The sequence below is a fragment of the Electrona antarctica genome, assembly GCF_951216825.1.
Source record: "Electrona antarctica genome assembly, chromosome: 10".
In the NCBI taxonomy this organism is placed as follows: domain Eukaryota; kingdom Metazoa; phylum Chordata; class Actinopteri; order Myctophiformes; family Myctophidae; genus Electrona; species Electrona antarctica.
The window spans coordinates 24,359,969-24,415,307 of NC_136791.1; the positions used below are offsets into that span (position 1 = coordinate 24,359,969).

General features: G+C 44.4%; 5 protein-coding genes across 12 annotated transcripts in view; 2 read left to right on the forward strand and 3 right to left on the reverse strand.

Moving 5' to 3' along the window:
- cdhr1a (cadherin-related family member 1a) overlaps window positions 1-965 on the forward strand; it is a gene marked incomplete at both ends in the record, with an annotated part of 275,718 nt that extends 274,753 nt beyond the window's left edge. The window contains one exon of the mRNA XM_079511863.1: window positions 366-965. Within this exon, the coding sequence (XP_079367989.1) occupies window positions 366-965 (600 nt within the window). The remainder of the gene's footprint in view (window positions 1-365) is intronic.
- A 6,301-nt stretch (window positions 966-7,266) lies between these two features.
- lrit2 (leucine-rich repeat, immunoglobulin-like and transmembrane domains 2) lies at window positions 7,267-10,867 on the reverse strand (the record flags this gene model as incomplete). The annotated part of the gene is made up of 4 exons (XM_079511864.1): window positions 7,267-8,102; window positions 8,865-9,024; window positions 9,538-10,186; window positions 10,758-10,867. 4 exons carry the CDS (start codon window positions 10,865-10,867, stop codon window positions 7,267-7,269), a joined length of 1,755 nt encoding a protein of 584 aa, XP_079367990.1.
- A 3,180-nt stretch (window positions 10,868-14,047) lies between these two features.
- lrit1a (leucine-rich repeat, immunoglobulin-like and transmembrane domains 1a) lies at window positions 14,048-19,385 on the reverse strand. 8 transcript variants are annotated; one of them, XM_079512739.1, is made up of 5 exons: window positions 19,260-19,385; window positions 17,477-17,952; window positions 16,641-16,946; window positions 15,257-15,504; window positions 14,048-14,842 (listed from the first exon to the last, which is right to left on the reverse strand). In XM_079512739.1, exons 1-5 carry the CDS (start codon window positions 19,382-19,384, stop codon window positions 14,066-14,068), a joined length of 1,932 nt encoding a protein of 643 aa, XP_079368865.1. In that variant the 5' UTR covers window position 19,385; the 3' UTR covers window positions 14,048-14,065. The 8 variants fall into 8 exon arrangements, with proteins under 8 accessions (XP_079368865.1, XP_079368864.1, XP_079368861.1 ...); XM_079512738.1 differs by having other exon boundaries at window positions 14,048-14,855; window positions 15,240-15,504; XM_079512735.1 differs by having other exon boundaries at window positions 14,048-14,877; window positions 15,235-15,504.
- A 5,010-nt stretch (window positions 19,386-24,395) lies between these two features.
- Window positions 24,396-47,637, forward strand: rgra (retinal G protein coupled receptor a). The gene is made up of 7 exons (XM_079512996.1): window positions 24,396-24,728; window positions 25,112-25,268; window positions 30,190-30,311; window positions 37,968-38,121; window positions 40,978-41,095; window positions 44,279-44,392; window positions 45,429-47,637. Exons 1-7 carry the CDS (start codon window positions 24,650-24,652, stop codon window positions 45,576-45,578), a joined length of 894 nt encoding a protein of 297 aa, XP_079369122.1. The 5' UTR covers window positions 24,396-24,649; the 3' UTR covers window positions 45,579-47,637.
- A 4,991-nt stretch (window positions 47,638-52,628) lies between these two features.
- LOC306930769 (UDP-N-acetylglucosamine transporter-like) lies at window positions 52,629-53,783 on the reverse strand (the record flags this gene model as incomplete). Its single annotated transcript, XM_079511865.1, has 1 exon — window positions 52,629-53,783. One exon carries the CDS (start codon window positions 53,781-53,783, stop codon window positions 52,629-52,631), a length of 1,155 nt encoding a protein of 384 aa, XP_079367991.1.
- Window positions 53,784-55,339: the final 1,556 nt, after the last annotated feature.

Consider the following 55,339-nt stretch of genomic DNA (forward strand, 5'->3'; position numbering starts at 1 on the left):
GGACAAAGTTGTGTCTGTAAAAGAGTACAGGAGCACAATGTGTAGCTTATTCTTTTCGCAATTTGATTTAGTCATAAAAATGGAAAAAATATATATAAAATCATTAAACCACAGCAGGTTTACATAACCCTGTAAACGAATCTCCTCTGCTTTGCAAGAGAATGTGACGCTGAATGGTCTCCGCTATGGGTGCCCCGGACAACCCTTCTGATCTTGTCTTGACAGAATGTCCAAAAAAGAAAATAATTGATCGAAGATATCATGACTTTTAGTGTTCTATGGCCAATCAATCAACCAACCAACCAATCAATCACTGTGATTTCAGTCCCATGTAGACATGACTTCTCCATGTGCTCTCTTTACAGACCCAACTTGGGGGTGGGCTGTTGGCGTCATTTTTTATGCAGAGTAGAGACAAGCCATTGCACATCCTAGGCTTGCTCGCTGGTGGCATTAGTGTCATGGTTGTGGTGACAGTTCTCGTCTCCACGGCCATGTTCATGCGCAACAACAAAAAGTCCAACCGAATCCTGCCGCACCGCCACCTGAAGAGGAGGCAGAGACGGAAGCAGTCGTGGCCCTTCAAGAACCCCTTGAGGAGGACAGAGTGCCCCAGCGAGAAGTTCTGCTTAGAAGAGGAGCCGCAGCCCGAGCCCGAGCCCAAATGGGAGCCGGAGGTCGTGGTCGTCCCGCCGGAGAACGTGAACTATAACAACAACGTCCCCATGACCGTCGTCAGGAGCTGGGCCCCGCCTCCGCCGCCTTGTGCCCCCTCTCTTCCCCCCCCACCCCCCTCCTACGTGCCCTCGGGGGACCGGCAGTGGCGGGTGCCCACCGTGTCGGCGACGGTGTCGGTGATCAAGCCGAAAAAGAAAGTGGACAAGCAGAGAGACGATCCTGTGAACCAAGCGCTGGTGTCAGAGCTCAAACTCATACTGGCAAAGAAGAAACTGCAGAATCCATAATAATACAAACTGCAAAATTCCCTGGGTGTTCAATTAACTCGGAGAGTGGTGCAAATGGAACCAGACGGAGCCGTTAAGAGTCCATTCGGTTCCATTTGTACAATCGTCGAGTTATAGTAAAACATGAACATTCCAGATTTTTGTGTGTGTGTGTGTGTGTGTGTGTGTGTGTGTGTGTGTGTGTGTGTGTGTGTGTGTGTGTGTGTGTGTGTGTGTGTCTGTGTGTGCGCGCGCAACTGCGTGTGTGTGTGTGTGTGTGTGTTTGGGTTTGGGTTTTTATCTCGCTGTGAATGTTGGCACATTAATGATGAATATTATCCATTTTAAATACTAGTTGACCGGTGTTCTCAGGGGTCTACTTTTTTACTTTTCTATGCTATATTGTAAATCTTCAAGCATCTACAAGCTCACAACGCATTGTGAGCTTGTAAGATTTTCACAGGAAAAAAATGTAGTCCGACGTCCCAATAATCCGACACCCATAAATGATAAACCCTGACCGCACGTGGAAGCCATGGGTGAGTCTTAACTGTCCACGTAGGACTAACGGAATGTCGGACTAACGAGTGCACCACAAAAACAAATCCCCAGGATAAGGATGCTAGGGTTCAAGTACGGAGTAGTTCCTTCTGACAGCGTTCCCATCATATGGGAATGGTTTACCACGTTATCGCCAACGTGTACAACATGTCAACATGTATACTGTATGCATTTGACCTTTGACATCACATAAACAAAAAACATCTCCATTTGTATGCATCATTAAATACAATGTTTAAGGTTGAGGTTTTGTTTCGGTGTGGTTTTGGATGCATGGCGTTTGTTGTTTACTCCAGTGGTTCCCAAAGTGGGTTCCGGGGACCCCCAGGGGTCCTTGAGGTAGTTCTAGGGGGTCCCCAGCTAAATGATAGTTTGGAACCAAATGGGCCCTTATTGGTCTGTAACTCTGAGTGTACAAATGAGCAACATTGATTTTACAATATAAATTAGGGTCCCAGAGATAGAAATGCCATGGGGGGTCCTTGAAATGAAACTGGTTGAAAATCACTGCTAGAGCCGTAAAACCTTCTCGTATTGGGGTCCTTGGCATGTATTTCCAAATGGGAGGTCCGCAGGCTAATGAGTATCATTTTGGGGGTCCTTGACATGAAAAGGTTTGGGAACCACTGGTTTACTCCACGTCTCTGGCAGTGCAGGAAGAGACACAAGGCTGTTTACTTGCTATCCAACCGGCCAAGCTCCTTACAAGAGCTTTCCTGACATCTGCGGTCACTCGCTGACCAAAGAGATCAGTCCCCCAAAGAGATTTGCGCTTAACTTCCGCGCCGGCGTCTCGCGCCAAAAATAGGCGATCTACAAGCTCACAACGTGCTGCAGCTCCAGCGCATTTGGGCTTGTAGATCGGCAATTTTTGGGTGTGAGACACGCCGATGCGCCACCTGAGTATAAATCAGGATTAACCTCAACACATGCAGAGGAGCTGTAATCCTTCTGCCCGGGTGCACAAACAAGAGTTGGGGCAATTCTCACGATCCATTTCAATCACGTAAATGTAAAAGTTTACCGTAATCCATGAACACATTTTGTTCAGCTATTTATGTGATCCATCATGCCTCTTTCCGTCATTTGTTTTCTTAAAAACAATTATAATGGCCATAATCAACTAAATCTATGTCTGTTTCAAGAACAATAAAAGGGGGGAAAAGTGAATATAAATCATCTATATCAATAAAAAGCATATTTGGATTATAAAGAATTGTAATCATTTGTCTTTATTTATTTTTCCCTAACACAGTCTTCAGATGATTCATCTGTCAATGGAAATTGATCAAGCTCAGACATCCTAAACAACTGTAAGCATTCTCAAAATAATTAAGAAAGGACAAGGAAGACAGGCTATTTGTATAGCTCTGATCCATAGCTCTAATGCCTTCATTTAGAGCTATGGACCAGAGCTATTTGTAGGTTAAGAGATTGCCAGGTAAAACTGGCTGTTTTGCGCTTTAAAACTGTTGATATCTTTTTTTATAATATCCTGATGAACTGAAATAAATGAGTGTTGGCTTTTCCCATGTGTTTGCCCAGTCCAAGCAGCTCAGCAAATCTACGAGCGCATGACAGATTGTGCTTGTCCTTGGAGTGACCTTGTTGCTTTCAGCTCAAGGCTAAAGATTGACACTTTGCTAATGATGCTCTCAATGTGCATTCTGCTGCCCCCTGCAGTTTGCTAATAGTCTTCACTACCTGTGAGCACCACAAGAACTTCTATGTTCAATCAAAAAGCCTGGTGGTGTTGACTGCATGATACTGACACGATACCGACATGATACTGACCATAATACTGACCATTATACTGACCTGATACGGACCATGATACCGCCATGATACTGACCATGATACCGACCATGATACCGACCTGATACCTACCATGATACCGCCATGATACTGTCACGACCATGATACTGACCAGTATACTGACCTGATACCGACCACGATACCGACACGATACTGACACATTGACCATGATACTGGCCATGATACTGACCATGATACTGACATACTGACCAGATACTGACATGATACCGACCATGATACCGACCAGACGTATAAATAATAAATAATTGTAAATATCTAGCATTCAAATTTCAAAATCAAATAAATGACTTGCTTGCTGCTTGAATTTAAATGTTTTGTTGACATTTCTTTAAGTATGCAGTGCAACAATTTAGAAAAACAAAGCCAAAATGGATAAAAACACACAATAAAACATAGGATTGTTTCCATTGTGGTTTACTTAAAACAACACTCAAAACAACTAGTGTGCGCAATACTCTCTACCTCTCTCGTGTTGTAGGCTTTTAACGCTGTGTTGCAGTGCAGTATGAAGAGCATTCCAAATGATCGTGTATTATATGACTGAGACGGGCAAGATTACTGCTCTGTGTCGACAGAGGATTACCAAGTTGCAAAGAGCATTGATGCAGCAGGATGGAAAAAAAGCCATGCAACAACAAACAAACAAATACAAAATAAAGAAAACATGCTACAGCATTTGTTTTCCTGGTAAATTTGAGACAATTAAGGCTACAGAAGACCTATGGCTAGCCTATGCTCTTGTAATTTCTCAGAAACAGTACGTTTCATTGGTAGCTGCATGGTAACATGCCCTGTATGGCAAAAACAGCCAATATCTAACGTCACAACGCAGATCGTTTGCTTGTAGATGTGTAAATGTACGCCTAATAATGACATGTCCATTCAAGTCAGGTTAATTCAAGCATACAACATTGTTGCTGAGCTACATCCTATGTATACAACATCCCATTAAGTATAGGCCTACGGCTCACAAGAAAACAATCATTCCTTGACCACCAGATACTGCGTAGTATAGGGTCTAATCTGAAAGGGAAAAAAGAGAGCTGTCCAGATACTTGAATGAATGACAGCTGTCATTCAAGGGATGGGGAATTGATCTCCAAGTTGCGTATAACACTCACAGCGGACAGAAACTCGTTGAGTTGGGGGAAGAGGGAGGAGGATTGTGTGAGACTTAATAAAAAGGACGCTGGTGTTGTTTGGGTATTAAGTCAAATGAACAATGCCATTGGTCAACAATGCAGCCAGATGGCATGTCAGAGAGGGCTGTGCGGAGGATATCCGATATGCCATCTGTCTGATTGTATGTGACGTACGGGAGGCGGGGTCCGGGTCCGAGACATAATGTATCGTACTTTACAAGCACATGCCGAAAGACAGACAGTGACTGAAAAACTCCATTCATGAAATTCTAATGTACACTTTGTTTCTGATGATTTGAAAATGGAGGACCCCAATGATGTAAACAAGCCATAGTGCTTGGATGGGTATTGCAATCCTCTTAGCAGTCCTTGTATTGAACTGTGCTTTCCTCGAACTAGCATATTCTACAAACTGTTAATACAATTTTCAATAATCCATCAACACAAATGTGTCTTCAAATGAAAAATGTGTATAGGCCTAAATATCTAATTTGGCTGAAAGCCACCACTTTGCTGTCCTTACACCATTCATATACTAGCTGTTTATACTTGGTGGTTGGTTGTACATTTTAAGCATGAATTAAATGATTTCATCATTCAGTCATGGATATAATCCTATTAATTGTAAAGGATTATATGAGGCATTGCCAAGGCCAAATATCAACTAAATGAATGGTATAACACCAGATCGAGAGACACACAGACACACACACACACACACACACACACACACACACACACACACACACACACACACACACACACACACACACACACACACACACACACACACACACAGTTTGCATGATGTTGGCTAGTATGGCTACAGTACACTACAGCACAATATTATAATGTTGCATTTTAATAAGAGACGAAAACATAAAATCCACCAGTATTTGATCATCTTACAAATTATGTATCTATACTGTATAAATTATATGGATTAAACAGCAAGGCATTAACCACGTGCACTGATAAACTTCACAATTGTTTCACCAACGTAACTAGAGTATTTGACCACATTAACATTGCTTTTAAGGAGATATATTTCTATATGCACTTAAGCCCCTCCAACTGATCCAAAATGCCGCAGCACGCTTGGTCTTCAACCAGCCAAAATTCTCACACGTCTCCCCCCTTCTCCGCTCCCTCCATTGGCTCCCGGTCGCTGCCCGCACAGAATACAAAACTCTGATGCTGGCATTCAAAGCAACCAAAGGCATGGCCCCCCCATATCTCACAAGTATGATCGTACCCTACAAACCCTCCCGCGCACTCAGATCAGCCAACGCAGGGAAGCTGGAGGTACCTTCACTAAAAACGCCGGGACAACGCTCCACACGTCCCAAACTCTTCTCCCTTCTGGCTCCAAAACTATGGAATGCACTTCCCATCGCAGTCAGAACTGCAGCCTCACTCCCAATCTTCCGCCGTAGTCTGAAAACCCACCTCTTCAGACTCCACCATGGCCCGTAGCACTTGCCCTAGCCTAGCCCCTTAGATAGCACATTATGTAGACTTAGATAGTATTTTAAACAGACTTATAGCTTGTTACGTAGACAGCTCTAGAATTGCACTTTATGTAGTCATAGCACTTTATAGTACACATGTATAATATATTATATAGTATAGTATGTATAGTTTACATAGATACTCCACTGTTACGTTCTTAATTTACGCATGATTCATGATAACTACTTTTTATATATGTGATCAGATGTATGCCATGCTTTTTGTTATTGCTTAATGTAAATCGCTCTGGATTAAGAGCGTCTGCTAAATGCCTAAATTGTAAATTGTATATCCTGCGGTGGGATTAAATGCAACCAATAATTGAAAATTACAAACATACATTTGCAAAGGAAATTAAAGTGCTGAACAAGAATTTAAGGATAGAAGTACATCTGCCAAGACGCCTTGATCGCCAAATATCTATTAGCTCATGCGATCAGCTTGAGTGTCCTGTCCTTTGGCTTGGCATAGAAATCAGAATGTATAAAAGATGAAGATAATTATTGACACTGAAATATATCATGTGAATAGCCTTACTTACTAGGACTGTTAGCACAGTGTATTCTTATTTTATGACAATGTTAATAATGCCACACCTTAGCAACTAACCGCTAAGCTGAGACCAGGGGGTTATATTAACCATACATCATACTACTACTATAATAATAATAATAATAATACAAATAATTATAATTATAATAATGCTGCACAAACATTCACACGTTAAAATAGCGAAAATAAAAAGCACAATTAAAAGATGACATTATAAGGGTGACTATTAAATGCAAATTGAGCAAATAAACATTATCAGCAAAACAGGGAAAGCAAGGCAGAACATATCTTTTTTTACCCCTTCTGAACACACTGATATTCTACCTTTCAAAGTCAGTATCGAAGAGGTTGTTATTGTTCATGCTTTGTCTTGACAGCATCGGAGCAGACCGAGCAGCCACTTCAGTCCAGCATCAAAACAACCTGATTTACTCTTGAGTAAATCACAGAATCGTGCAGTGATACGGATCACAGAATCGTGCAGTGATACAGGTCAGGATACGTGCGTCATCAACTCCAGCCACAGAGGTCACAAGTCAACATGTTCTAACAAGCGTCATGCTTGGTCTGTGACGCATTTCGTTTTTCTTTTCTTTGGGGGGGTTAGGCGGTCCTATTTCGTAACCACTTTCCAGTAGTCGTGCCCCAGATGTTAGACGTTTAATCATCCGGCTACCGCCAGTCTATGGCCGTCACTGATTCATTCATTGTAGATTCATTCAGTAGAGCTCTGCAGTGATCCCTTTTTGCTCTGCCTTGCCATTCGGCGACCTGCTGTTGTCAGACGCAGACCTCCTCCTCAACTTCCAGTCCTGACTGGACTCTGTGTTGACCAGGCCGTCCTCGCTGCCGGCCTGCAGGCTGTCGAACGTGCCCTGCCTCTGCCTCTCCCTCTCCGACGTGCCGCCGCCCCCCCGCCGGCATCTCTTCCAGGACGCCGCGATGCCGTCGCAGTTGACCCTGCGGTCGGTGGTGCAGGCGTACATGCCGGCCGGCACGGCCAGCACCATGGCCAGAACGATCACCACGATGTGGATGAGCTTCTGCCGCTGCTCCATCTCCGTGATGTCACTGCCCGTCACAAAGACGATGCACTGGCCGGGCCGCGGCGCCTGGTTCTTGAGGGTGACGCATATCTCGTACTTGGTGGCGGGCATCAGATCGGAGACGGAGTAGGAGTTAGTGCCGGGGCCGACGTAAGTCGCCTCCTTCTTGGCCGAGTCCACGCGGCCAAAGTGGACGGTGAACCAGGTCTCGGACGGCCGGTCCAAGACGGCGTACCACTCGATGCTGATGCCCCTGACCATCTGCCTGGCGATGCGGAGGTCGATGTAGACGTTTTCTTCGGCGGTGACGGGCGGAGCGCGGAATCCGGGCGGGAGCTGGGGCGCCTGGGAGGCGCCGGCGGCAGGGTGGACATCCAGGAAGATGCTGACGGAGGAGTTACCCATGAAGTTGATGGCGGAGCAGGTGTAGACGCCTCGGTCGATCCCGTGGAGAGACGGGATCACCAGGCGTGACCTGACCGTGTCCTCGTCCACTCTCTCCTGAGACTCTAGGAGCAAAACACACCAGTTGTGTGGAATAAAATGTAACCACGTGAATCCTAGGGTCCCTAACAGCATTATTTAGACAAAATATTTGCCTAACTTTTGCAAAATGGACAAAACTCAATGCAATACATGGCAAAACCCAAACCAAAGAACAGCGAGTACAACACACAATTCTAGTATCATCAAAAATAATCGCCTCGCTATTGTTGCTTGTGGTCTTCAGGAAACAAATGCACAAACACTGGGGTTTTTCAGCGTAGGTGGGTCCCATGCAGAGATCTTTAAAACATGGTAACAAACGGGGGTCTGTGGCCTAATGCATATCAAACTGGGCATCCTTGTGATGCAAAAGGTTGAGAAACACTGCTTCATGTGTAAAGAAGGGCCGGTTGCTCGCTATAAAGAAATGCCATGATCTGCTCTATATGCGTTGTGCAGTAGGAGGCTAAGTCGAATGACGCATGGGGTTTAATTACATCATATTAGGTATAGGCGGCAGAATCCTACGGTTTAATCTCCAACATCTCTTAATCAACAAACCAGACTGAGATTATCAGTGGGGGGTGATTATATTGCGACAGGCCGACAGATTATAACTCTTCCATGAATTGGTTTATAGTATAGGCCAAACTATGCATAGAAGGAAAGGCCTTCTAGCTGCGAGCCTGCAACCAGTGTGTGTGTAAGTATCTAATTTACAACGAGATATTACGCGATAAGTGTCTGGATGAACGTGTGTTGATGATGACAGACATAACTCTTACCATGGAATCCTCTGATTATCTTCAGACCATATGTCCACCATACAGCGGGCTCAGGCCTGGCCTTGGCCAGGCAGTGCAGAGTGACGTTCCGTCCCAGAGGCATGCTGATGTTGACCGAGGGACTGGTGACCGCAGGCTTCCTGCATTCCTGCAGCTCCACCTATACAATTACAATTTAGGCGTTTTATAGCACGGCGGTTCTCAAAGCGCATGGGGTATCCGGGGACTCTGACGGTTCCTTCAAATGGACCCTTAAGGGGCTATGACTCATGGGGTAGCGTACAAATGGAACCCTAAGCCTATAACCACCACCCTTGATTTGTACGCTCTCAGTTATGGGTGTCCTTGAACTTTTAAAAAAAAATGTTTGAGAACCATTGATTTATCCAGAACTACTTACAATAAGCAAGGAAATCACATAGTAATGCCTCAAGAAGCTATAGGATCCCAGTTAACCAAGAAGCATCCGTCTACTATCGAAATAAATGTGTACATTGAAACTACAGGATAGCCCATAGGTAAACAATTAACCTATCAACTGTTTAAAAGACATATGCTATCTAAATGACCTTCTTAACAAGACTGGGGTCAAGAAAATGAGCCTAGGTAACAAAAACATGAGCGAGTATGTCTGTTATTAGGTATACTGCATGTCTGCATATTATTAGCCTACCTCGTGGAAGAACTTCCCTGACCTAAAGTCCGGCCCTGAGCAGGTCAAGTATGAGTTCATCAGAATCACGGGGGGGCTGATAGCCCTGACGAACGCCACAAATCCCCTCAGACGACAGTCGCAGAGCCATGGGTTGTGGTGGAGCGCCAGCACCACGTTGGACCCGAGGCCGGTCACCCCCACACCACCACCGCCACCACCACGCTCGCTGGCGCTCTGTATATTTTGATAGAGGGGACAGTTTAGGAAGACCTCCCTCGAAATGACCGTGAGCCGATTGAAAGACAAGTCTAAGTACGTCAGACTTGGCAAGAATTTTAACGCGTGCTCCGGCAAGACATCCAGCTGGTTGTGCTTTAGGTCCAGGATCTTCAGAGCGGGGGTGTCTTCGAACGCCGTCCATGGCACAGAGCGCAGGTTGTTGCCTTCAAGGCGCAGCTCCGTCAGATTACCTAAACCTTCCAGTCCCTTCGAGTTGATCAAAGTGATGTCGTTGAAATTCAGCCACAGGTTTTCCAAAGCAGATATTTTTCTGAACGCTCCTCTGGGGATTTCGGTGAAGTGAGACTTTTCGATTCGTATTTTGGTTATATCAGCTGGAATGTCTGGTATGACCCCAAATGCGTTCTCCTCCATACATACGAGTGACCTAAAATAGAAGGAAAGTGTTTCAAAATGGCCTATTTATGAAACATCCAAATATAAAACCTTGCAAACACATCCCAGCAAGCCAAATGACATCATAACGTTATGATGACGTCCTCCAGTGACTCCGGTGACGTTCAGGACTAGGCCAGATCACAGCCCATATGGGGATGATCTTTACGTCATTTTCAGGACGTCTTCACCAGATTAAATAATATAGCTTATTTTGGGCCAGATCTGACTAGTTATGATATGACTTAAGTTGATCTGGCCTCGATCGGACACTCTCCGATTCATCCAGGGACGTCCGTCTTAGTGGATACATTTTAAGTTGGTTGAAATCAGGTGATATTCTGGGCCAGATCTGACCAGTCTTGGTTTCACTTGATCTGGCCACAATCGAGACGTCACTAATTCGTCGAGGTCCTGACCGTGCTTGCTGGGATATGGCCATAATAACGATAATTGCAATAAACTAGCGCAAACAAATACAGTAAGCATACAGGTTTATGTCACAGTAAAAAAAAAACAGCTTAAAAGCATGAGCCATGACACAGATTATAGCAAAGTCTTACCTCCCGTGACGGTCTGTTGTACAGCTGCATCCATTTAAACATTGAGAAACACTTTTATATGCTTGGATAATTAACAAAACGACAACAAAAAGACTACGGAATGTGTCCATAGTCCAATAAAATCCCCAAACTCCGAAGCCTACATTCGTGTTCAAGGCATATCCATGCACCTGTGACAGGCAGACAGCAGAAGCCTATTAAGTCTAATCCTTGATGTGCTGCGCAAAGAACAAGTGTGCATGGGACCTAATTCTGACACGCATGTGTAACACTTGGTGGTGTCACTAGGTCTGGCCTACTAGCTGCGTAGCTCTGTTAGTTACCTGGCAGGTAGCCTTTAACCCTCCTCACCACGTGGTCGTGGGTGGGTTAAAGGTAGGGCAACAGGTGATGGACAACTTCTGATACTGGTCCAAATCTAAACAACAATGTCAGTGTCGTTTATTTTTCCATATACACATGAGCTTTTCCAAAAAGGTGGCAGAATAGAATTGCACATTAATGACATGGATGGAGGTACCGGTTGTACATACCGAGTACCGTGTTTTGGCCCGACATCACAAAACCGCTCAACTTTATGATTACTGAATGTTGGGGGTGGGGTAGATTTTGCTGTTCAAAATTATTTTCTCAACCTTTATAAATCGTATTTATTGTTTATGAGATTGCCAAATGATAACATAAGTACTGTTTTTTCCCCCCACATTATTTGAATATCCACCAAAATGACCTCTTACCCCTTCTATAATCATTGGCTATAGACCTGGTCCTGTTTAGTTTTTCAATCTGTTAGGGTTTAGTTTTTCTTTTGTGTTTTTTGACAAACACAAAAACATTTCATCACAAAACAGGTTTATAAATGGCTAATAATTTGGGACATGCAGAATCTGGGCACTGTCCTGATATTAAACCTGCACTCATTGGCCCATTTGGCCAAAGACCAAATATGACATGAGCGTCTCAACTCCTTGTTGAATATTGACCCACTTTCAAAGCCGGTTCATCCCAGTAAGCTAATACGAACACTACAACAGGATACAGTATATATATATATATAAAAGTTTATTTCCGTTCATTCAAATAATACAACTGGGTTAAATATAATATACATTCAATTAGTTAATGATGCATGATGGCATGTCATTATCTCAGTGGTTCTCATGTCTGATAGCCAAAGTGCCCATTATTTAATAAGACGCAGAGTGAGTTCTCATGTCAAGGACCACCAAATTCATATGTATTTGGCCGCGGACCGCCATCTGAAAGTGTTTTGTGCCAGGGACAGGTTTTGTATTCTATACAGTCTACTGGATTGGCTATTTTCAAATAGTCAATGAATATAGGGTTAAATGAGAAAAAGATCGAGGTTGCAAATAAGCAATGGTTTTCAGTGGAGTGCTAGACCCAAACTCCAGTAAACATCAAAAAGTAGGAATAAAAAATAAATCCAAAACGTTTAATTTTAATAAATGGAGGACAAAGTATACTCCATTTATACTCCACTTCTTTATTGTCACACACCAAACGTAAATGCTTACGCGTTTCGGCTATGATCATGAGCCTTCAGCAGAGCTCTGATAAAGGCTCATAGTTGAAAACGTGTTAGTGTTTACTTTGGGTGAGTGCCAATGAAAAAATGGAAATGTGAGAACTTTTTAACCTCGGGTTATACTGATGCTATATTAATTTGGACCCCCTTCAACTTCAAGGACCCCTGGACCCATCTTTGAGAACCACTGACCTAATTGGAATGTATGCATGCAGGTGGCACAAAACAAGTATATATTGATAGTTGATGTGACATTATGCATCTCTTTGCTGGGAATATAAAATAATAGTTTTTTTTCCCTCCATAATCTTCTCCAACGATATTTACATTGTCATAGTTCAGTCTTTTCTGTTGTGTCCAGCTCCAGCTGGTTGTGACGTTGCACCATGCCAGTGTATTTATCGTCTCGGAGAACGTACGACAGATAAGTACAGAGGCGTAGAATGTACATGATGGAAGAAAGACCTCACAGATCTGGTCAGTTTAGCACCACAGGGCGTGTGAGAGGTCATAGTTCCTGTTCATCTCATTACAGCCTTGGTCATGTTCCTTTTGACAGGTTTAGTGAAATGAACACTGGGGCATGAAACAAGAAAAGTTTGAATATAATGCTACAGTTTGTAGTTCTAAAACACAGACGTGAGTTGACAACCAGATGTTTTTTGTTTTGTTTTAAATGTGTGCAGACAATACGGTCTGTGGTTAACAGAAACCTAAGAGAGTTTCAAGTTTTGTTCCGTTACTTGATTTGGAGATTTGATCCACTCCATAACATTAATGTTGCTAAGCTATTGACTATTGACTATTGAAACCTACTAATTACCTGTGTGGTTAATCAATTCAAAAAAGTGTGTTGATTTGTGAATTGATTTGTGAATTTGTGAAAGCGTTTGTTTTGAACAGAGCTTATTTTCTTTCATTAGAAATCTGCGGTGGGAACCGGAGGTAACTTTTGGGTTGGAAGTACAAAAATACATCATCCCTGTAGCACTATATTCCGTCTGAATGTTGCAAACTTTTCTTATTATGGTCCAGTGAGGATGACTTACAGTAGTCATATTCACTCGTGAAACATTCTAGATGTATCTAGAAAAGAACTGTGCTGAAATGACAGAATAGTCTAAACTGATATTTCCATGATGGTGCAGCGTGCAAATGTCCTCTGACAGAAGCCGGGCCTCTGAGGCGGTGGTGTTGGAGGTGCGGTGCACCGGGGAGGCGGAGGTGGAGGAGGGGAGTCCCATGGGTGCGGCGAGTGCGGGCGTGTGGGCGGAGGGCTGACCTCGGGATGCTGGTGAGGATGCGGCATATGCGAGCGCATGCAGGGCGGAGGGTTGACCTCGGGATGCTGACGATGAGGATGCGGATTGTGCGAGCGCATGGGCGAGCGCGGGGGCGAGTGTGTTGGTGGATGGCTGGCCTCTGGATACTGGTGAGGATGAGGCGTGTACGGACGCGTGTGAGGAGGACTCACCTCGGGATGCTGGTGAGGACGCGACGTGTGCGAACGCATGCGAGGAGGACTGACCTCGGGATGTTGGCGAGGATGAGGCGTGTGTGAACGTGTGCGAGGAGGACTGACCTCGGGATGCTGGTGAGGACGTGGGTGCACGTGGTGGTGAGGGTAAGGATGGGGGTGCGGGTGCGGCTGGGGGTGGTGATTAGGCACGAGACCGTCGGGGGCGTGATGATGAGGTGGAAAAGAGTACGGGTGGGTGCGGGGGAGGAGGTGGTGCGCAGCTGGAGCTGGAGCTTGACGTCAGCAGAAGTACTCGTCGGGCTGTCCCTCGATCTTGGCCGTGGGCTCGGAGTCCAGGCTGGAGCGGGCCGACAGCAGTCTGTTGGACTCCTCCGGGTTCAGCTTGGTGAGATACTCGTCCTCCAGGCCTTTGGCCTTCGTTCCGCCAGGGGAAAGCGTCTCAAAGGTCACGTAGGAGTCCTGGATGTTCTTGGACTTCTTGCCCCAGTACTTCTGGATGCGCCTCTTCAGCCAGCCGCAGCACACGATGACGGTGAGCGGCACGGCGATGATGCAGGCGACCGTGATCACGATGACGTTGATGAGCCTCTGCATGCTGGCGGCGCTGGCCGCCACGTCCGTGGAGAAGATGACGCATTGCTCCTTCTTGGGGATCAGCCCCCGGACGCACACGCAGGCGATGTACTTGGTCTGCGGCACCAGCCCGTCGATGGTGACGCGGTTCAGCCCCGCGCCCACGTTGATCTTCCTCATGTCCCTCTCTCCAAACACGGCGTAAAGCACACTGAACGCGGTGGTGTTCTTGGCCTTTGGGGCCCTCCAGTTCAGAGCGATGGTGTTGTCCGTGTCCCCGACCACCTTCACAGACCGGACCATCCTGTCGGGATACTGCTGGAGCAACGAGGTATTGGCTGTCAGGTTGCTGAGGTTGGTCTTCTCCAGTTCCAGCAGTGCATCTGGACTGGCAGTAGGCACGGGGCCACGAGTGTCATTTCTGTCAGCCAGGCTATAGCTGGCTAACCCAGGGATGGGTCCGGAGCCAGGGGGAGGGACAGGCTCCATGGCCAAGCTAGATAACCCAGGTCCGGGCCCTCCCGAGCCAGGTGAAGGGCCAGGCTCCAAGGCCAAGATAGCTAACCCAGGTCCAGGCCCAGAGCCTGGCGAAGGGCCAGGCTCCAAGGCCAAGATAGCTAACCCAGGTCTGGGGCTGGAGGCAGATAGAGGGCCAGGCTCCACGGCCAATTTCACTAACCCAGGTCCAGGGCTGGAGACCGATAGCGGGCCAGGCTCCAAGGCCAAGCTAGCTAACCCAGGTCCAGGGCTGGAGACAGATATAGGGCCAGGCTCCAAGGCCAAGCTAGCTAACGCAGGTCCCGGCCCAGAGCTTACCGGGGGGCCAGACTCCAGGGGCAAGCTGGCCTTTCTAGGTCCAGGGCCAGGCGGAGGGCCAGGGATGGAGATAGGAGCCACATTTCTGGCCACCATTCTCTCCTGGTAGGCGGCCTGCTGGTTCGATTTCTTGGCTTTGGGTTTCCTATCAGGGCTGGTCAGGTTTCCGACTGGTTTCGACGTGTTGGAGACCATCAGAGAGATGACAGCCTCGGCATTCCCTGCATAGTTGGCGGCCATGCAGACGTACCTCCCGGAGTCACGGAGGGACACGGCGGGGACACGCAGGATGGACCAGGTGATTCCTTCCTTTGAGGTCTCCTGCTGGACTGTGTGGACGGAAAGGAGATCATACACCGTGTTAACAGGAAGGATGTGCAGGCCAGGTCACAATTTAAATATCTTGACCATAATTGATTTTAGATGCATTTCGGGGCAGTAACAGTAATATGTACACTTGCTGATTTATATGTGTTTTTTGAAGTGACATCGGTCAAGAAAACAAAATGTAATATGGAGTGTGGAATTTGTGGCACCAATGTAGAAACAACAGATCAAGTTACGGCTATTCTCGCGTGGCCCAACTGTTGCCTCACACAATGTTCAAATGCTTCCGGTCATACGTTCAGAGATTGTGGAATAGTGTCTGTCTGGCTATGCGAGACTAGGTCACAGCTGACCTGAGCTCTTTAGAAATGTCATGATGAAAGTGCAGACACAGCTTTGGGGAAGGTACTTTTAAAGCATAGCTTTACAAGTTACCAATTACTTCAAGTAGTTCAAGCTACAGTACTTTTAGTAAATGTACTTAGTTATACTTTCCACCACTGACAATGCAATTCAGTCAGACACATGCCTTACAGAACCAAGACTTTGGTGATATTGCACCAAACAGGATTACTCAATATTATCCAGGTAACTTCTAAAATAGCATAAAATAACAACTTCTCTCTCTGAACATTCATTCACTATGTCAAGTCACTATGCAATCAGCAAGCAAAATGTATTTAAACGTCTTGTTAAATGTATTACTACGCCACAACACTGGCCCCATAACACGAACATTAGATGAGAGCGAGAGCGAGAGCGAGAGCGAGAGCGAGAGCAAAAGAAAGAAAGAAAGAAAGAAAGAAAGAAAGAGGGTTGAATTAGTGGTCGCTGTCCATGGAGCTTAAACCACCTGACCGCTGCATGGCCAGACAGTGGCCTTGTGGTTAGAGTGTCCGCCCTGAATCTGGGAGGTCGGGGGTTCGATCCCCGGCCGGGTCATACCGAAGACCGTAAAATGGGACCCAATGCCTCCCTGCTTGGCACTCAGCATCAATGGGTTGGATTGGGGGGTCAAATCAACGAATGATTCCCGAGTGCGGCGCACGCTGTGGCTCACCGCTCCAAGAGATGGGTCAAATGCGGAGAACAAATTTCACTGTGTGACTATAATCGTACGACTTTGACTTTAGCTCACCTGTTCCGTTCAGGGCTCTGCCGTCCGCCCTGCGCCACGTCATGTCGGGGACGGGCACGCCGATGGTCCCGCAGCGCAGCAGCACGTTGTTCCCCGCGGCGCTGCGCACGCGGGCCACCGCCGTGTGCACGCGGGGCAGCTGGCACCGGCGCAGCTCCGCGTCGCTGAACAGCACCCCCGACAGGCTCTCCGGAGCCGAGCAGCGCAGCCGCGTGTCGATGAACGCCACCGAGAGTGTCGGGGAGCGCTGGAACTGGACCAGCTCGTAAAGCCGACAGTCACACACCCATGGGTTGTCATGGAGACCTGTGGGGGCGTCGCGAAAACATTTACAGTATAGGGTCAATATCAATCATAAAACCCGGAAAGAAAGGCAATATGGGTGTGGGTGGGGCAGCCACACACACACACACACACACACACACACACACACACACACACACACACACACACACACACACACACACACACACACACACACACACACACACACACACACACACACACACACACACACACACACACACACACACACACACACACACACACGACTGTGTACAATGTAAATACATTGCATATAGGCTATACCGCTACATACATTTCTTTAATGGTGGCGGTGGTGATGATGATGATGATGATGATGATGATGGGCCTATTATTCTGTTGTGGAAAAATCAAAAAACATGTAGGCCAATTATAGATTCATTGACCTCCAGGACAACTCCTACCTATTATGTAAATGTAAGCTACTGGCTTACATTTTATAGTGCCTTTTTAGCAAAAGAGAGACAGTGAAATGATGAGTGAAACATTAGTCCTGCTGTCCGCTTCCTTACCAAGGATCATTTTGGAGCTCTCCGCAGGACCTGATGCAGCCTGCAGTGTGGGTTTCACCGCCAGCCAGCCGGAGAGCACCTCGGCCGGCAGAGTCAACAGGCTGTTGCTGGACAGATCCAGGTAGGTGAGGTTTCTGACGTGAGCGTTGATGTCGGCAGGCAGCGAGCTCAGCCGGTTGTTGTGCAGGTCCAGCAGCCGGAGGCCTGGCATGTCGGCCAGGCAGTCCCACGGGAAGGACGGCAGGTCGTTCCCGTCCAGGCGCAGCTCCACCAGGCTGACGAGGCCGCGGAAGCTGTCCGGGTGGAGCGAGGACAGTGCGTTGAAGGACATCCACAGGAACTCCAGGCCGGACAGGTAGCCGAAGGCCTCGCTCGGGATGCCCTGGACGGCCGTCTTCTCGATCCGTAGCTTGGACGTGTCGACGGGAAAGCCGACGGGCACGAGGGACGTGTCCGGGTCGTTGCAGATCACGCTCCTAAAAAAAAGATGACGGAAATGTTTGTTGAATAATGTTCCAATAAGATTTTAATGGGACATAATGGGATTTTTTTTTAGTGGTGTCAGTGGTGCTCAAACCCCGAAATGTATGTGGCCGTGGATCCCATCTAAAATATTTTGTTCCATGGGACCCCCCGCAAGCAAAGATTTGAGTTTTTGGTCGCTTTAAAAATATATATAGTCAAATATTTGCACACATTTTCATGATTTTTTCTAAAATAGCAGATCTACAAGCTCATAGCCCGCTATAATCTTGTTTATCTGCTATTTTTGAATAGCCAAAGTATAAAATAATGGTTAAATAGGAAGTCTAAAGTGACACATTTCCAAGTCTAAATGGGATATTAGGATATACAATTCAAATTAACTACAATTTGCAATGCAGTTGAGCTGGCCACCGAAAGATGGCGACTTGCTCATAATTAAGAAAGGTGATGTAGCCCATTTACAAATATGTCTAGGCCTAATTGTCGGAAAATGGTCACTTTGCAGGCTTGCATGATAAAACACAGATGGAGAGGTTCAAAGTGCCTTTGTGAGATAATCCAGGTTTAAGTCAAATCGGGCAGGCATGATGCACTATAGCTGAATTATCTTTTGCACACGTGTTCACCTCTGTCTGTGCAAACATCTGTAGCCTAATCGTGTGGGGAGGACAGACAGACCTGCCCATCACTAAGGCGCGCTTGCAAAAGCGTACAAAACATAGGCAACTGAATCCATATGCAAGATTGTGCCTTTATTAGGGGCCAAGCCCGAAGGGACGAAAATAGACCCCTATTGTTTTTGTACCGTTTTTTCTTCTTCAGCCACTTTTTGCAGAACAGTTCTGTGCTGTCGCTTTCCACGAAATTCGGCAATATGGTAGAGGGTCGTGGGAAACGGTCAAGAACTGAAGTTCAGAGTCATTCATCAAAGGACCTCTGACCGTTGTTGCTTTCACACGGGCAGACGCAAAGACACAGTCTACCATTCATTGTAAATGGAAGCCAGAGACATGACGATGCAAAGACGCAATGATGCATGTCGCTGTTCCAAATGATACTCCCATTCGTCTTTGCGTCTGGCGGTGGGAACGCACCATTAGATCTGCCAATTACATCATTGTATGATCCTGGACCATTCTATCCACATCCAAAAAGTGATGTCAAAAGGTTGGACAAAAGGTGATGTAATCTCCAGTCTCCAGTCCATGCCTTTATGGCTTGGCCCCGTCTTATCACTGCTTGCAGCTATATTTCTTATTGATGTGGCGTGGGTGTGTGGGTGTTGATCATCACTCACCTGGCTTTGGATCCGTCGCTGAGGTTGTGATAAAAACAGCTGCACTGCGACGGGCACGCGCTGATGGCCGTGGAGAGAAGCGCACCTGTGACCAGGTAGACACCCAGGAGCGGGGCAGCGAACATCATTTTTTTTGGCCCACTTTAACACACACACACACACACACACCCACCACCCAGACCCACGCACAGCTTGCCTACATGCGGCCCAGTCAGTCAGTGTCGCGCCCTGCACTCGCAGTGAGTGAGTCAAACAGACCTGGCTTTTCTCATCATATGTGTCGCATGGCTGTGTCTGTGCCTCCGCTCTGCTGTCCCATTGTGATCACACTGCTGCGGTCCACAGATAAAAAGGATAGGCGAGGATTAACGAACAGACTGCCTGCCGTTCCGTTTCATTTCAATGCGTGTTGGTGTGTCCCGGAATCCGATAGGCTGCGCAGCCAGAGACGTCCTTTATTTATTATCAGAGAGAGGGGAGGAGGAGGGGGGGGGAAACTTCCGAAATGGTCATAATCCTCTCTGTGATGTTTGTTTTCCCTTTCCCTCCAAATGCATGTTCATTTGAGCCCTGACGTGACTGCTAATCTGTTAGGACCGACTGCGCTGTGTTTTGCCACAAGGTGGACCCTAAACCAAACTGTTGTTCGGACACTCACTCATGACGCATCCACACTACTGTTTCCATGACAGTCCAATTTATAGATTACACTTTTTTTTTAAATCCTCAAAATAATTTAAGAATATATGGGCCTATACATTTAATTCAGAAAAGCCAATAGCCCCATTGTTTATTCTATATTCAATAAAGCTGAACTTTCTGGAGAATAAATCATATTCAAATCATGACTCACTGAGAATTAGGTTGATATATCACAAATCATTTTCTAGTGAAACAAAATGGTGTCTTAACGTTTTTTCTATCCATATCCTATGTCTGTATACTTTTATCCTTATCAATGTTATGCTAGTATAGCTACAACTGTTCCTTAAAGGTAGGCTATAATAAGTGATATGTTTTGTTTAAAACAAGAGTATAAAGGTTCAAACATATAGGCCTATTCTGATACTAATCTTTGCAAATGTGCAATCTTTGCTGCCCGTCTCTCAGCTCTTTAATGAACAGAAAATACTTTTCAGTATTTATTCATCAGGTGCAGGTTTGCAAAATTCCAATTGTGTCTGCTCATGCCTTTGTGTCATCACTTCAAATTTGTTTACCCTATCCTGTCCTGTGTACGATCTCTCTCCTGATTGGATACAATTGGTATCCTGGTGGAAAGTGTTCACCTTTAATATCAAGCCAAATTCCAATACCCCAAATCTCAGCCACTCGCTCGCTCACTCCAGCATGGCAAATTATGGTGAAATTGGTGAGCTGTCAAAATATGTGACCATCTTGTGGACTTCACAGTTCACACAACTTACATGGAGGTCTTTAAATACGTGGCCTGAATACGGTACCGCTAGGTTGAATTCTGCTAATAAACAAACTGCAACGATTTACATTCAGCACTGACGTTATGCGATTGTCTAGACGATTGTCACATATTTCAGCAGGTCACCAGTTCCACCGTAACACCACCATGCTGGAGTGAACGAGTGTGAGTGAGCGAGTGGCCGAGATTTGGGGTATTGGAATTTGGCTTTACGCTCTACTAACCTATTCAGACAAGTCCACAGACTTGGGGAAATTACCAACCTTTGTACTGAATCTTGGCATGGGTCCCTTATAGTTCCTAATTCATGCTTCCTCACACTGCTTGTTAACCCATTAACTTCTTGTCATTGTAGATTTTAACCACTTTCACCATTATTTTATACTTTAACTATTCAAAAATAGCAGATTTACAATATTGTAGGATAGTTCTGCTATTTAAAAAAAATAGTCAAATACAGAATTGTGGGGGTCCTTGACATGAAAAGGTTTTGAGAACCTCATGACTGTAGTTAGGAAAACTGAAGACATGTGTAGTATCAGCCTCAGGTTTGGTTAAGTGATTGAAATATAGCAACAGGCATATGCTCAGTCATGTGGAACTATGTTGCAACAACGCATGACTTTACTAGGCTTTTAATAGGCCTATAAATACTTTGTGGCTGCAGGAAAAGTCTACCGTCTGCATATTTTACCTAAATGTCTTGTAGTAGAGGACCAGGCTAAGATATGTATGCACTTAATTTAGGAGAGAATATCTCAACTGTTCTTGGCTAATATGACCGCCGCGAACAACTTGGGAACTATGGCTAATTCTCTATCCGGGACGAAATACCTGAAAATGACCACACCCTATTTAAAATGACTGCTAGTTGAAACATGGCTCGAACTTCTAAACCGTTGGAGCTACAGATTTTCTGAGATGCTCAAAATGTTCAGAATACTCATGTTTGAATACTCACCATATGCACACGGCGGTCATCTTTCCACAAGTTAATGGCAGGGTGGAAACTAGCCACAATTTGCCAATGACCGCCCATACATCCAAACTGACATAGTCCAATCTAATTGTATTAAATTATGTCAAACTCACCAACATTGCAGCTGTACGAAAAGCTTTAATTATCCTCTTTCTATCTGCAAAGTGTTTGTTTCATAAAGATCCACGGTAGAGATGTTATGAGCTACTTTATGTCAAGAAATTCTTTGCAGGTGATTTTTTTCTAAGTATTGGAGTTTGGAAGCGCTCATTGAATAATCACTCAACGGCCCTGCGTACCACCTGTTTTGAATTTGCACATAATGCAGGAGGCAGCAGGATGCTGCGTTACTGAAAGGGAGCGCTTCCAAACACTTAGAAAAAAATCACTATGGCTAAATCTCTATCGTCCCGGATAGAGAATTAGCCATAGTTCCCAAGTTGTTCGCGGCGGTCATATTAGCCAAGAACAGTTGAGATATTCTCTCCTAAATGAAGTGCATACCTTAGCCAGATCCTAGACTATTGTGTATATTGACCTATTTGTAAATGTGTTGTGCAAATTGACCCATTTCAAAATGTGTGTCAGAACTTTGTGAACCTTTTGTAAATAAACACAACACCTGACATTGTGTGTGTGTGTGTGTGTGTGTGTGTGTCTGTCATTCCTGTTGTCAGTTCATTTCTTTGTTCAGTCGTTCATGCCTTTCTCTCAGACTCACTCGTCAGTCAGAGAGAGTGACATGAGAAAGAGACAAGCTCCTGTCACCCCCTTTCCACCACCAAGATACAGGCTATAGAACCAGGCGATAAGCTCATCAGCCAACCACTGACCAGCGGCTTCCAATGCTGTCCGGCATTGAATAGGACATGATCATGGAGGAGGAGAGAAATAAGGGTCTGACCACAAGGGAGGGAGTCCAGCTCATCCTGCAGGACCGCTCTCAGGAGCGCTGACAGAGGCCACACACTTGTAGCCTGGCTAATAAGCCAGACCGAATGTGTGATATTAGTCTGGTTTATTAGCCAGGCTAACACACCTGGGCAAGCTGACCTTCAGAGTCTGGGACAAGATGAAGGACATTGTCTCCTACACTCCCGTCATCCTGCATGGACCCCAACACTGCCCATCCTCTATAGACCTCGTCTGGTGATCTGACCAGCGTGAGACCTGGAGAGAAACAGCTGCAGCTTCCTGACAACCTTAAACTCATGGTACAATGTCCAGGGTTCTGAGGGCTTTAACCTTTAATGTACAGGGTTCTGAGGGCTTTAACTCAGTGTCTCACAGCTGGGATGTTGAGGTTGGAGACAATACACACTGTCGGCAGTGGTGGGTAGGTGTGCGTGAGGAGTCGCACCAGAGGAAGGGAGACGATTGGAGGACACTGTCTCCTTATCAGAGTGTGGTGAGGAGGAGACTGTTCTCTCAGTGAATCAGAGTCCAGTTCATCCAGGGAGTATGTGTGCAAAGTTTGGCCTCGACCGGGTTAACACTGCCGGAGATTAGCTGTACACAGACGGAAGGACGGACGGACACACACAGACGGACGGACGTAGTGCACAACATACTCTCTCCCCAAGCCTTCGGCCTGGTGGCAGAGGCGGATTTACCGTTGGGCTAGGGTGGGCTGAAGCCAAAAAAATATATATATATATATATATAATATAATATAAAATTGTAAAGTGAAATCCAATTCAAGTGAAATGTGTGTATTGTTGTTGTATTTAGTTGTATTATGGTTAAACCATTGAGAGCTTCTGCCTGCCTGCCTCTCTTTTTAGGGGCCTGGGTACCCCAAAATGAAAACAAAATAGCCCAATTTTTTCCCGGCCTCGCGGCTGTGCCGCTCGGCCAAATCGCGGGACGCGCGGCTTTGCCGCGCGCCCCAAGGGGGGCCCTCAAATTTGCTCCAGCCCGGGGGCCCTCAGCAAGGTCAATCCGGCTCTGCCTGGTGGAGACAATAAAAAACAACTTAATACTTCCTATAAGGATGCTATCAAAGCAGAATTTTAAATACTTTTTACCTACCCACCCACCACCATCGCGACGCATTGTGAGCTTGTAGATCAGCTATTTTCAAATGACAGAAATCGAAATGTATTATGGGCCTGGGCTGAAGTGCATGGTAGGCTATGTTTTGTAATAAAGTAAAGCAAGTAAATACCTCAAAAAGAAATGATACTTGTCTAAATGTAGCCTACTTAATTACTTTACTTCCCCTCCCCACTGATAAGTACTTTCTACGTTTTGTACATTTTGATACCAATACATTTGTATACCTTTATTCAAGTAAATTTAGAAATCTGGACTTTTAATTGTAACAGCGTACAGAGTATTTCTGCATTGCAGTATTGATACTTGTACTTGCAAGTAGGCCTAAAGAATGTACTTTTTCCTTGTGTACAATTATACTTTATAGGCCTACATGTATCACTGACTGTCTGATGGAGGCTAATTATATTACTGCCTGGACACCTGTTGGCATCATGGGAAGGCAAGTTACGAAATGTTACGTCGTAGCCGTTGTGTAGGAGGTCACACACATCACATCAAACGCGTGTGACATCACGAGCAGCATGCATGCACCCTTTTGTGTCGCGCGGCTGCAGCGCAGACACACACAAAGGCTTGTTTGTTGTGTAACTAATTGCGGCTGTTACTCTCTCTCCGCATTAATGCAACATAGGATCGACCGGTTTGTGCGGTGGCGGCGGGTTCATTAAGACATTCTTGCAGGGATTGTGGCGCGCGAGAGAGAGAGAGAGAGGCTTTGCATAATTACTTTTCACGTGAAATGCCCCTTTAAAAGCGCTTTCTTAGGTCATACATACAACTACTGAACTACATGCAGAGCCGAGGAGGCACATCATCAGCGGCTGGATTTATAGGAGAGGGCTGGTCTGTGGTCTGTTGTTGTGGATTTTTCCTACACTTAAACGGAGATCGATCGCCTTCATTCATTCATCCAGGATGGTTTCTTCGTCCCCTCTGCCGGAGGGCTTCACGGAGTTCGACGTGTTCTCGCTGGGATCGTGTCTGCTCGTGGAGGGTGAGTGAGTTCACTTCAGTGTATCGTTTGATGGAATTCGCTGTTGTTGCGCCAACTGTCGTTAACCTATGAACACTGACTGGACCCGTGTGATCTGATCCGTCTGCACAGCTGTATGTGAGACAAGGATAAAGCATCCATTCTGATTCTACACAATGTGTCTGCATGCATGCACAACGTGCGTGCACGTCTGTACGATCACTTTCGATCACAATGTGTATCGATTTATTTTCCCCGACCCCTACTCATGCACGTTGCGCAATAATCGCGCTGCGCGCACCGATGATCCATTCTCTTCTGTACTACTACTAGGCTACTACTGACTGTGTAACATGAAGTGTGTCCGCAGTTCTTGTTTTTTTAATTTTCTCTTATTATTAAAGGTCTTCTTGGGTTCCTCCTAAATGCGGTCACGGTCGTGGCTTTCTTGAAGATCAGAGAACTGAGAACGCCCAGTAATTTCCTGGTGTTCAGCCTTGCCATGGCTGACATGGGCATCTCTGGCAACGCCACCATCGCCGCTTTCTCCAGCTTTCTGAGGTGAGTGACGTATAACCTATGCATAATATAGGCTATATTATATAGCAGACATTCTGCTGTGCTGGACAAGATGGGCATCTAAAACAATATGGACCTGGAAGTCATGCCATCAATCATTTTCTTTCATAGCTACAGGTTGATGAATTGAATTCCCACAATGTAAACAAGTCCCCGGGACTTTTTTGTGTTATCCTTTTAGCCTCGTCTTACTGTATCTCGTGTCGTTTACATTTCGGACTAATAAAGTATTCAAATAAATCAATCACTCGATCACTCACACTCTATTCAAAGTAAACGATCAGTAAGGCCAGGAACAAACCACGTCCACGTGGCCCCATATGTAACAGCATATGATTAATTTAAGGTTTTCAACCTAGCTTTTTCTTCAACCACTGGTTGAAAACCACTGGCCTATACAGTATAGTCTGTTGCCTTAATGGTGCCATAGAACAAGTCCAAAGACTCAGGTTGTAGACAATGTCATTAATAGGTGGTTGAGAGATCAACAGTTTATTAGTCACTACTCATACAAGCATGTGAGGTCCTCAAAAGTACTTTTCCACAACATGACACTATGACAGTAACAAAAAACAAGATAAAAAACAGAAGAAGCCTTCACCAAGTATCCACGTCAGCCTAACATAATATAAATGTCAAGAGGAGAGAAAAAAACATATTAAGTGTATAATCCCACTACCAGAATCAGAGAGGCAACGTCACTGTGTGTGTCAGCTCACCACGGGCTGACCAGCACTCCACCTGCCTCCACATTTGCCACAGACTCATCACTTCTCTGTCTACGATCTAGGCTTATTATCCCCCCTCAATGTCTTCACATATTGTACAGGTACAGTTAATATAAAACGCATTATTCATATTTGTGGCACATTTCAGCCACCTCTTTTGCCCACTAGGCCCACTCTACGCAACGTCAAACAGAAACGCACAACTACAGTATGGTTTGGTAACATCACTTTAGATCTGCTATTTTTACTAGTTTGGGTAACTAGCCTCGCGTTGCGATACTAATATACCACTGCGCTGGGCCTCGGGGCATATGCATAATATGCAATAGGGGCGGGTGAAGTGTGGCTGCGCCAGGCTAACAGGATTCTGCGTTGCTGGCAGCGGTGGCCGAACGGATTGCGGAGCGGTCTTGATACCGGAAGGTCGCCAGTTCGAATCAGCGGTCCGACACGTTAAAATTACCACCGCTGAAGTGCCCTTGAGCAAGGCATTGAACCACTACCATGAAATGTTCTATGAGCAGGGCCTGGCTGGAAACAAGTTCTTGAGCTTAGCCCAGATACCCTGGGTAAATATAGTAACTTTGCTTTGCTTTGCTTACACCTTTTCTTTTTAGTTTTTTGTGGCGCTAGAGCGAGACCGGCCAAGCTTCTAGTAATCACAATGCATAAGGCAGATAAAAGTGCTATAAGGCAAAGCTATTTTTCTGCAGAAAACGCTATAGCAGAAACACTAGCAGCAATAACAGTACCTCGTGATTTATACGAAAGCAGCGGTATAGTCGCAGAAGTCAGACTGTTGCCTCCCACAATTTTCAAATGCTTCCGGACATACTGACATACATACATACATACATACACCCCATGAAGCTTTGAATTCATGGATATCTTTTAGTCTGCTAAGAGAGTCAATTGAGTCTTTTACCAGAGAAAGTATTGGGAAAATAACCAGAAAATAATGTCAAACTGTGATTATTAACAGGGCTGCCAAGTCTCACCATTTGAGAGTGAGTCACAATTTAACCTCTTCACACACCACACTTGCAACTTCACGTGCTTATTACCATTCTCACTAGTACAACATTATAATATTTTTCCATAACTTGTGTTCTTGCGGCTTGCTGTACGTAGTTCGAGTCAGGGACACGGTGAGCCCGCCCTATTCTGTCTCCGATTGTCTCCACCAGGCCGAAGGCATGGGGAGAGAGTATGTTTTGCACTCCGTCCGTGTGTGTGTGTGTCCGTGTGTGTGTCCGTCCGTCCGTCCTTCCGTCCGTCTGTTACCAGCTAATCTCCGGCACCGTTAACCTGGTCGATGCCAAACTTTGCACACACACTCCCTGGATGCCAACGATGAACCTCTGCCCCGCATTTTCCAGAACGGCCTGTTATAGCACCACCATGAGGCAACTTTTTTCCCATTTTTTACCTAAAACTGCACCGATCTGCGTGAAACGTTGCATGCACACTCCCTAGAGGCCAAGGACAAACCTTTGACCTGCATTTTCCGCATCTGCCTTTTATAGCGCCACCAGGAGGCCGACTTTTGTAAAACACATTTTTTTATATTACTCCTCCAGATTCTGTCCAAAAATCTCACAAATCGTTACACAGTATCTCTATGGTCATGTGCTCAAGTCGGATCTGTCCGATATTTCATATTCCATCCTAATTGGCTATAATTTGCTTTCACAGTTTGCAAGATTGCCCCGTTTTGAACAAAAGCCTCAAATCATGAACGCAGCATGCAATTTACGTGAAATCTTTCACACATTTTCTTACTAGGCTGATGAATATATCCCACCCTTTTCACATTGGCCTGTTATAGCGCCACCAACAGGTTGATTTTTGCAAAACACATTTTTGGAACAAAATGCCTCAAATCATCCAATTGCCATCAAAGGCAAACATGTTTATATTACTCCTAAACATTTTGTCAAACATCTCACACAGTCCTATCCTCCTGGTGGAGACCTGTGCCCAGAAGGGCACTTTTTCTAGTTGTATCTGATTCTGAATAGTCCCGGCCCCCACACTAACTGTAGTGAAATGTGCTTGCTTGACCGTCTGCTCTCTCGCCCCTTCGGAGCACGTCATTGCTATTGAACATTTAGGCTGCTGATATCTCCACACGTTGCTGACGGTTGATCAACAGCATGGATAGTATTAATGTTCTATGCTCTACTACACATCGAAAATGTTAGCTTCTGGGCGTACCCTGGACGTTTCTCTGTCCGATCAAGTTTTTATTAACCTAATTTGACCGATGTCGAATTATTTAGGGACCAACTCCTCCGCCGTAGCTCTGTGTATGTACACTGTAGGTCTGGGTCTGACTGTATCTGTGTGTGCTGTGTGGAAAGCCTGACGCGAGGTAAGCTCTCTCTGCCCACAGCAACAGGCAGTTGAAAGGGGATTGAATTTGCATGCAAAAGACGTGTCGAGAGAGAAAGGGGGGGAGGAGAGAGAGATATCCACTGATGTGGATGATTAAAGAGATGACAATTTCGAATAATTTGTGATGTAGTCAGTCTTATCAGACTTTTATGGAAATCAAATTGGCCATGGAATAGGAAACATTTGCACACATCCGTTAAGGTGCACCTATGACCAATAATAGGACAGTCACCATCTCTTATTCACCTGACCTGGTGCAACTCTTTCCTTCATTTTGTTCAATTCCATTATTCAAAAGGTGGTTAAAATTCAGTATCATTATGCCAGCTATGATTGTCTTGCAGTTTAAGCAAGATATTGTAGATCGGTAAAGGTTTGAGAACCACTGGTCTAATGCATTTAAAACAGGGGTGTTTTCCCACTCGCCACACGGAAAGGAAATAATATATGAACATAATGAGAGCGCAACATATGTCTTGGAAGAGCCAGAAGAAATAGCTCTGTAGCAGTTTGCCGGCCACTGCTACATAGCTGACAATGAGGTTATATCTTCCCTTCTTCTCTGGAGTCCTGCCTCAACGCAGACCAGAGGTAGAAAACTGTCGTTCCCTGATGTCATCGCTAGGGACACATGCATCAGTAAGCAGGAACTGAGGATGGCAATGAAGGACCGGAAAGTCTGGCGTGGCATTGTGAAATCCATGATCTCGACCGCGGTCGAAAAATAATGATGAAATGTAGCCTATGCTGCATATATGTCATTTTCAGGTTCATATATGTGCATATACAGTATGTGGATTTATAGGAAATATATTTGTCATACAATATATAGCTCATATACATCCACAATAGTAATCATATGTGCCATTCACTGCTATTTCAAAATATATGTGAATATATTTTATGATTTTTTTTCTAGGGTGAAATGTCTATATTCCTCTAAATCGATTCCGAACGCATCGTGACACTAAAGTCTCACTCTTGACTGTTTCTGAAAGTTGGCAGCCCTGCTGATTAAAGTGTTCTAATCTCGTCTTCAAATGTGGCCAAATTTGACTGAGGGACTGCCATTGGATTTTTTTTTCATGTCATATGAAAGCAGGGAATCATAGCTTCAAAATTGACATATTGGTTGTTCAGTTTGACCCACCAGTTTTGGAGATATGGCTTATAGAAAACAGGCTTGAAAGGTTCACTTCTGTGGTCTCTAACATTACACCTAGCTACATCATATTTCATATTTACATGTCGATTTCAGCTCTGACACTTATTTCAGACATGCTCTAGTAGTATGTGAAGAGTCTGCCTTTTTTTGGATTAAAAAAAAAGGTTGCGCGATGGCAGGCTCTCAGTCAAAACTGGTCACAAATGATCATGAAACCTGGCCTACACTACGCAACAATGAAATGAAGCATCAGGGAACTAAGACAGCAGTGAACATCATTATTTTCATACTGAAAAAACAGTAATGCTGACTGACATGAATGATGTGTATAAAATATACAACCTACAAAAAATGACAAAAGAACAGTATCAAATGCAGGAACCAAATAAAACTTGTTAAGCTTTTTGGAGCATATATGATCCAGTGTGCGGAACTTACTTTTCCTTATGGATTCTGACCTCAGGCCAGCACTTGGTTTTTAGTGAGTGGATGTGCGCGTTATTGATTTTTTCCCATGTCTATCTAAAATGGATGATCATTACTTATCATTACTGATTCATCATCATGCAAAGACGAATACATTAACTAATTGGTGAATCCTTTCTGACTGCAGGTACTGGCCGTACGGCTCAGATGGATGCCAAATGCACGGATTCCAGGGTTTCCTCACAGCTCTCGCTAGCCTCCACTTCATCGCTGCTGTCGCATGGGACAGATACCACCAGTACTGCACTAGTAAGTGACTAGACTAGGTGGTAGTGGGTCAGGACAGGAGGTAGAGCGGCTGCTTGTAAATCGTAAAGTTCCCTGTTCAATGCCTGGGCGGGTCCTCCTGGGTTAGTGACAAAGTGTCCTTGAGCAAGACACTGAACCCCTAACTGCTCCTAACTGCCTTGCATGGTTTCCTCTGCCGTTTGTGTGTGACTATGAATGTACCTGACTGTATGTGTGAATGTCAAGCAAAATGTGTTTTGGATTTTTTTTTAAAGCTCTATAATTGCACCATTTATCATTGAAGTGAGCAGATAACATCAGCAGTGCACTAGTAAGTGACCTCAGCTAGCTCTCACTGAGGGGGGGGGGGGGGGGGGTCGCCAAATTATTTTGGGGGGTCCCCCCAAAAAAAAAAAATATTTATTTTTTGCAACTGAATGGCTGGAAAATGGAAATTAAGAGTTTACATGCATTAACTTTCCTTAATGATTATGTGGTTTCAGTATTTATTTTATTATTAAGGTTATTGTAGAGGCAGGGCGGGGGTCGCGAGACATGGCCAAAGCATTTCCGGGGGTCCCCAGCCAAAAACGTTGAGAACCCCTGACCTATAAGACAAACTTGGAATGGGAAATAGTCGGGGATAAAAGTCTTCATCCCATTCTGACCCCAGCTAGCTCTCACTGACCAGTGAGGAATGTAAATGGCCTGCATTTCTATAGCGCCTTTATCCACAGAGCTTTACAATCACCCATTCACACACCCCGATGGCAGGGGCAACCATGTAGGCGTACAACTGATAATCAAGCCAATTGATTATTTAAAAAATAAATAAATAAATAAATGAATTCAATACAATCATCAATTCAACCCTTTGGTGTCTGGCGTTTTGTTTTAAAATACAAAATGAATATAATTTTTAAGTGGTGCAAACACTTCCTTAACCCTTAGACAGATTACTACTGGAAAACACGTGGAGTTTTGCATTAGTCTTTTCTGCCCTGTACGTGATTTTCCGTAGTTCTCTTTTTTTATTAATACCAATATATTAATTCGGTCCGCACCTCTGTATATAGTATTGAGCATAAATATCAACTACATTTCCCAGAATTCCCGTGTCACGTGACACACGTGTATGCTTTCCTATTGGAAACTGACGCCCAGCCCCCAGTGAACAGGGGGGTTGGTTGACTCCTCCGAGGTGGGCACTGGAGGAAGACTTTTTCAGCCAGGTTTGCAGTCGCCGCAAAAAAAACAATCTGAAAAATGATCCATCCGTGTCCAGTGGCATTCTCCAGTCCCAGACCGTTGGCCGGACTGCAACATCCACCCTCGCGGATTACACGTGTGCAATGTTTTTTCTTCTCCCCACCGGAGTTACCACCAAGGCTGATGCCTTCGCTAAAAGGTAATTTTATTGTATTCGAAAATGCCCTAATATGACATGTCTAGTAAGCCGATCCCTATATTTGGCCCGAGCCGACCTAGTGCTGATATCAGATAGATGTGGTAGAACCATATATGGATAGATCTAACTGGTTTAGTCATCGTGACAGGTAGCCCGTCTCCGGACCCCCCGGGTTGAGCTCCTTTGCGGTCCAAAGGAGCTCAACCCGGGGGGTCCGGAGACGGGCTACGTGACAGGCATAGTCGGAGAATATATAACAAGGGTCGGTACTATAGGTGATTGACGTAGCTAACAAAAACATCTGATCAAATGAATGTATTGTACTGTGTCTTTGTGGGCCGAATCGTGGCATCGTTGCATACAAATAGATGTTTGTATAATTAGTATCACGATAAAATAATATGGCGACGTTAGAATGACACCACCAATGAGTGATCGTGCGTAATGTAGCTGCCCAGCGTATATCCAGCACCATCGCGTCACCACATTCCACTGGCTGTTGGCTAGTAGTAGTTGCTAACAAACGCTGCACAAATGGTACTGGCTATTGGCCGGGCCACAAGCCCGGGCAATAGCCAGTACCAATGTTGCTGGATGATTGCGACGCAATGGTGCTGGATATACCCTGGGCAGCTAGCTACATTACCAGCGATCACTCATTGGTGTTTCATTCTAACGTCGCCATATTATTTTATCGTGATACTACTTATACAAGCATCTATTTGTATTTTTCATGCCACGACTCGGCCCACAAAGACACTGCACAATAAAATCATTTGATCGCCAGCAGCCGGGTAAAACGCCATGTAATAGTAGCGTGCACTGACTACAGCTAAAATGTTTATTTATTTTTATATATTTAGAACTGGCATCAGATGAGGAGGAGGAGGAGGAGGATGAAGAGTCAAGACTGCGATGGCGTTCTCCGACACTGAACCGGATTCATTCATTCATTCATTTCAGGGGGGGCAGTTTTTGGGTGTTTTTTTTATTTAGCCTACTCACACATAACCTGACTCCGCCAGATGGGGCAGCAGAGAGTAGACTGGGTTCCCCCCTCCTGCTCCCATCTGGGAACTCTCAGGCAGACTTGATGCCCGGCCACAAAACGGCCTGGCCAATCAGCAGCAGCTAGAAGCTAGAAGCTGCTGCTAGAAGTTGCTAGAAGCTGCTGCTGATTGGCCAGGCCGTGTTGTGGCCGGGCATCAAGTCTGCCTGAGAGTTCCCAGATGGGAGCAGGAGGGGGGAACACAGTGTACTGACTCTCTGGCGGAGTCAGGTTAACTCACACACACACACACCGTCAATGACTGGGTTTGGGGACATTTGGGAGGAGTAGCTCTGATCCATAGCTCTAAATGCGCATTTAGAGCTATGGATCAGAGCTAGGGGAGGAGTAACTGTTTTGTATGTAGGCCTATTTATTTTCTGTAATATTTATCATTTTATTATGTTAGTAGTCGTAAAAAATAAAAGACGCTTTTACAATGAGTTAGACCTGTCATGACTATTTTGTTCACTATTGTGAGGTTTATTGTATATGACTAAGCAAGTTTCAACTGTGATTTACTCTGTAACGGTAGATGGTAATAACTCAATTTCTTTTTTATAATACAGTATACATTCAAGTCTATATTTTGATACATATCATGGGCACCAAGTCATATCAAAACAATGTCCTTGGATGTGTTTTTTATCAAAACTGTGTTTCTTCATAACAGGTTTTTGAGATGCATGCATGAATAGACAAGGTACTGGTAAGACTATGTAAACATGGTATATATCAAAATGTGCGTTAGAATGTCTAATTTTACCCCAAAAAAGAATTGAGTTTATATGATGTTCCAATTTCAGAGCTATGGGGACTTTTAGCTGGATAGGTCAGATTGATCATGACTGACCATGCTATTTATAGATGGCAAAATATCTACAGTGGTACATGTGAGAAACTTTTTATTTTATTTTAATTGAACTAGACAACTCACCCTTTAAAATGAGATATTGCATGGCTATGTACGCCCAGCAGAAAAAAAGTTATTTAGAAAATAAAACTTCAACCGGGCATAACTTTTTTTGGTTGTCCTAGAAACAGAAAACAGTGTAAATGCAGGCTCTTTTAAATGGCTTCCAACACAAGAACTAAACATTTTATCAACTCAGTTCATTTTTTTCCTGTAAGCAGACAAGTCAAGCTTTCTCTGAAGGTCTTTCGTTGTCACACATTCACAACAGAGAATTTTCAATAAATCATTCAAAAACGCCATTCTGGCCATAGAGAAGTCTACCTACTATATAGAAATCCTTGAAACGCTCAAAGAGTTAAGTGACTGTGTGTGGTTGGGTGGCTGGCTGGCTGGCTGGCTGGGTGGGTGCGTCTGAGCACGAAAACAGCATGGTTGTTTTTCACCACCTGTGCGCAACCTAACACACACACAAACACACGCACATATTAACTGTATATATGGTGATTTCGGGTGTGCCAGTACAGTTACAGTACAGTACAGTAGAGGGTACACCCCCACACGGTAACTCTGTTATTTCTCAACCGTTTCGGACGCGGGGCGGCTCGCCGGAATCGGGCCGGCACCCTGGGTGCGTTCCTGGGGGTCTGGAACTCCCCCCCCGGGGGCCCCCACACAGAGTTGCACCACTTACTTCACATGGGTGTGATTTTTCTTTTAGGACCGACATCTCCTACTGCGGAGGATTAAGAATAATTGATAGTGGTGTCAAAAATAATTGATTCAACAATGCATCGCAATTCGGCCGTACAGCAATGCAATGCAGCAATGTGACAATCGATAATCGAAGCCTAAATTGAATTTATACATAATAAAAATACTGTATATAATATTATATGTAATATTCTAAATAAAATATGTTCAGTATATCCAACTGCTTGTATTTTCCATGTTGTGCAGTAATATAGAAAAGTGTGATGCATTGTAATCGAATTGAATTGTGAGGGCAGTGCCATTGCACACCTCTACTATTGAGCTTACAGATCTGTTATTTTCAGAGTTTGCGTCGAAGTGGCCTTGAGCAAGACACTGAACCCCTAAATGCTCCCGATGTGCTGGTTGGTGCCTTGCATGGTTTCCGCTGCCATCAGTGTATGAATATGTGTCTGAATGGGAGAATGTAATGCACAATCTATGTAAATGATATTTACCATTTACAATTTGCGCATGACACCATTGTGCAAAAAGTATACAATACCACTTTTTTAACGTGCTTCGGTTATTCAATTAATCAAAAAGGTTATTGAATCATTGATAGAATAATCTCTAAGAAAACAATCAATCGTTGCAGCTCTACAGTCATGCAAAGCACCCAGGACACTTTGACACTGGGAGGAGCCTGGGATCCAACCAGATACACTCCATTTCCCAGACGGCCTAGACCACTGTTTCCCAAAATAGTGGGTCGCGTACACATTTGTATGGGTCCCTTTATTTATTTTTTCTTCATTTTGTTTTTAAATATTATTTCAAAACCTTTTTCCAAAATGAATTCCAATTAATAAATCAAAGACAAATCTAAGAAACAACATAACATACATAAAAAAATCACACCCGTGTGAACTGAGTGGTGTAAGGTTTTATATAGCATGATCAGCTGTGGTCTGACGTAATGTCTGACGTAATGAAATAAGGTAAGGTATTATGTAGCCTGATCAGCTCTGATCTGACGTAATGAAATCACACCCGGATGTGATTTCACAACTGGCTTTTTCTGTGCAGAGAAAATGACCATGGTTGCTACGGTCATCCAGTTCACCCGGGTGTGATTTAATTACGTCAGAAATTATTTTGAACATAGCAACCATGCTCATTTTTTTCTGCACACAAAAGCCAGTTGTAGGAGTGGTTTACACCACTCAAAAACATGTTGTTTAAAGGTATATTCAGTGATTTCACTTAATTAAAATATCACTTATTTTTTTGTTTTGTTGTGATAGTCCTCCCTACTATAGAGTGTGCTGACCATATAAGGAGTTCCTCCCTGTCCCCAGTTAACCCCTGGGGGTAAAAAAAACCTTCGTTTTTGGCTAGGTAGCCCAGCCTTCATCCAATCAGACTAGAGAGGAGCCTTCCGCCAATCATGATCGAGCGGGGGTGGGCCTTGGTGTGTGTGCTGTTGGCCTGTCACGTCCCACCCCACTGTAGTGCGTGCACGTGCACATCTTGTTACCGGGGGCGGACCGAGGGGTTTTCAAAATCACCGAAATCACTGAATGCTCCTTTAAGAAGTAGTGAAAATAGCTGATCTACATTACACAATGTGGTGCGAAGCGACGCGCTGTGAGCTTGTAGATCTACTAGTTTGGGTAATTTCTCTTTTGGGTCTTGAGTGAGAGGGAACCACTGTCCTAAACTATATCCCGCAGCCCGGGGATATGTATCCTATCCATCAATGGCAATGGTTATAACAGCAACAAACACACACACACAGTCTACAGAGTCAACACATTATTGTGTCTAACCACTCTCTGGAATGCTGTACCCGAGGCCATTCGCCACACTGACTCCATTCTAACTTTTAAATGTATATGTTCCAGAATAGAAAGCATTCCTGTAAACAACCTTCTCTTTGATTCACTATCTTTTGCTCATGGTTATGTCTTGTTCAATTTGTACTGGCTCATTTTATTTTCACTCGTCGATTACCGTATTACCTCCCCCAAATGCATCAGAGATGCCCCCTCCCTCCCTCCCTCCCTAACTTCAAAACCGCCCTGAAAACCCACTTATTCACATTTGCCTATCCCAGTTGACTTTGTATCAACTCCTGTTTTTAGTGTTTTAGTGCCATTATCTCTTTCGTACTCGCCTATCTTAGTTTCGTTATCCTAATAAAGTTATTGTTTTTACTAACACTTAGTAAAAGTTAGTCTTTAGTCTTTTGAATAACACATCATTTAGTACTCCCATTTACTCTTCTGAAAAACCTTAGTCGACATTAATCTTAGTCAACAAAATTAACACTGGCAGGCAGGCAGGCAGGCAGATACTGTATCTAATTAACCCACTTAACCTCTGACCGGTCTACAAACAGTAGCTCAATACTACTCAACATGCTTTCAGTAACTGTGTTTATCACACTGTGATATTCCCTTGAACCCTACTGCACATACTTTGTTGACCGGGCTCACAATGCGGCAACGCTTTGTGAGATTGTAATTTGTAAATCAGCAATTTTCTTGGCTCCTGACCCATTGTTTGGGAACCATTGGCCTGGTATGACATGCTGCGATTAGGGAGGCCAGGGTTCATGAGGTTAATGATTATGAGCAGAGAAACAAATGGTGATGAAATTCACTAGAGCCTGCCAGGAGGACTGAGGAATGAACCCATTTACACTCTGACAACACAGACGCCTTGTAGCTTGTTGTGCTGCCAGGGTGAAAAAAAGGAGACCATTTCTACTGTTATTGTAAATGTGGTAGAAGGAAAGTGGTGTCATTGCAGCGACCACAAGGCCTCGAAATTCACATACCGTTGCTGTCGGGTCGAAACCTTACAATGCATGTCAAAAGGCCTTTTCTTTTCACGAAATTGCCCTTAAAAAAAGCTGTTCCAACTTCCAAATAATGGATCCAAATGTAGTTAATAGTTAGCCACAAGCTTTGTCTTGTTACTACATTTCATTGGTTAAATGTTTATAAAACCCACAGACATGCTTTAAAACCCAAAAATATCACTTACACTTGTTGCAATGTAGTAAAGGCCAAACTGCACAGATGCAACCTTGCAACAACAGTTTTAAGGTCAACCGGCCGCACCAATGTAAGGCCCAAACCGCACCAATGCAACTCCTTGCTACAAAACAGTTTAAAGGACATGTCACACCAATGCAACTCCTTGCTACTACCATTGGGGGCGGCGGTGACTCAGGGGTAGAATGGCGGGATGGTAACCGCAAGGTTGCCAGCTCAAACCCGGGCTCCCCCAGAGTTATAGTGTCGAAGTGTCCTTGAGCAAGACACTGAACCCCTAATTGCTCCTGATGTGCTGGTTGGTGCCCTGCATGGTTTCCGTCGCCATCTTTGTATGAATGTGTGTGTGAATGGGTGAATGTAATGCATGTCTATGTAAAGCGCCTTGGATAAAGGCGCTATATAAATGCACCATTTATTTTATTGGGGATAATGGTTGCAAGGAGTTGCATGGCAAATCATTGGTGTGTGTGATGAGCTTTATATTGAAACGTGGATTCTGTGAGGTATTAAAGTGGATAACGTGTGTGTGTGTGTGTGTGTTCCTCAGGAACAAAGTTGCAGTGGAGCAGTGCCATCACTCTGACTGCGTTCATCTGGATGTTCACTGCATTCTGGGCTGCCATGCCCGTCATCGGCTGGGGAGAGTACGACTACGAGCCTCTCAGGACCTGCTGCACTCTGGATATCAGCAAGGGAGACAGGTAATCATATCTACAGCGGTGGACTGGGCCGTGGCTCATCGGTCCAGGCACCTAGGCCGGTAGTCCAAGTCTGGCAGTGTGCCGCGGGTTCGACTCCCGATCCCGACGGCCTTTACTGCATGTCACCCCCCCATCTCTCTCCCCATTTCCTGTCAGCCTACTGTCTTGTCCCTCTATAAAAGGGAGAAGCCACAAAAAACATTAAAGAACTAGAAAGGTCGCAATTTAAAAAAATTGCAAAGTGTGGTTGCCGCAGTGGCTTACATATGCCCCTCCCACTGATATTGCCAGCCAATTACAATGTCGCGTCACCCCTGCGATCATGCGTAAGTAATTCGGAGGGGATTTATCCCCCCAAAAATCATGTTTTTGCGACAAACGGTTACATTTCTCGCATTTGCGGCGTCCCCTATGGATGAAAATAGAATTGCTTTTGGCTTTTGGTTGATTAAACCACCCGCGACATCTGATTCAAATTTGGGATGGATTGGACATTCCGTTCGTGATTTTAGGCATTTGTTTTATAAAATAGGACCCTCCTACTATCTTCGGACGACGATTACGGCTGAACGATACGGACAATCTTTTTTTTCAAAAAAATCTGAAAAAAATTGAAACGCGGTCCGATAGGTCCAGAGATCATGTGTACCGATTTCTGTGAGATTCGGACAAAATCTGTAGAATCAGAAAATAAAAGTGAGTTTTGAAGAAAATTCTAAATGGCGGAAAATCTATCCTGACGCAAAAGGGCGTGGCCTATATGGGGAGATGCGTCATGACCCAAGGAATCCAGGGCAAAAATAAGAGAGATAAAAAGAGTTATAAGCCAAAACATAAAGTGGGCTTCCCCATTATAAGTCTATGGAGAACTAATTAATTAATCATCAATTAAACTATACAACGGATCTCTTAGAAAAATACAAGCACATGATTCCCGATGAAGCCGGTCGATTTGACATATGGCTCGAGTGTGTGCGGCAAAAACTGTGGGAGGAGTAGTGTGCCAAAGTATCAAAATTTACAAAAATAAACGATACATGGACGATATTGGTTCATTCATGGTGATCTCGATGCATTGTGAGCTTGTAGATCGTCCATTTTCAAAAGTTGTTAATGTATGTTTTGTTGATTACTATGAAAACCTGCAAAACCCGCCAGTCCGTCAGTGACTTGTGTCACGCCACCATATATGGCCATATACGCGCACGCACGCACGCGCACACGCACATGCACACGCACACACACACACCGTGTACGATGCAAACAATGCAGAGCTTACCGCTTACGGCACTCTCTGATAAGTGACCTAGATTTATAGGTTTCTATTAACCCCCCCCCCCCCCCCCCCCCACCCACCCCACACACACACACACACACACCCACACACACACACTCCTAGATTCCACTCCTGAGATGCTATCGCTGACTCAATAACCTGTCTCTTTAAATCCCGGAATCAAGTAGCTAATCTATATCAGTCATCAAATAAAAAGGCAATGCATTGCTCAAAAAGGGAAAAAATTATATTCCTCACCCAATCTTCAAGTCAGGAGGCCACAGCAGGTTTATTTCACCTTAGTCCAAAAGCTCTGAATGGATTCAGAGCTAAACGCTCAGAAATGTTCCTTGACCAAACTTTTCTTCTTCAGATCTCAAAGTTTTCCAGACCCACTACTCTGTGGTTTATCAATTCCTGATTCTGGTTTAGTATTGGCCTTAAAAGAGTCTCTTTGACAAACCACCATCAAACACTCTTTTTGATACCTAAAATGGAACCCCAGGTTGCCTCACTTCCTGTACTTTTATAGCTGTTCATGGTACCTCACTTCCTGGAACTATTGCTAACATTCCTTTTCCCCACAGCTCCCCCTATGAGCAAACCTTGTCAACAGAAAATGAATGACCATATTCAACTACACAAAACAAAACATGTTTTCCGTACACTACATTTTGGGGTTAAACCATACTTGAACCAAGATATTCCCTTGTTATCACCCAGTATGTTATGTTTCATTGTCTGTCAATACTCATACCAGGACAGGAAATACATTTCTTCACACATTTATGTGGCAGTGTCACAAGCTCTTAATCGTAGAACGTGCATTCTTTATCTGTGTCTTGCTGCATTTGTGCTGTTAATTCTACCCTAATTTGACCACCCCAATCCAACCCATTGATGCCGAGTGGCAAGCAGGGTCCCATTTTTACAGTCTTTGGTATGACCCGGCCGGGTCGAAACCCGACCTCCAAGTTTCAGGGCGGACACTCTAACCACAAGGCCACTGTCTGGTAGAGTTGCTATTAAATGCCTTCATGTCATATTCAACCATAGGCCTACTATTGCCTATCATTTTGTTATGAAACCCCTCTGGCGTGTCACAATTTGTTTTGGTCATGGGTGGAATGGCCGACTTGATACTGTGGCCTAGGGAATATTTCTCATGTTATTTTAACATGCTTAAAACACATCTTGCAGGAAAAGAGATTTACAACTGAAAACCAACTAGGGGACTACCTACTGGGGCATTTGAACACTGATGCCTGCCATGTCACAATGTGGGACAATTTGTGGGACGCCTAAAAAGTCTTGGAAATGAGGGACTGTCTCACACAAAGAGGGGCATCTGGTCACCCTGACGGCAGAGGAAACCCACAACAAACCACGCTCATTTGTGAGACTGTAAAAACGAGACAGAAGCAGGGGGAGGCTGTTGTATCCCTCGATAATTTTCAGAGCTTCCGTGCTCCAGACGTATGATGGAAGCATTTGAAAAAATGCAACAGTCTGGCTCACAAGACTATTGTTATAGTAACCGTTACACAACCTTAACCGTGGTGTGTTTGTGTCCTCAACAGGAACTACGTGTCGTACCTGATCCCCATGTCCATCTGCAACAGTGTCATCCCCATGCTCGTCGTCATGACCTCCTACCAGGCCATCGGCCGGAGATTCAAGAAGACCGGAAACCCCAGGGTAAGAATGACTATACAGTGGCCATTAAAGGTGTAGGTGTAATTATTTTGAAGTTTCAGCTTGAAACGCTGGCTCTGAAGTTTCTGAACCAATCAAAGCGTCACATCCCTCCAGGCTATGGGAGAGGAAGTCTCTCTTTGTTTGTAAACAAAGTGAGATGTGAGGAAAAGCCAGGGGATTATTTCTAACCTATACACAACCTATATACATATTTTAGCGTGATGATTAAGTTTAAAATGAGTAATACACTGTCTGGATGTCATCTTGAATGAGATTAAAAACGGAGTAGTTCTTTAAAGGACCACTTCACCACTTTTCAACCCATCTTCATTATAATAGGTCCTCACTAAAAATCATGATAAAATGGCACCATTTTTTTCTACTCGGTCTGTGTCTCATAGGAGGGCTTTGGGCAGTTCAGAAACCTGTCCACCAGTGACATCATCGTTAGGCAGATTTTTTTTAAACAAAGACTTAGTTACAAAATGTTTAGATTTGTATGCTTCCATTTTCGCATTGCAACTTTTCAGGAATAGAAAGCCTGCAGTTTCTAGTAGCTTGGATTCCCCATCGATGTCGTCACTGGTGGACGGGTTTCTGAACTGCCCACAGCCCTCCTATGAGACACAGACTGAGTAGAAAAGATTGTGCCATTTTATCATGATTATTAGTGACTTATTATATGAAGATAGGTTGAAAAGTGGTGAAGTGGTCCTTTAATCAAAACCAGCTGTGGAGGAGGACAATGAAGCATGGGAATCAAACTGGTGAGCTTCATTTTTATTGGCTTTTATTGATGTGTATCTCTACACGTCATCACACAGCACGTTTTTGTTTTCAGGAAGTAATTAAAACAATATTTGTACAGACTTTTGATATAAAAACTCACAAAAATGTGAATTTGTAATTTTTTTTGGCATCCATTGTTAGGTATGCCCATATGATGACCACGGATATGGTCTAAAAGTGTGAAATGTTTTTCATTTCACTACACCCTTAAAACAAATCCTACCACACACTTCCCGTTGCAATCAGAACTGCAGCATCACTCCCGATCTTCCGCCGTAGTTTGAAAACCCACCTTTTCACTCCATCATTCATTCGTATTTTTTAGACTTAGATAGCATTTGAAACAGACCTATAGCATGTCATGTAGACAGCACAATAACAGTACAGCATAGTATAATATATATGTATAGCTTATATGTATAGTGTCATTATATATAGATATGTTCTAGTTACGTTCTTAGCTTACGCATGTTTCTTGATAAATGCTGTTTATATATGTGATGTATTCACATGCTTTTTGTTCTTGCTTAATGTAAGTCGCTCTGGATTAAGAGCGTCTGCTAAATGCCTAAATTGTAAATTGTAAATTGTATTACACAATGGTATTCTGTTTCCCAAACCCTGGGTCGGGACCCATTCATGAGTCGTGGACACATTTTTATTATGGGTCCCTTTATTTTTTTGTTTCCTACATTTTCTTTTTAATTATGATTATTTCAAAACATAAAAAAGCTGCCCCTGTCCGAAACGGTTGAGAAATGACAGAGTTACCGTGTGGGGGTCCCTCTACTGTACCCTCTACTGTACTGTCACTGTACTGAACCGCAGGAACTTACCCAGGGTGCCGGCCCGATTCCGGCAAGCCGCCCCGCGTCCGAAACGGTTGAGAAATGACAGAGTTACCGTGTGGGGGTCAATCTACTGTACCCTCTACTGTACTGTACTGTACTGGCACACCCGAAATCACTGAATATATACAGTTAATATGTGCGTGTGAATTGTGTGTGTGTTAGGTTGCGCACACAGGTGGTGAATAACAACCATGCTGTTTTCATGCTCCCACCCACCCACCCACCCAGCCAGCCACCCACACACATAGCTCCGTAAGGAAGTGGTTGCACCACTCAAAAAAAGTGGGTGAAAGGGTGAAATTGAAGGAAGCATGAGCTCAGTTCGGGGCTCTCCCCAGGTTGGCAGAGGGAGAGTAGCGCCCAGGATTACAGTTTAGGCAATTGGCACCGGGTGAAAAAATGGGTTACAAAAAAAAGATAATTTAATTAGACATAAAAGGAATTCTAGGGTATTATAGGGTAGGTACAGTAGATGCTGAGTAGACTATAATAAAGGATATTAGATTAGAGTCAGGAGTAACAAACAAACATACGATACACACATACATCTTGGCTAGAGGGACAGTGTTTTGTGTTGGGTATGTATGAGGCTAGTAGTGAGAATGGATGTCCTCAGGGGCTGCATGAGGCATGCTGCTGCACTATACGTTGCACAAGGCCCTTACTTACTTACGGCCATCTGGGCCTGGTCCAGAGACACTTCTGGTCCGGGGACCACCAGTGGTCCTTGGGAGGGTTCCAGGCGGTCCCCAGCTAAATGATGGAGTTGGTGAAACCAAATGGACCTTTACGGGTCCATTTGTTTTCATTGTATGCTCTCAAGAGTAACATTATTGTTAAACATCTGCATTACTTAATTTACAAATCTACACAATTAGAGACATTTTCACTTCTGGTTTGTTGTTGGCAAAGAGCGCAATCTATCATAAATCACAGAAAAGACCACGTGACGGAGATCTCCGACTTCAATGGCAGGGAATGTGTTAAATCGTGTATCGCAATTATTTGTATGACAATTTATCGTCAAGTAAAATGTTCTTTTCCGCACTCACACAGCCGATAAACTGTGCTGGATTTCTCCTGACCACCGTCCACTGATACACTATGCACTGAATGATTATGTAGCCTATACTCTTTGCAAAAACAGCAGATCTACAAGCTGCTAATTTTAGCTTCATTGTACGACCAAATATATACACAGTAGGGCTTTACACTGCTGCATTTCCTATGAGTAGCCTACCTATGAGTAGAATGAGTATTCTATGAGTTCATAAGATTTTGCAACCCCCCACCCCCACCAAACCATTATCCGAGCCTTGTGACCAGCAGCCCTCCATATGCCAGTAAGCCCTGTGACACCACACACGTATACTGCTCTCTCCTTCGCCCTTCACGCTCCACTTGTAACAACTTGCTCTCGCCGCTATTGGAATTTGTACACCTGTCAGTTCAAGAGCTGACATCCTACTTGCAGCTTGAGAACAATTTTAAGTTACTGAAAATATATTATTTACTATCTCTTTCTCTCCCCCGCCCCCTGTAGTTCAATGCTGGCGCTCCTTTCAAGACCATGCTGTTCTGTTGGGGTCCCTACGGAGTGCTGGCCTTCTATGCTGCCATCGAGAACGCCAACCTAGTCTCCCCCAAAATAAGGATGGTGAGTCAAAGCAAGCGTGTATACAAAGCAGAACAGTGGTTCGGGGACCCCGCTTTGAGTGTACAAATGGACTCATCAAATGGACTCGTCGTATCCATTTGTACGCTCTCAGAGTTTTGGAAGTCTGTGAAAATAAAATGTTAGAGCACCGCTGAAGTAGAACATGGAGCCTACGTGCATGCTAGTCTCACGTATTCCATAATCTCCACATGCTACATAGTCTGGAACTACGAGTAAGGAAGCTGCCATTTCTTTGGACCTCATTTTTTATTTCCATTTCTGCAAAGCAGCAAGCTATATATGCTTTGGTATTAGGATGAATGTGCGAGACTGTAAAGACGAAACGGAAGTGGGGAGGAGTCTCCACTTCCGCTTTATATTTTAGAGCTTCCGTTGCTCCAGACTGTATGACGGAAGCATTTGAAAGTTGTGAGATGCAAGTCTGGCAACGCGAGACTACGTGCATGCTGACACACGTTCCACGCTGAATGTTTAAAAACTAGGAAAGAATGTACAATCACATCCCCATTGACTTTGTTATAAAATTAAAGTTAAATACATATCTGACAAGAAATGAGTGCGTACATAGAAAGTGTGGTGTTGATCGGTGTCAGATTAGCTCCAGACAGACACTATCCCCAAGGCATTCACCACACATTTATCATTCACAGCTGCCGTGAGCTTTTCCATATGCTGACTGAATTTTCCTTTATGTAAATGGTGCATTCATACCAATATATAGTGGCGCGCACACACACACACACACACACACACACACACACACACACACACACACACACACACACACACACACACACACACACACACACACACACGGCACCATAACGTGCTCATCAGACGCAGTTAGGGGTTCAGCGTCTTGCCCAACGACACTGACCAGGGGTAACCGAGGACTGAGAACTTTTCCGGCTTTTCCCAGGCGGACAATCTACAGTAGTTAGAGTGAATCTGCTCTTATTAATGTTATTTGAATCGTTGACGACGTTGTTGTGCATGATGCACCCCGTCTCTGCAGATCGCTCCCATCCTGGCGAAGACGTCGCCCACCTTCAACATGTTCCTGTACTCCCTGGGAAACGAGAACTACAGAGGAGGCATCTGGCAGCTGCTCACCGGCGAGAAGATGAACACGCCTCAAACTGAGAACAAGGCCAAAATAAACTGAGCTTGCAATCATTAAACACACACACACACACACACACACACACACACACACACACACTCTCTGTCCTGGTGGTTTATAGAAGGTATACCTACATGTTTCCGTTTGTGTGTGTGTGTACGTGTGTTGTATTCTGTACCGTGGTAAACATTGTTGAAGTCCCAGATAGTGCAGTGCTGTATACTGTACAGTCAGTCACGACCTGGAGAAAATTATTACTGTAGCAAGCAGGCACCGCAGAAGATTCAACAACATTGTAAATGTATAACCTTTGTGATTTTTTTGGGGTATATTTTTGTATTCATGACTACTGCTCAAACCTTCCTTATTTGCACATTTAAAAGACCATTCCGGTGCTATTTCTTGTCGTCAAGAATCAAGAAGACGTTTTATTTATCACGCAGTGAAATGTTGGGTGTGGTATTTACATACAGCGTTTAGGCCATTTTAACCACATTAACCCCGGCATCCATTTTGGGCAGGTCATTAAGTTATTGTTGGCTAAAACGTCACACTGCCACACAGTAATAAGTCATGGACTATTTTAACATTATAATGTTTGAAACACTATGATAGTGTAAGAGAAGAAATAGAAGACGCTGGAGCAGCTAGCTAGACAGTTTAAGCCTTTTTATTTACAGTAGGTGCTACTGTAGTACAAAGAATGATGACTGATGTTATCACTTGCTAAACTGTAACTTGTACCCCCAAAATATATTTAGTGTGGTGGACTATGTACATTAGCTTAAGCTAGTTGCTCTGCAAGAGGATCTTTCATATATCGTACTGACATTAATGGAATCTAAAAACGACAAAATGCTCAGCAGCAGTTATGTGAATTATACTCAGTCAATGGGCTAAACATGCCCATTGACTGACTACCGGTATGGTCCGTTTAAGTTTTCAAGAAGGTCCTTTAAGTTTTCAAGAAGAAAACAATTCCTTTTGGTGTGGTCGTTAGGCAGTGTTGCAGACGGTAGTTCACTCTGCACTTAAAAAGTGGGACTTGTTGTAAAGTGTCTAAATATCTGTAAGTGAACTTCTATGGTCAATGTGAGTATTGGTGTATGCTGTCTTTGTTATAACTGTTATTTCCTGTTGACACCAGTTTAGCATTATTTATTGACTTTAGAAGAAAAAGAGAAAATTATTTTGTTGCCCAAGAGTCGAAATATTGCTCAGTTTCAAGGCTGAGACAGAAAACAAATATTTACACGAGGGGAAATTATTTAAGAATATACACTATCAAAAACTGTTTTCTAAAATATGCATTTTACCCAGATATTAGACCCTATTTTTGCATTATTCAAACATTCTTAAACACATAATGAAGCATGTAAAGTAAATACCGTAGAAATCAAATGGCCAATAATGTGTATACAGTATTCCACAGAGCCTAGGCAGCCCTATAGTCACTGTTCATTGTGTGACAATACATATCCTGTATAACCAAAGGTCCAAAAGCTGAACTGTGGAGAAATGTCTAATCCTCAAAACAAGAGGTGCTTTCATAACGCACACTGCTGTAATTCCAGGTCAGGGAGATTACTGCGTGAAGGGAGGAGGTGAATTGGACATGCTCAAAAGAAGGAGAATATTGACTTCTTTCCGTTGGAAAGACACTTGGCTGATCTGTCTTTCTTTCAGGTTCCCAATATTGGTTCTCTACTGTTATTAGAAGTTATAACTTTATAATCCACTGAAAGATTTAATTTACGTTTAATTGGAGCAAAGTTTAACAGCTTAGACCTTATATGAGACCTAGGTCGTTTTTTGACAGCACTGTACTTGCCTCTTAACAACATGCACCCCAGTGTCCCTATTATGTGAGTTTAAAGAGATTTAGTGTAGATGTGGGAGGCCAAGTACTGACCTCTGAGCAACCCCGGTCAATTTACGGTTTAAGTGATTAATTCTATGTTTACACTGAATGTGCATTACATCAACATGATGTTACCTCACAGGAATACCTCAGATAGAATAGTAGCCTACAAATACTTTTCATAAATACTTTCTTAAAGCCTCACTATGTAATTTTTTTTAATGAATAAAATGTACATTTGTCCAATCTGTGTGGTAGAGTAATGTTAATACAATATAACTCCTACAATATAAACTGATTTGTGTTTTGTCTCCCTGCTCTTCTATTGAGACATTTAGATTGTGCCAAAGGTCATGTCTATACCCAGGATCTGACGTGGATTTTGACCTGATGCTCAAGATTAAATGTATCCCCTGAGCAAGCAGGCAGGCTCTACTAGCTCAATGGCAGAAAAAAAAAAAGGTCAGAAGGAAACCGGGGAAATCCTGGGTACTACTCAACCCGCTGGGTACCCCCTGGGTACTACTTAACCCATTTAGACCTGACGATGTTTCTACAAATGTCTTCTAAATCCTGACAGTTTTCTGAAAAGCCCATATTTCTATATGTCAGTGATTCTCAAACATTTTTCTTGTCAAGGTCCCCCAGAAATATATGTAATTGGCCACCGACCCCCATCTGAAAATATGTAGTTCCAGGAACCCCCCAGAAGCAAAAAGATTTGAATTAAAAACTTTCTCTGTGAAAGCATGTATTCAAAGATTTACAAAAATAGCAGATCTACAAGCTCGTAACGTGGCACCCGTGCCGCGCTATGAGCTTGTAGATCTGCTATTTTTCAATAGCTAACGTATAACATAATGCTTAAAACACAAAGGGGTTCCCGTTCAGAATGGGGTAATGTATCTGCCGCCCGTCACATACCAATAAAAAATATTAATTAGGCCTATTTTCATTGTTTTGAACAAGGTGTTGTATTGTTTGTTCCAAGATAAAGCAATATGGCCTGATGTCAGCTGAGTATTAACCACTTATTTATTCACTTGTGATAATCTGTTCGATATGTTTTCTTCACATTAATCCTCATTAACTCCTCATCATTAATCACAATGTCTTTGTTCATTGAGGTTTGGCCTTATAGATGGAAATATGGCAAGCTCACAATATTAAATCATTTTAACGTTAAATCGAACTTGCCTAAGCCTGCAGTGCAGACACCCTGTTGCATGTATTTTTCAGAATGGACACAATTATTATAATTATTTTTATCGGTTATCGGCCATAACAGCAATTCATTATATCGGATATCGATATCGGCCAAAATGTGTCATCGGCACATCCCTAATGTGTGTTTCCTTATTTTTAGACAAGTCATATAGTCTGTTACAAAATAAATTGGTAAACATTTCAAAATAATACTGACATTTTTAGCTTGCGGCCCTTGGACTTTGAGCCATATCATAAGTTGTGTACTAGCCCTCGAAACAATACCACACATAGCCGTGGTTATCATAATCAACACATTCAGTAGGTTTTATAAACCAGGCTTTGTTTGCATTAATTAATGTGCTCAAGCCAGTGAAGAATGTGCTCAAATGCACAGCAGAATATAATGACGTACTAACGAGACCACCATCAATGCTGCTGAGCTGGAACAGAAATAAGGGGCAACTTTCTTTTTTAGCACATACTTTTACAAATCCCTCTTTTGACAATCAATACAGTCACATGAATGCGATTAGTGACACCATAATCAAGTGCCCCTTATAGCACAAACAGGCTTATTGACACGCCCACACACACACACACACACACACTTTAATCATTTATTTATGTCCACATAAGAGATACAATACAAGGACACAAATATTGTACAGAGTGCAATCAGCAAATCCCGGACAAATATACCCACACACCCTTCAGGGGTACAAGTAACAGCGTCTTCGCCATATTTGGCGGCTACCGATAGTGGAAGAGATTGCACAGACACGCACGCACTCACACACACACACACACACACACACACACACACACACACACACACACACACACACACACACACACACACACACACACACACACACACACACACACACACACACACACACACACACACACACACACACACACACACACACACACACACACACACACACACACACACACACACACACACACACACACACACACACACACGTCAGCAGAGCGAGAGCTTGCTCAGTGGTGGAAAGTTATAAAAGGGCTTTGATTTAAACGCATAGCAAGCAGCGAACCCAGCAAGGCTGGACTATACATAGCTACTGATTCTACTATATGTGCAGCGGCCTCTTGGGGTCATCTCCCATCTCGGATTTCCACACTTGCCTCATCCCATACAAGGCATTCCAGGCATGCAATAAGTCCCCCCCTGGACCTTCATTCCAGATATACATTCCACTCTACTCGTGCAATGCATTAACCACTTATCCCCCTATATGTTATATTTCCGGTGCTATTCTAAAATAGGCGATCTACAATCTCACAATGCATCAGATTTATTTTTCTTTTGAGGGGCGCAAGCACCCTCCAATACATGGCTCCTGAAGATTACATCATATGGCAGCCAAGTCTATGGGATTTGTTTGTTTGGAGCACTTTATTTTGACGTGAATCTTTGGCCAGCCAAGTCTATGGACTTTCATATTTTTTAGGGCACTTAATGACAATGTAAGACGTCATGTGGCCGATATAAATACATTCTGTAACTAATTTTGTTTCATACAAGAAACAAGCCAGGATGGATTAAAAAGTCCATATTACTGGCTGCCACCTCGTCATGTAGCAGCCAAGTCTATGGACCCCCCGGGGACGTACAAACAAACAATCTCTTCCCTTTGCTCTCACTCTCATGGAATACTACAAAACGCAAAAGAGCGCGCAAAAAACCTAAAAAACTAAACATTACACTATAATGTGAAGTGAGCGGTGCCGCCATGGAGACATTATTTGCATTGTAATCCTCATATAAGAACCTCATATAAGCCATTACACTCATATGGAATGATATGAAGAATCAACTGACTGAGAGAAAATGCTATTGTTACTGCTACTGAATTAGTTACATTTTCACTAGAAGCAGACTCCCTGACAATAACGCAGAGACATCTTGTTTATTTTTGGACCACAATGCGTATATGAGACGATTTTAAGATGAGCCCATGTTATTCTCCATAGAGAAATTACTTCCGTGAACCAGGGGAATCGAGGGGATGAGAGAGTGATGTCAGGACTTCATGTCTAAACTAAAGCCTGTATCCCATGCAGACAGACATACACACGCGGTCATTGGAGCGGTTAGGCACCGCTCAAAACGTCAAAAGGGATGTCACGCACTGCTTTACAACCTGTAAAACATGACAAATAAAACTGATTCTAAATTTCCAGTTAATCTCAATCAGACTGCAGATGGATGGCTGCTATAGTGGCTCACGACCAACATGAATGCTGGTCTCAGGGCTTAAAGGCTGTACATACCCTAATGTACATACAATTTAACATGGTTGTGACCAGCATTCAAAAGTTGCTTTTGAATGCTGGTCTCAGGGCAGCCAAATGCTATACATACACCAATGTTAAATTGCTGCTCTCAGGGCAGCTTTTGAATGCTGGTCTCAGGGCAGTTTAAATGCTATACATACAACCATGTTAAATTGCTGCTCTCAGGGCAGCATTTGAATGCTGGTCTCAGGGCAGCTTAAATGCTATACATACAACCATGTTAAATTGCTGCCCTGAGGGAGGTCTCAGGGCAGCTCAAATGCTATACATAGGCTACACCAATGTTAAATTGCTGCCCTGAGGGCAGCTTTTGAATGCTGGTCTCAGGGCAGCCAAATGCTATACATACACCAATTAACTTATTTTGGATAAAATATAAATCAATTCAGTTTTTCCTCTGGTGAAATGCTGGAGGTTGCACGATGGCATTCAGGCTCTCAATCAAATCTAGTCACAAATGGCCTCGGCCAGGGAGCAGAGAAGAAGGGAGGTGAAATGTCAGCCAGGCGTTCAGCCTCTGCCACACTTTCTATTCTTACTTTCACTCCATTTAATGATCATCTGTGTCAGATTAAGTAACCCCCACCCCTCTGTGAGACCTACACACACGTATGTACGAACCACGTGCGCACACGCACGCACACACACACACACACACGCACAATGATGTAGTCTTTACTGACCAGAGCTGAGAAGTGGCTTTTCGGTGAATTGAACCTGCTTTGGTCACCACACCACGTACAGTGCAGTCTGAAACAAATAAAGTTGTAACAACAATGCGGACACATTTCAAAGCCATATTTTTTGCATAAGGTGACTATTAAATTATACACATACCTTGAATGGAAGAAGCCGTATTTTTAAAGGATTAGTGATTCCACTATAATCTGGATTAATGTGGATTTTTTTGCATCACTGGTCTTTAGAAAGCTGCTTTGTTTCAATTCATTAAACTATACTCACAGCTGTGTGTGTGTGTATGTGTGTGTGTGTGTGTGTGTGTGTGTGTGTGTGTGTGTGTGTGTGTGTGTGTGTGTGTGTGTGTGTGTAGACGACTATGGAGCGAACAACATTGCAGACAATTCACACCCAGAATGACACGAGTACCGTACTGTGTACACGACTACACCGTAAGATCCTGAGCGTGTACAAATATGGTTTTATTTGTACATTTCCAGAGCCTGAATGTGGGTAAGGTTTTGAAGAAAAAGAAATACCATGTAATTTCTTTATAAAACGTAACCCTAACCCTAACATAACCCTAACCCCTCCCATAAGCCCTCCCCCATCATCATACAACGCACAGCTGTGGGCGAGGCTTAAATTCAGGTGGGTGGTGCTAGGTGAAAACCAGGTATAGGCCTACTTAATGAACTGGTGGGTGTGGCCACATAAAAACATAATTTTAACACTTTCTGTACACTTTTTATTGAAAAACATCTTCCTCCTATAATCATAGTACCTGATGATTATATTTTATCAACAGCACTCCATCTTTAACTGCCAATTATTTGGGGGCCCACTTGCAATACCTTCAGGACGCCGACCTACGGGTTGAGAATAACTGCTAGAATAGTTCCGGGTACTGTGTGTGTGTTATGCCGAGTGGGAACTTCGTCAGACCAGCAGTTGTCCAGAACCTGAAAGTCCAAACCTCTCTGTATTTGTCTGTCTCCATGTCTCCATCTCCTGGTCTAACCTGGCCATGCTCTCCTTACAAACTTCTTAGTTAAATAACTCTCGCTTGTAGCTGTGTATAGAAAAGTGGCAGAGAGGACCAGCACTGCTCCTGGGACGAAAACAATAGAGGGATGAAAGTCATCTAACCAGAAATATGAAACGAGCGCAATCAAGATGATCGACAGCGAGGTGGCGAACCCTTTGAGGATGTTGTCAGCGTATTTCATGACGGCCGATATGACTAGGCCACCCAGGGCCTGTAAGACTATGACCACCCACGTGATGCCGTCGTAGCCTTGAAACATCCCAGACTCTCTCACCTTGTGTCCGTCGTACACCATCATCCCTACGAGGCCGAACACGACGCTGAACAAACCGAGCTGCATGTTACGGACCAACAGACCGCTTTTGGTCTTCTTCATGATCTTCTCAAAGTAAACCCCGGCAAAGCCGCTGGTGACGCAGGCGGTCAGCACGGCTGCCAGTCCCATGAACTGGGAGCCGGCGGATAGCCGCTGCTCCGAGTCGCCCGTGGAGGAGGGGAGAGCGACCGGTTCGGCGGTGGCGTGCCACTGGACCAGCACTATGCCGGCCATCAGCATGAACAAGGAGTGCCACTGGTGGAGCTGGAGCCTCGTCCCCAGCATGGAGATGGAGAACAGCACCGTGGTGAGGATCTTCAGCTGGTACGTCACCTGGTAGGTGGCCGCGTCCAGGTTGGAGAGCGCCGCATACAGCAGGTTGTTCTGCAGGCTGTAGATGAGCGCGGGGATGGCCAGCTTCACCGTCTCGGCGGGCCTGCCCACGACCTCCTCCCGGAGCATGCGGCACAGCGAGCGGAGGCTGAAGCGGCGCTCCCAGGAGAGCAGCAGGACGCAGGCGAAGATCTTGAGCAGCTCGGCCGCCACCACGACGGAAGACGCCAGGTAGGGGGTCTGCGCCTGCCGCTGGGTGCTGCGCGAGTAGCGCACGGTGAGCACCAGGGTCACCGTCTGCACCACCAGCACCGCCAGCGACGCGGATTTCCGCCACGACCCGTAAGGCGGGGGGGAAGACGTCATCGGCTCCCCCCAAGGGCCAGCGGACACTGGCAACAAGGGAGAATCACTTCCGGCACTCTCGGCTCCAACCGGGAGCAGAAAGTCGTCGTCTGGTCTCTCGGTTGCCATGATGCTCTTGTGTTCGTTTGGAAAAGCGCAGTTCCTCTCTCTCTCAGTCACCGTCTCAGACTGAGAATCCTCCAACAGCTGAAAAGCAGAGTATCAGACCTGCACCATCAGTCAATCAATCAAGTGACTGATTTGATTTGGTCTCCCTTTTGTGCATGGAGATCATGATGATGTCATCGGTATGACATCACGGTACTGACATCATAGATTGGCCTCCACTTTGCGCTGTGATTGGATGAGATTTGCATAATGTTTGAGCCACATGAGTCAATATAGTGGCAAAGAGTGTGGGGTGAGGGAGGGATAGCAGGGGCGTGCAGAGGCGTGCAGGAGCTGAAGTCCCGTAAGAGGGCACTTTTGGGCAAAAATAGCAAAAATAGCAGAGCTACAAGCTCACAACGTGTCGAGAGCTTGTAGATCAGCTATTTTCGGGGCGCAACCCAGCACTCTTTAGCTAGTGGAGATGTGGTGTATACGACGTGAATTTTTTAAAACGAAGTTGTTGAACGCAAAATGCTGCGTTCAAGTTCAGGAGACTAGGAAGGAAAAAAGGCAATTCTCCTGAACGCTGCCTTCCGGCATTGAAAAGAGTGGTATTTTGCATTTCTTTCACCATTAGTAAATGCCGCATTCATGGTCTGGATAGGGCAGTTGTTTTACAGACGGCTAAAATGGCAGGGGCTGAAGCCCCCGTTGATGTCTATGTGTGCACGTCCCTGAGGGATAGGGAGGGGGAGAGAGGAGAAAGAAAGGGGTAGGGCGAGAGAGGAGAGGGGGTTAGGGTTAAAGGGAGGGAAGGAGAGGAGAGCTAGACATAAGTGGCAGTGAGTAGAGGGGAGAGAGAGAGAAGGGGGAGGGAGAGAGCGCGAGAAAGGAATGGAGGGCCACGCAGCATGGATGTGCAGGCCTATAGGGTTGTTAGAGGTTCGGGCCGCTATACCTCTATGGTTTGTAATTAATAATGGACCATGTGTTGTCATGTCTGATGTCACTGACGTGCCAATCATTGGCCTAAACCGGCACTTTAATGCAATCCAACGGTTACTAGTGTAGCTCGATCAGCAAGAGAGAGACGGGGGGAGGGAGGAGCCTATTTCGCCTATAACCATGGCCAATGCCGGGTATACCAAACCCTGAACACATTAACCCTGACAAGCTGATACGCGATATATTTCTGCTTGTTTTCCATACATTAAATGCACTTTGTTGATTGTAAATATATTGATGATGCATTACATTTGCTTTCTATTAGTACCAGGTGTATCCTGCACCGAACTTGTTGGTTGCTCTATTTGTTTGAGTTCTGAAGCAGTGCCTGCGTATATGCTGGGCAATCTGGGGCGCCAAGCCACTGGGGGGCACCAAATGACAATGTTATGTTTATCATATATGTGACATATTCGAAATTGGCCCCCTGCATATATGTCTTTACAGTATATGTGCATATATAAATCCGTATATGTGGCATATATGTGGACATATATAAGCTATTTTTGGACATAGATTTCCTATATATCCACATCATGCACATATATCAACCTGAATATGGCATATAT

Coding starts and splice junctions, on each gene's coding strand:
- rgra (XM_079512996.1), top strand. CDS start 24,650: ATGGTTTCTTCGTCCCCTCTGCCGGAGGGCTTCACGGAGTTCGACGTG. Junction 41,096..44,278: donor AGAAGACCGGAAACCCCAGG/GTAAGAATGACT, acceptor CGCCCCCTGTAG/TTCAATGCTGGCGCTCCTTT. Junction 44,393..45,428: donor TCTCCCCCAAAATAAGGATG/GTGAGTCAAAGC, acceptor CCGTCTCTGCAG/ATCGCTCCCATCCTGGCGAA.
- lrit1a (XM_079512732.1), bottom strand. CDS start 19,384: ATGTTCGCTGCCCCGCTCCTGGGTGTCTACCTGGTCACAGGTGCGCTT. Junction 17,953..19,259: donor AGCGACGGATCCAAAGCCAG/GTGAGTGATGAT, acceptor TCTTTTTTTTAG/GAGCGTGATCTGCAACGACC. Junction 15,505..16,640: donor CAGAGCCCTGAACGGAACAG/GTGAGCTAAAGT, acceptor CCGTCCACACAG/TCCAGCAGGAGACCTCAAAG.